Genomic DNA, 72,089 nt, shown 5'->3' with positions numbered 1-72,089 from the left:
TAACAACAGATTCAGCAGCATCCCAAGAAGAGAATCCCTCCCCTTCTTCCTGTGTGAATGTTTGGTTGACAGGCAGAAATTCCCAAAGCTGACAAGGCAAAAGTGACATTACACAATTGTTTAGAAACAATGTGTTGATTAGTGTGTTTTCTGTGTGTTTTGATTTAGTGTGTTTAAAATGTATTATCAATTTTAAAAGAAAACATGTTAAGAAGAGGTAGGAAAACACTGAAAGGCTTGTAAGAAACCTTTCAAATGAAATTGGAATGATTATTTACACAAACAAATGATTTACAAGCCCATCAGAACTTTCTTGACACAGCAGAGTATCACACAATAATGAATCAGTATCTAAAGAATGCAGATAATCTTATTTGAGCTAGATAAATGTAGGTTAATTTGTTCATTCTCTCAACTTCAGGCTATTATTTGAATCTATCATATTAGGACATGAACAAACACTGAAGCTGTTGTATGCTTCACAGAGCAGGAACATATGTGGCGTTTGTTGTTGGCCACTCAGTTTCAGGTACTAGACTACATGTAACCTTTGTACCCATATTCATGTCATTACTGTTCAATGAACATGTTTAGCATTTTTTCTGGTTATTTCTTTGTCATTGCTGTATAAGCATCAGCGTGCCATGCTCTCATCTCCTCCGCGCCCGCACATGATGAGAGAACTGTTACAAAGTAACCGAAGATGAAAAAATGGTAAGGGAACTGACTCGACTGACTTCCCAGTAATCAAATCAACCCACTAAAGATGTTTAATCTTTACGGAGTCGATGAAAACGGTCAAGTGGTCAGGAATCACATGCTGGGTTATTTACACCGGGCGGGACCTGAGATCTTTAAATTATCTTTCAGCGGGCCGGCAGTGTGATATACGGTCCCCTTTCAGCCAATCACAAGCCAGCCCCCACCACTATAGGACATATAGCTGGCTGTATAAAGTGTCGTGTCTTGTTCACTGACTACACAACAACAGCAGCAAATATCATCACCCTGCTACTGCAAATTGACGGGAAAAAGTAAGTACAGCTTTCCATTCTGTTCTTTGTACAGTGTTAGGATCTTGGGTTATGGACATTTACCAGGGGCATTTGTTCTTCAATTTGATTGATACAGAAAGACAATATTAGTCTAAAGTTCCTGATGTTGCTTTTTCTGCCGGCTGTTACCAAACATTCCCTCGAATATTTCTGGATATCACATAAAGTAATACATACCAATTTATTTAATTTGGAATACCGGTAGTGTAGTATCCTAGTTCCATATGTTTAATCTTTTTTCTTGTGTTGAGCGGAAGGTAGTTTGGAGGTTTTTTTGTTTTGTTCTCACAAACCACATTTCCATCCAACGGTGGTATAGCAAGTAAAGTACATGTCGGATTAAAGTAATGACACACCTGATGGAAACCATTTTTCAGTTAACTTTCCAAATGTCGACAACACAAAATAGTCTAGACTAGGTGGAGTCTTTTTGTGTCAGTAAAATTAATTATGTGATTGTTGGTGAATATAATAACCATCATATCGAAGTAAACTTGGAGTAGTAGTGTGGACCTCACTTTACTACTCGTTGGGAAAGCATGCAGTTTATTAGGCTGCAGATTAAATACATTATGATGAATTAACTTCACAGGATGGTGAAAGTGCAAGGTGATGTGTTTGTGAACCCTAGGTTGAGTTAAAACAATAGCTGCTGATGACTTCACAAGTGCTTTATTAGCGTAAATATTACAATTGATATGACTTATAAAGGATGGTTAAATTTCATTTTCTCTGTTAAAGCTACCCTTTGTAATGACTTCATAGTAACAACGATTTAAAAAAAAAAAATTTTATTAAACGTAATTTAAAAACAAATTAAATTGAGATTTTTCAATCATTCACACAATACCACATTGGTAGTAGTCAGTGACATGTCAAAGCTAAACTGGCCTTGGTTAAAACACTGGATGGGAGACCAAATGGAAAGTTGTTGATCAACTCTCCAGTAGGAGGTGCTGCCCAGACATTTTGTTGTTGTATATAAGATCTGCCGTTGTTTCAAAGGTACAAATTCAACAATTTATGCTATATAGCTTCATTACACTGAAAATACAAGGCTGACTCAGCTCTGCTCTCTCTCTCTCTCTCTCTCTCCACAGCTGTTTGACCATGATGTCCCTCTACTTGGCAGTGTTGGTGCTCTGTATGAGTGCTGTGTATGCGGCCCCTATGTTTGACTCTCAGTTGGAGGGCCACTGGCACTTGTGGAAGAACTGGCACAGCAAGAACTACCATGAGGTGGGTGTTTCAGCACAAGTAGAGGAGCACATCGTCATAGGAACCCCTCAGTAGCTCCCAACGAGTGGAGGCTGGTGGGATGAGCTTTTGGAGGATGGGCTTATTGTAAAGACTGGAATGGAATTATTGGAATGGTATCAAACATTTAGAAACCACGTTTGACTCTGCCATTACAGCCAGTACAATGAGCCTGTCCTCCTTTGACTCCTCCCACCATCCTCCACTGCTCTCAACAAGGGGCTCAAATTGATCAAGTGGTGCATACATGTAGCTGTAAATTACACCTATGTATCATTAATTGCATGGATTGTGCACATAGTTCTGGGACAGTATATGATTGTGTATATTTTCTCACTGTTTTTCACTCATTGTTACAGAGCGAGGAGGGCTGGAGGAGGATGGTTTGGGAAAAGAACCTGAAAAAAATTGAGATGCACAACCTGGACCACTCTATGGGAAAACACTCCTACCGTCTGGGCATGAACAACTTTGGTGACATGGTAAGAAGAATCACCTTGCTGAGCAGTGCTTGACATGGATGAAATGGGTGCCGCTACTCATTCTTGGGCCCTGTACTGTATATATTTATATCCAGGAACACTGCAGGACTTTTGAGCTAATATTCTATGAGGTGCAGGAACTAAAGCAGTGGAAATTTTCAGGTGCTGATATCAGTTCCAGTGAACTTCTGTCCAAGTCTGTTGCTGAGACATTTTACTGTGGAGCAGGAGCTACTTTTCAGCAGCTCTTTCCCATACTGTGTGTGTGCTATAGCTGGATCTTTTTGTTGCCATGCCATAGATTTGCTGAAGCACATACAGTATGAAATATTTCACAGGCACAGGTGTCAGCGTTGACAATGAAAGCAGGAATGTATTCAGACTCGCAGGTTAGGTTTCTTCAACTATCAAGCAGGAATGGAATAGTTCTCCCGAGAAGAGAATTGAAACTTACTCATAGTCTTTTAAAGATGCACACAGGATTTATGGCTAAGTGCACAACTTTTAAAACAGTCCTAAGACGTAAAAAAAAAAGTACATTTCCCATTCAGATGGTAAATTACAAACCACATCTTGCCAGTGAAGACATTACGTTTCAACTTGTTCTGATTCTTTCCTCTCTAGACCAACGAACAGTTCAGGCAGCTCATGAACGGCTACAAGCAGACGACTGAGAGGAAGTACAAGGGCTCTCTGTTCATGGAACCCAATTACCTGCAGGTCCCTGAAGCTGTGGACTGGAGAGAGAAGGGCTACGTCACTCCCATCAAGAACCAGGTGAGACCTGAATCACTCATGAGTCATGACTCATCCACACACTTCCAGAGAACTATCTGGCTTGTTTGCATGCTGTTTACCATGATTGCAATTTACAGTATCCAGAAGATAAGGCGGCAAATTGCGCATACATATTGTTATATATATTTTAAATGTATTTATTACTGGCGTAATATGCACGTCAGTGTTTTCTGGCATGAAAAAGTAACAAGATGTTTAACAACCTTTACCCCCTCAGTGCTCATGTGGGTCTTGCTGGGCGTTCAGTTCCACCGGAGCCATAGAGGGCCAGCAATTCAGGAAGACTGGCAATCTGGTGTCTCTGAGTGAACAGAACCTGATGGACTGCTCTAGACCCCAGGGCAACGAGGGCTGTAATGGAGGTCTCATGGACTTGGCGTTCCAGTATGTAAAGGACAACGGCGGCCTGGACACAGAGGCGTCCTACCCTATCTGGGCAAGGTAAGGCCCTGTGTTCTATTAATCTGAATTCAAATATAATAGGATATGAAGATGCATTTATTAAAAGTAAGGCCCTGTTCTTTTAGCCTGGTCCCAAATCATGCAGTGTTTGCTGTCGATCTGGAATGACTTACAACTTCAACTTTGAAAATTTGAGTTTCCACTTCATTAAAGTGGGATTTGTCTCCAAGAATGACCGACTTGTTTGAATATTTGGAATATGTTGTTTTTTACTAATCATGGCCATTGTTCTTCCCTGGTAACTCAGGATGATGATCTTTGCCACTACCGACCAGAGTTCAGTGCTGTCAATGAAACTGGCTTTGTGGACATCCCCAGTGGCAAAGAACACGCTCTGATGACGGCTGTGGCGTCTGTCGGCCCCATCGCTGTCGCCATCGACGCCAGCCACGAATCCTTCCAGTTCTACCAGTCTGGTGAGTAGCAGTTAGCGGTGCAACTTAAATTTTGTGTAACATTATTTGCAAGGATTGGATTCCCTACCTATTTTTTGAGGTAGCAGTGATCTGTACTGGTCTATTGTCCTGTTCACCGTGTACAAATGGTGTTGTCTTTGAAGTAAATTGTGACCAATATTTCTAACTAGTTACTAGCTAAGTAACCAACTATTAGGTTTGAGATCAAGTGGTTTTACATACTGAAGTAAACTCCGTATCTTAGCCCACTAATTTAACTATGTCCTCTCCCTGTAGGGATCTATTATGAGGAGAAGTGCAGCAGTGAGGAGCTTGACCATGGAGTTCTGGTGGTGGGATACGGTTTTGAAGGAGAGGATGTAGATGGCAAGAAATTCTGGATTGTCAAGAACAGGTACAGTACATAGTATCTTCCTAGGATGTTTTTTTATTTGTTACGTCACTACTGCGGGATTGGTTGATTTCCTCATCGGGGAATATGCCTCTCTTGTCCTGATACTATGGTCTAAGTCATACATTTTTCTAAAGCAAGCAGTGAATCTATAATTTCCTACTAACTAGAACTGTGGGACTAACATGTTTTGTCTCTTCCTCAGCTGGAGCGAGAAATGGGGAGACAAAGGCTACATCTACATGGCCAAAGACAGGAAGAACCACTGTGGCATCGCCACGGCAGCCAGCTACCCACTGGTCTAGTGTTCTGTAAGTTCTCGAACACTAGACCCAGAGTTGTAGTTTTAGAGATGTTTGACGAACGTTCTGAAAAAAGGGCCATGACGACTGCAGTTCTGCCTTAACTAAGTCTATGAAATGCGCAAGAGAAACCTGCTGCATGGGTTTTAAAGAAACACTGTTTTAGGGAAATTATGAAAATTCTACCTAGTTTGTTTTATACTTGATTTTATGTGTGTCGGTGCGATTGTATGTGTGTGTATAGTTCTATTTGAGTTAACCATTCCGTTTATTTGTAACTTTACTTGATGAGACCAGCTAGACTAAATTCTCTAGCACATGTCAGTTTGTGCTTACTGTTTGTGTTTACAACACTGTTGTAGACACAGGATATATATATATTCCTGAGGTTTGTTTCTGAAAGTGAGGGACAAAAAGAGAACGGTACACCTGGGTTTGTTTCCTCCACTGCCTTTTATCTGCAGCTTGTGTTTGAGTAAAGGTGTTGAATGGTAATACCTAGACAAGAGCCTAGTGATGCAGAGACTGATATGCCTCCGGGTGGTGAGAGGAGATGTATAACATTCTAACACACACATGTAGATGAGTTCAAATTGTGTTTAATAATAATAATAAACTACATTCATCAATCTGACTCCATTATCATGTGACTAACGGCTATAGATCATAAATGTATACTGGTGAATCTAGCCCGCTTGTGAATCTACACATTATCACTCAGATGCTATAATTACATTTGTTCTAAGATAACTGATTATTAAAAGGCTTATGCGCTGTCTATAGCACCCATCGTCCAAGCTTTAATTTATCTAGTTGATCTTAGACCAAGATGTAAAGTACCAATGTGTAATCTAATGTGTATAGTGTACATAACATTTACCATTAAATATGACTTCATTAAATATGAGCACAACTGTAGTCTCAAATTTAAAGTAATCTGACGTGTTACAGTTTAAACAGTAAGCATATTATTATCAAATGTTACGTCACAGTAGTCGTAACAGCTTAGAAAATACACCCCTATGACATAAAATGTACATCAAAAGATCGGTTTACCAATGACTCCACTAATTTATGAGCTTATATTCAATCAAAGAATGGCTCTGTAAAACGAGGACTGCATTTACTCAATTCAACTAACAGGATGTATTACTCACAAAACAATTAACACAAACGATTACAGTGTAGGATACATACAACACATGATACTTTTACGGAATAATTCAGAGTAAATGACTACATCCAATAGGCAAAGACTTACAATGCCTTCAGAAGGTATTCACACCTGTGGTTTTTTGAAACATTTTGTGTTACAGCCTGAATTTAAAATGAATTAAATTGAGATATCTTGAGTCAATAAGTATTCAACCTCTTATGGCAAGCTTAAATAAGTTTAGGAATCACAAGTTGCATGGACTCATTATGTATGCAATAGTGTTTAACATGATTTTTGAATGACCACCTCATCTCTGTACCCCACACATACAACTATTTACTAGTTCCCTCATTCGAGCAGTGAATTTCAAACACAGATTCACCACAAAGACCAGGGAGGTTTTCAGATGCCTCGCAAAGAAGGGCACCTACTGGTGGATGGGTAGAAAGGAAAAAAAGGCAGATGTTGAATATCCCTTTGAGCATGGGAAAGTTATTAATTACACTTTGTATGGTGTATCAATAAACCCAGTAACTAGAAAGACACAGTCCTTCCTAACTCAGTTGCCGTAGAGGAAGGAAACTGTTCAGGGATTTCACCATGAGGCCAACGGTGTTACGGCTCTCGTTTGTGGTAGGAAGAGGGGACCAAGACGCAGCGTGGAAAGTATTAATAATTTTAATATTCAAAAAGCACTCAAACAAAATAACAAACGTGAAAACGAAAGCGAACAGTTCTGTCAGGCAAAAACACTAATCAGAAAACAAGATCCCACAAAACCTAAAAGGAAAATTACAACTTAGATATGATTCCCAATCAGAGACAATGGTAGACTACTGCCTCTGATTGGGAAACACACACGGCCAAAACCAAAGAAATAGAAAACATAGACTTTCCCATCTGAGTCACACCCTGACCTAACCAAACATAGAAAATAATAAGGAACTCTAAGGTCGGGGCGTGATAAACGGTGACTTTAAAACAGTTACAGAGTTTAATGGCTGTGATGGGAGAAAACTGAGGATGGATCAACAACATTGTAGTTACTCAACAATACTAATCTAATTGACAGAGTGAAAAGAAGGAAGCATGCACAGAATACAAATATTGCAAAACATGCATCCTGTTTACAATAAGGCACTTAAGTAAAACTGCAAAAAAAATAAAAAATAAAATGAGGTCCTGAATACAAAGCATTATGTTTAGGGCAAATCCAACACAACACATCACTGAGTACCACTCTTCATATTTTCAAACATGGTGGTGGCTGCATCATGTTATGGTTATGCTTGTCATCGGCAAGGACTAGGGAGTTTTTATTTGTATTAAAATAAACGAAATAAGGCTAAGCACAGACACAATCCTTGAGGAAAAGACTGGGAGACAAATTTACCTTTCAGTAGGACAATAATTTATAACACAAGGCCAAATATACGTTGGAGTTGCTTACCAACACGACGTTGAATGTTCCTGACAGTGCTGGAAATTGTACTAATTTGTCATACTTGAGTAAAAGGAATGACCAGGGATGTTCTCTTGATAATTGAGTTATTTGACCATTTTCCTGTCCTGCTAAGCATTCCAAATGTAATGAGAACTTATTGGGTGTCAGGGTATATGTATGGAGTAAAAAGTAAGTTGTCAAATATATAAATAGTAAAGTACAGATACCCCCCAAAACACTACTTAAGTAGGACTTTAAAGAAGTTTTACTTAAATATTTTACACCACTGGTTCCCGAATAGCCTATTTACAGCTTTGACTTAAATTGGCTTAAAAATCTATGGCAAGACTTGAAATTGGCTGTCTAGACAATGATCAACAACCAACTTGACAGAGCTTGAAGAATTAAAAAAATAATAATGTGCAATATTGTAAAATCTAGGTGTGCAAAGCTCTTAGAAACTTACCCAGAAATACGCACAGCTGTAATCTCTGCCAAAGGTGATTCTAATATGTACTGTATTGACTCAGGGGTGCGAATACTTATGTAGGCTAAATTAGATGTTTCTTTATTTAATTTCCAATACATTTGAAAACATTTCTCAATTTGAAACATGTTTTCATTTTGTCATTATGGGTTATGTGTGTAGATGGGTGAGAAATATAATCTCTAAGAGAAAAACTGTGTGTCTGATACACACAAGAGGTTTGCTAACAAGCAAATGAGAGAATTCACTTCCCTTTTTACCAAATTCAAGAGGAAACACCCATAACCTGAATGAACAATTGCTTGCACTTTGCTAGTGAAAATAAAATGTAGGAACAGCACACCCAGAATCTAATATAAATCAACTCAACCTTTTTAATTTCCACATGTAGTAAGCTTTTGTGTTTTGTGTTTTACAATAATCTACATTGCTATTAGGTGAGTCAGAGACAATAGGCCTATCATTGTCATGCATCTAATTGGCCTATTGCTCAACGGCAGGGGACAGCCTGCCCCAGCCTACTTACTTAATTGGCAATCAAGTTCAAAAAAGTCAGCAGGTCGAACTCGGATACAGAGAGTGGGATGGATAAACAAAAGGCAGGACCAAGTGATGCACAAAAACAGGCTTCAAAATGCAGAGGAACATTTTACAGTGTCTGTGTTCAATGCTACTTTGATATTGCAACCACACAACTCAAACGCCGGTTCACCAGTATGAATGAAATCGCAACCCTCTTTCTTTGATTGAGCCGTCAAGAACTGTTGTCCGCTAAAGATTATAATCTGTTTGCATCTGCCAGTTTATTGGCTGCCCAATATCCAGACGACTTGTACCCAGAGCTTCCTATACAGTAAATATCTTTCCGTAACGTGTTGAGGCTGGGAATTAAGGAGAATATGAGATGCTCAATTAAAGATCTTGCAGAACTGCTGTATTTTAAGCACCAATCCCTTCTGCCCAGTTTCCTTGATGATGCTACTGCAATCCAACTATTTTTAACCATCCCTGCAACTGTCACTTCTGCAGAGAGATTGTTCTCTAAACTAAAACTTATAATGAACAACCTCAGAAGCACAATGTTTCAGGAAAGACTGTCTGGGTTGTCAATACTCAGTACAGAAAACAATTGGGCCCGCAACCTGGACCTACAAGCTGTGGTGAAAAAATGTGCACACAAAACTGCAAGGCGATGCATTCTGATACTGTAGCAATAGGCCTCTAAATTGAAATATTTTTGAGAGAATCACAGACCCAAAGAGATACTTTTTTCTAAAATAAGGAAATGGTGAAAAAAAACAACTTATAAATACTCTTAAGGATCCGCCACCTTTTTTCAATTTTCACCTAAAATGACATACCCAAATCGAACTGCCTGTAGCTCAGGCCCTGAAGCAAGGATATGCATATTCTTGGTACCATTTGAAAGGAAACACTTTGAATTTTTTGGAAATGTGAAAGGGATGTAGGAGAATATAACACAATAGATCTGGTAAAAGATAATACAAAGACAAAACCAACCGTTCTTTTGTATTTCTTTTGAACCATCATCTTTGAAATGCAAGAGAAAATCCATAATGTATTATTCCAGCCCATGTGAAATTTAGATTTTGGCCCCTAGATGGCAGCAGTGTGTGTACACAATTTTAGACTGATCCAATGAACCATTTCATTTCTGTTCAACATGTTGTATCAAGACTGCCTAAATGTGCCTAATTTGTTTATTATTATCTTTCATGTTCAAAAATCTGCATTCTCCTCAAACAATTGCATGGAATTCTTTCACTGTAATAGCTACTGTAAATTGGACAGTGCAGTTAGATTAACAAGACTTTAAGCTCTCTGCCAATATCAGATATGTCTATGTCCTGGGAATTGTTTTTGTTACTTACAACCTCATGCTAATCACATTAGCCTACGTTAGCTTAACGGTCCCGTGGACAGGACACCGATCCCCCAAAAAATAAATAATAATAATAATACATTTGATTGAATTATACTGAACAAAAATATAAATTGTATAAAATGGTATAAAAATATAAAATATAAATATAAATCGAACAATTTCATTGATTTTACTGAATAACAGTTCATGTGAGGAAATAAATTGAAATAAATTCATTAGGCCCTAAATCTATGGATTTCACATGACTGGGAAAACAGATATGCATCTGTTGGTCACAGATACCTTAAAAAAAATGGGCCTCACAATGGGCCTCAGGATCTCATCACAGTGTTTTTGTGCATTCAAATTGCCATGAATAAAATGCAATTGTGTTCGTTGTCCGTAGCTTATGTCTGATCATACCATGAGTAAATAGAGACTGATGTATTGATAAAAGTCCTCTTGTCCGAGAGAGATTATCAAAACGTCACTCTAGGGTAAGCGTACACGAAACACAGCCCTTATTTGAGCAGTTTCTAAAATCCCATATGGGAAAATTAATGGTGGAAAAACGATTGGAACCATTTCCCTGTTTGACCTCTAGGTTTATGGGTATTATGACTCATACTGTGGTGCTGTTTGTGTAGGCTATTAGCATTTTTTTCCCAATTGTCTTGAACTCACTGAAGTCTGAGATTTCCCAGTTCCGAGTTCCAGTTGTTTTGAATGCAACAGAAGTCATGATGGATTGACAGTATGGACAATGTATTTAACCTTTATCTGGCCCATGGTGTTGCGTGTGAATGTTTATCCTTTTAAGCTTGGACAAGAGCTCCATCGAATAGCAGGCAGGGCAAGCAAAATAGTGATTACTTTGATTCTGATTCCTTCCAAACCACTCATTGTTGTCAATTTCCAACTTGTTGTGTAATGTTTATGTCCAATGGCCAATGAGCACCAATACATTTTATCTATCATTTGTCTTCATATGACAACAATTGAAAAGGATTTTTCACTAGTTTGTCGACGTGATTGGTAATGATGACTGCTTGTCTAGCTTGCTAGCTAAGATTTTGAAAGTACGATGTTGACATGATCAGTCCAATCAAAGCTATACAACGTGATTTGACATCAATTTATCTGTGACCAATGCCCTTGAGCCTTTTTGGATGGGCACTTCTACTGTAAAATCTATGGCAGCACCCAATGAGGCTTGACTGCCTAACTCTCCCTGTAGATTATGCAATGACGTTTGTCCCCATGAGTGACAGAACACTGAGCCAATCACGGCACAACTAGAGATTATTACCAACGCCTACATTGTATTATCCTCTGGCTGCCCCTCCACCACAGAAAGCATTGAGCTAGGCTGAAACACCTGCATTTCGGAGCTGCCTTCCTCAAGAAATAAAACATGTTTGTATTCTGTTTTATTAACTAAATAAACATGTTTTTACATTGTTTGCAAACTGATATGTGAAACATATTTATGACAAAATAACATGCAAAACAGGCAACAATTGTATTCTTTTTTTTGGTATTTTGTATTGTATTTCTCTTTTAGTTTAACAGGTGGGGTGACGTGCCGTTACTGGTTAAAGCTAATAAACTAGCGTTAGCGCTTAGCATCCTTAAGCTATTGGGTGTCAGCCAGAGTTATTTAACAGGATATTTAGTGAATGAGCAAGCTAGGGACGTTGATATGTCATAATATTAGGAAAGTGTTTATTTCCAGTTAGTGTATTTGATGGGTTACGGTTTTGTAGCTAGCTTGGCTGGCTAGCCACATTGGTAACTACTGGCTGGCTAGCTAGCTATGACCAAAGAGATGACAGAACATTTTTCTGACTGGAGCACATATCTTCTGACAGTGACACAGGGACCCCTTGTTGACTGAAGCGGAACTTCAATAAAACATTATTTTTGACCCTTTTTAAAATTAGCAATAGTGGTAGACCTGACCAAATTAAATTAATCATAGAGAAATTAATCATATAACCTATTACATTCTACAGGTTAACATGCTTGGCTCATGTCAGTTATTTCATTATAGGTTATGCAAGTGTTTGTAAAAAAAAAACTACATATTATTAAAATGGTGAAATTATTGTCTCTCACAATGAAATCAGGGAGGGGACTGTTGATCGGTCTTCGTCTCCCTGGCCGTCCTTCCTTCTTTCTGTTAGTCACGTGCAACATCTCAGGAAGCACTGGCCTGATTTTGATGAAACTTGGATGAATGATGCGTCTTGCCATAGAGATCCGACATTTACAAAATTACATTGACTGGCCCAAGGCGCGAGCTATAGTAATTAACTGAAATTTGTGAGTCACACCAGAGAAGAAGAGGCAAAGCAAGAGGGATAACCAAAATCTGTCTTCTCCAGCAGGTGGTAATTTTTCTTTGGCACGTGAAAAAGATACCTAGGCTTACTGCCTTCCATTTTTTAGACATTTATTTTCATTGTTAGAGCTGCCACTTGAATAATCTGTGTTGCGCAATCGATAACTGAAATGTGTTAGTCACACACACAATAACTCAATTAGCCTAAGGGGTGGGGGACGGGGATGGGGGGGCCATGTTAACTATGCCTTATTTTATTGAGCTTTTATTTTTTATGACCCTTTATATTTACTTGGGGCCTGATTCCGACACCAGTTAAGCGTGCATAAATGGAACTTAATTCCCTCTTTATGCACTTTTCTCTTTAACCTTGAACTGAAGCATGAGAATAGCAGGTTATTAGGGTATAGCCTACTATTGTACACTATTCTTCCTATTCTAATTTTATGTACACTAATCTTCCAACATTACCAAGGGTTGAAGAACTGAATGTGGCAATTTTCTGAATTAATCAAACCACCTTTTTCTTTTTTTCGAGAATAAAGGCTCTCCAAACCAGTTTTTTTATGATTCATAATTACTTTCCTAAACCTAAATAATTTACAAGATCAGAGTATTTACCAATTGGTGCGGAAACAGAGGAAAATATGCATATATTTAGATGGATTTCTTTCATTGTTCCCTAATATCCTGAACCCGTTCTCTCATGTCTGTCCACAAAATTCTAACTAAAGTGGACACCATATTGAATGAAAACTCCACGTGAAAATATTTAGGCCAGTAAGTGGGAGGGCTTTCAGGGGTCGAATTACATTCATTCAGCATGCGCAACGGAACCATGCCTGCAAAGCCTGTTATATGCACCTTCATAAGGTAAGTCTGAATACCAACTACTGGGAAGTGCGCAGTAAAGGCGTGCGTAAGAAAGGCATAATTTCCTAAATCGGAATTGGGCCCTTAGCTACTTACTTTTTCTGTTGTTGCATTGTCAAGAGGTTAAGTTATCTGTCCTCAAATGTTATGTATTCTCAAAATTTCACATTAGCCGGTAGAACTGAATAACTGAAGAAATGAAAAAAAATCATTAAGGTCTTATTTCATTCTACAGGTAGATTTTTTTGTAAATCGCATGTTTCTTTATAGCCTCGGGGCTTTGTAGCGTTTTATTTGTCATGTTTGGAGTTGTGTTGCTCTGTTATGTTGCATTTTTCTTCACTGTTGCGTTGCCCTGGTCGTTACACAGTAATTGTAATTGCCCCTAAAATCTTCTCATTTATAAAACAGACTATGTGGCATCGATATGAGTCAGAAACATACTGTTAAAATTGACTACAAAGTGTAAATAGGACAATTTTCGTCATAATGTCAGTCTTGTCCAAAACTTTTTGGTGAGTTTTGTGAGACTTATGGTCATGACTGCATCACAATATAAATGAAGGTTGGATTTGTTTCAACCCTGCCCACAGCTGGCAGCACACAAGTAATCATCAATTCAGAATAGGGCAGTGGTGGTCATGAAATTATTGTCATGCAAAAGACTGCCGGTCTCACGGTAATTGACCTTTAATTAACCTTAACACTTGTGCTCTGTTCCTTGCCTCAGGCTGCACAGCTGTTCTCTCATCATTTTTACCCATCAAACTATTCTCAATTTCATCTGGTCTTTACTAGTATATCAAATAAATTTAGATTTAGAATGGCCCATTATCAAATGAGCAGGAACAGAGGCAGGGGAAAAAATACATGTCATCTGTATGCACTCGAATAGGGAATGAATGGGGAATAGGGAATGAATGGAGAAGAGGGAATGAATGGGGAATAGGGAATTAATGGGGAATGGAGACCGCTTGCTTTCCACCAGCCCGTTTTTCAATTATGCCAGGTAGGCAGATTTCTCATTAAATGCTTTCAATATTTGTACAATATTTGTACATGAATTTCTACAATTTATAGTTGGTTTGAGATTTTTAAGTAATCGAAATTTGGGACTATTGGGATTTTAACATATTATTCGATGCACATTGTGTAATTTACTAATGGTCCCAAACTAGCCCCATAACAATATCCAAAGCCAACCCAAATTTACCACATTACCGCCACACAGGCAGTCATGTGTAACGGTTTTCCTCCTCTTCTGAGGAGGAGTAGGAAGGATCGGACCAATATGCAGCGTGGTACGTGTCCATGTTAATATTTATTTAAACTGAACACAAAAACAAAATAACAAGAGAACGAACGAAAACGAAACAGTTCTGTCTGGTGCAGACATAGAGACAGAAAACAACTACCCACAAATCATAGTGGGAAAACAGGCTGCCTAAGTATGGTTCTCAACCAGAGAAAACAATAAACAGCTGCCTCTGATTGGGAACCATACCAGGCCAAACACAGAAATACAAAAACATAGAACAACACATAGAATGCCCACCCCAACTCACGCCCTGACCAAACTAAAATAGAGACATAAAAAATGAACTAAGGTCAGGACGTGACAGCCACAGAATAATCTAATATGATGGAGAGAGACACCAGAAGAACAGAACAGGTCATAAAAGAACAGTATAGACAAATGCGACAGTAAAAAAACAAGAATCTGAGACAGCAACAGATAAGACAGACAGCAACAGACGAGACACAGTGAAAGTGACTGAAGAGGGCAGATGGAGAGTGAACAGAGGTGGCTTGAGTAGACAGTAGACTGTATCAATTCAAGATGCTCCATAGACTCTAATTAGTTGTATTTATTGCACAAATTATAACAGTAGAAATATAGACAGTAAAAGAGTAAAACATGGTTTACAAAGAATTTGCAGTTGAGGTGAAAAAGCCTATTCATATTAAAACATTTGTTTATTTTTTACACTTTTTACAAGCAGGACAGGATGTGAGAGAGTAGACAACAGAGACATCAACAGAAGAGGGCAGACAAGAGAGACAGAAATAGACAACACAGAGAAAGCAATGGACAGAGACAGAGGACAGGTGAGCACACAGCAGACTGTATCGTAGATATGCCCCTGGTTGAAACAAGAACAAACAAAAGGGGGGATGAGAGACACATTTAGGCTCATTTCAAGTGATATGACAATGGTTATGTCATCAAGTAGTAGTGATATATTGATTACAATGACCACCTTATCAAACTGTATTTGGGTGTGTTTGTAATGGCATAACTGGTATCAGTAGAATTGACAATGTCTTGTCTAAAGATAAATTACTCACTGGGAAATGCAGGCTTTGCTATGCTATTTAGATTGTATTGTTCTTACCCAATACCCAATAATCTGTTCCCCCTCCCCATCTACAGACCCTGATAACTTTGACATTTTTAAGAAAGACCTTGAAACCTTTTTAGCTGTACTTTTACTTAGGTTGCTTTTAGTCATACTTTAACGTGTACTCTAATAATCGGGAAGCAAGTACAGGGAGTGAATTTAATAAATGAACAAACATGGAACAACACAAGTAGCGTACAGACATGAAACATGCAAACAAAAACAAAAACGCCTGGGGAAAGAACCAAAGGGAGTGACAGATATAGGGGAGGTAACGAGGAAGGTGATGGAGTCCAGGTGAGTCTCATGAGGCGATGGTGGCAGGTGTGCGTAATAATGAGTAAACTGGCTACAACGAGCGCCAGAGAGGGGGAGCGGGAGTAGACGTGACACATGCTATCTATTTTAGTCTCTCACATCCACTGTTATTTTATTATTGTTTTACTATTTTAATTTGTCTCGTGTACGTTTTATTCATGTATTTATTTTTCTCACCTTTTATTATTTTATTTGTGAAGCCCTTTCAAATGCATCCCCTGTAAGAAATGTGCTCTATAAATAAAGTTGGGTTTTGATTTGAAACAGACATGCATTGCAATGCTGTAAAATCCTTGAGATAAGATAATATGACAGATCTTATCGCAAGGTAGGGTAAGTAAGTAACTCATAAACCTAATTTGCATGGCAAGATCAACAACATTTGATAACAGGGCCCCTATTTGAATACTGTCATCATCACACATTTGTGATACATGCTGATGACTACTGGAGGCATTGTCCAGACAGGCCTACTTTCTGCTGGGTCAGTGCTATCCGGTATCCTTGGGATGTCCCTACCCTAACCCTAGCCTTAACCATAACCCTTACCTTAACCATTTTACATTTCAACTATGGGCTAGGGATGTCCCAAGTTGTCCAGGATAGAGTGGACCCTTTCTGCTGGTCTGGCTTTTCAAAAGCATTGTGACTCCTCTTTGCTTGTCACAGGATATTGTTTCTGCTATTTCAGCTTCAAACACATAGAGATCCTATTAAATTACTATTCCAATTCCTAATTCTATGTTCAAACATGTCAATCAGATATCTAAGAATCATACTACAGAGAACACAAGAGAGCACAACGCTGTCCCGAAAGCTGTCTTTCTGCTCTTTTACCGTGTCATGGTTCCACTTCACTGATTATTAAGGTATTCTTCTTTTACTTTCCCAGACTCAGGGCTGTACAGCCCCGTCACCGAGGCCACAGGATGATGCCTTTTGGCTTGGGTCAGATGGAGCTTGTAGCATTTAGTGTGACGTGGGTGTTATATTGTGTAATCTAGAATCATGTGTCAAGCCTTGTCATGGCAAGTGACTTCCACTTCTGGTTTTAGTCAAATTCACTTGTTTTTCTATTTTTGCCACTGGTCGTCTTAGCTGAAAATATGGTTATAACGTGCAACGTAGAGAAATTATGCACAATTCTAAAGAGATTAACATGATTGACAATGACATATTGTACATAGCTTTGGCATGTTGGTTACCAGAGTACTCTACTAAATATTTTTTCTTTGGCACCCATGTCAAATGAGTATTGGATAACACTTTTAAGGGGTCCTTATTACAGTCTAACTACATTGTAATTACACTGTACCAAGCGTTGTAGTTAACTGTAACAACTCATAGTTACAATGTAATAGCAACATGTACCTGGTAATAATTGCGGTATCTAATTACAGAAGTGTAGCAACAAATGCTTGTTATAAATGGACAGGCTTCCACTAAATTCACCAACTTAGTGCTTCGCTTCTTCTCAGCTGCATTCGATGTTGTTGCTAGCACTTGCCCCCAGAATAAAGCGTACCATCTTGGTTAACTTGGTTGAGCTGACAAAAAACAGATCTAAAACGTGTGTCATCCCTGACGAGGAATAAGACAGTATTTTAAAAGCGTAGTACATATCATGTAAAGTACAATGACATTTTGAGTTGTTTGCCAGGATTTCGCTAGATAAAATGACGTGCAACACTTAGTAATTACATTGTACAAATATTACACGTACTCTGTAGTGTACTAGTGAGTTTATTCTCCCCCTTGGATTTCCAGAAGCTTTAAATTGAGAGTCAGGTTGTGAGGATGGGTAATGTACTATATAAGTAGCAAGTGCTCCTCAAGATACACTTAATGATAACTAGCTAAATCCTGTGTAACACTTAGTTATTACAATGTACTCATGCACATCTGTACATCTGTGATGTACTAGTGTGTTTATTTCTCACTTGGATGGCGCTTTCAGAAGCTGACGATTAGATCATCACGATGTGTAACATACTTCGTAGGTACACTATAATTACAAGTAAGTATACTTCAATATACATTTCATTTTACCTAGTTAAATCCTGTGTAACACATAGGCTGATCTACACAGGCATCCCAATTCTGATCTTTTTTTCACTAATTGGTCTTTTGACCTATCAGATCAGCCCTCAAAAATATCTGATGTGATTGGTCAAGAGACCAAATAGGGGAAAAAAGATCAGAATTGGGATGCCTGTGTAAATGCAGCCTTTGCAATTTTATTAAACTTATGCAGATAATACATGTACTCTGTGGTGTGCAAGTGTGTTTATTCTCTCATTTGGATCTCGCTTCCAGAAGCTTTAAATTGAGGGCTAGGTTGTCAGGATGTGTAATGCACTGTAAAAGAACACATTCATCAAATCAAATCAAACTTTATTTGTCACCTGCACCTAATACAACATGTGTAGACCTTACTGTGAAATGCTTACTTACAAGCCCTTAACCAACAGTGCAGTTCAAGAAAGAATTAAGAAAATATTTTAAATAACAATAACGAGGCTATATACAGGGGGTACCTATACAGGGGGTACAGAGTCAATGTGTGGGGGGTACAGGCTAATCGAGGTAATTTGTACATGTAGGTAGGGGTGAATTGACTATGCATAGATAATATACAGCGATGTAAAAAAAAAACGGGGGGTGTCAACGTAAATAATCCGGTGGCCATTTGATTAATTGTTGAGCAGTCTTATGGCTTGGGGGTGGAAACCGTTAAGAAGCCTTTTGGTCCTAGACTTGGTGCTCCGGTACCGCTTGCCGTGCGGTAGCAGAGAAAACAGTCTATGACTTGGGTGACTGGAGTCTTTGACAATTTTTGGGGCTTTCCTCTGACACCTCCTAGTATATAGATCCTGGATGGCAAGAATCTTGGCCCCAGTGATGTACTTACCCATACGCATTACCCTCTGTAGCGCCTTACGGTCAGATGCTGAGCAATTACCATACCAGGCAGTGATGCAACCGGTCAGGATGCTCTCGATGGTGCAGCTGCAGAACTTTTTGAGGATCTGGGGACGCATGCCAAGTGAGTCTCCTGAGTGGTAAAAGGTGTTGGCGTGTCCTTTTCACGACTGTCTTGGTGATGTGGACACCGAGGAATTTGAAACTCTCGAACCCGCTCCACTACAGTCCTGTCGATGGTAATGGTGGCCTGTTCAGCCTGCCTTTGCCTGTAGTACACAATCAGCTCTTTGTCTTGCTCACATTAAGGGAGAGGTTGTCCTGGCTCCACATTGCCACGTCTCTGACCTCCTCTCTATAGGTTGTCTCATCGTTGTCGGTGTTCAGGCCTACCACTGTTGTCAGCAAATTAAATGGTGTTGGAGTCGTGTTTGGCCATGCAGTCGTGGGTGAACAGGGAATACAGGAGGGGACAAAGCACACAATCCAGAGGGGCCTCTGTGTTGCGGATCAGCGTAGCAGACGTGTTGTTGCCTACCCTTACCAACTGGGGGCGGCCCGTCAGGAAGTCTAGGATCCAGTTGCAGAGACAGGTGTTTAGTCTCAGGGTCCATAGCTTGGTGATGAGCTTTGTGGGCACTATTTTGTTGAACGCTGAGCTGTAGTCAATGAACAGCATTCTCATATAGGTTTTCCTTTTGTCCAGGTGGGAAAGGGCATTGTGGAGTGCGATTGAGATTGTGTCATCTGTGGATCTGTTGGGGCGGTATGCAAATTAGAGTGGGTCTAGGGTATCCAGGACGATGCTGTTGATATGAGCCATGACCAGCCTTTCAAAGCACTTCAAGGCTACCGATGTGAGTGCTACGGTGCGGTAATCTTTTAGGCAGGTTAGCTTCGCGTCCTTGGGCACAGGGAGTATGGTGGTCTGCTTGAAACATACAGGTATTTCAGACTCGGTCAGGGAGAGGTTGAAAATGTCAGTGAAGACACTTGCCAGTTCATCTGCGCATGCTTTGAGTACACGTTCTGGTAATCTGTCTGGCCTCGCGGCTCGCGAATGTTGACCTGTTTAAAGATATTGCTCACATCGGCAACCGAGAGCGTTATCACACAGTCGTCCAGAACAGCTGGTGCTCTCATGCATGCTTCAGTGTTGCTTGCGTCGAAGTGAGCATTAAAGGCATTTGACTCATCTGGTAGGCTCGCGTCACTGGGTAGCTCGCGTTTCACTTTGGATCTGGAATCCCTCAACTGAAGCTAGCCAGCTAACTACCTACCAGCTATCAGTTAGCAAACCACTGCTAGCGGTCATCAGCTAACCTTTAGTTCAGAAAGCTCTTGCCAGTTCGTACAACGTGACTCAAACCAGACCATAACGGACCTATTTTTCTCTCCAAGTCCCCGGATTCCTATCACAAACTCTGAACCTTTTCATCTGGATCTTCGCAACTAGCTAACCGCAATCCCTGGTGACTACTCCTGGCTAGCGTTTCCATCCTGGAGCAAGCATCAATTAACCTGAGCCTATCCCGGCTAGGGCTCCTGGGCTACCACCGAAGCCCACTCCTGGGCTACAATATCCGGACCCCTTCTACTGCCTGTACGGGGCACAGAACCCCACCGATCCTCTACGACTGGAATACCGACATAATCTGCCCGAGGAGTCCAACAGGCCCCTCAGGCGCGACGTCCGCTGAAGGCCCATTCTGCTAAGCGCAGCCTGCTAGCTTTCTAGAACTACTTGGAACCCTACTAATCCACAACTGGTCTATCGGCATCACCGCACGAGGAGGCAAAAACAGACTTTCCTCCATCACGCCGTCCCCCAACGGCCCTTCTGCTAACTTGATAGCCCCGGTCTGCTAACTGCTAGCTTGCTAGCTCCGGTCTGCAAACTGCTAGCTTGCTAGCTCCGGTCTGCTAATTGCTTTCTTGCTAACCCTGGTCTGCTAACTGCTAGCTTGTTAGCTCCGGCCTACTAACTGCTACCTTGTTAGCCTCGGCCTGCTAACTGTCTGAATCGCTGTGTCACCAGCCAGCCCAACCACTCACTGGACCCATATGATCACTTGGCTACGCATGCCTCTCTCTATTATCAATATGCCTCATCCTGTCCTGGTTAGTGATTACTGTCTTATTTCACTGTAGAGCTTCTAGCCCTGCTCAATATGCCTTAACCAACCATGTTGTTCCACCTCCTACATATGCGATGACATCACCTGGTTTAAACGTCTCTAGAGACTATATCTCTCTCATCATTACTCAATGCCTAGGTTTATATCCAATGTACTCACATCCTACCTTACCTTTGTCTGTACACTATGCCTTGAATCTATGCTATCATGCTCAGAAACCTGCTCCTTTTACACTCTGTTCTGAACGTGCTAGACAGCCAGTTCGTATAGCCTTTAGCCGTACCCTTATCTTACTTCTCCTCTGTTCCTCTGGTGATGTAGAGGTTAATCCAGGTCCTGCAGTGCCTAGCTCCACTCCCACTCCCCAGGTGCTCTCATTTGTTAACTTCTGTAACTGTAAAAGCCTTGGTTTTCATGCATGTTGACATTAGAAGCCTACTCCCTAAGTTTGTTTTACTCACTGTTTTAGCACACTCTGCCAACCCGGATGTCTTTGCCGTGTCTGAATCCTGTCTTAGGAAAACCACCAAAACCCCTTAAATCTCCATCCCTAACTATACAATTTTCCACCAAGATAGAATTGCCAAAGGGGGCAGTGTTGCAATCTACTGCAAAGATAACCTGCAGAGGTCTGTCTTACTATCCAGGTCTGTACTTAAACAATTCGAGCTTCTACTTCTAAAAATTAACCTTTCCAGAAACAAGTCTCTCACCGTTGTCGCTTGCTATAGACCACCCTCTGCCCCCAGCTGTGCCCTCGACACCATATGTGAATTGATTGCCTGTATCTATCTTCTGAGCTCGTCCTACTTGGTGACCTAAACTGGGACATGCTTAACACGCTATCCTACAATCTAAGCTTGATGCCCTCAATCTCACATAAATTATCAATGAACCAGGTACAACCCCAAATCCGTAAACACAGGCACCCTCATAGATATCATTCTAACGAACTAATAGACCTATGCTGTTTTCAATCAAGATCTTAGCGTTCACTGTCTCATAGCCTGTATCCGTAATGAGTCTGCGATCAAACGACCACCTCTCATCACTGTCAAACGCTCCCTAAAACACTTCTGTGAGCAGGCCTTTCTAATCGACCTGGCCGGGGTATCCTGGAATGACATTGACCTCATCTTGTCAGTAGACGATGCCTGGTTATTCTTTAAAAGTGCCTTCCTCACCATCTTAAACAGGCATGCCTCATTCAAAAAAATGTAGAACCAGGAATAGATATGGTCCTTGGTTCACTCCTGACCTGTCTGCCCTTGACCAGCACAAAAACATCCTGTGGCATTCTGCATTAGCATCGAATAGCCCCAGTGATATGCACATTTTCAGGGAAGTTAGGAACAAATATACACAGGCAGTTAGGAAAGCTAAGGCTAGATTTTTCAAACAGAAATTTGCATCCTGTAGTACAAACTCAAAAACATTCTGGGACACTGTAAAGTCCATGGAAAATAAGAGCACCTCCTCCCAGCTGCCTACTGCTCTGAGGCCATTGTTACCACCGATAAATCCACTATAATTGAGAATTTCAATAAGCATTTCTCTACGGCTGGCCATGCTTTCCACCTGGCTACCCCTACCCCGGTCAACTGCCTGGTACCCTCCACAGCAACCCGCCCAAGCCTCCACAATTTCTCCTTCACCCAAATCCAGACAGCTGATGTTCTGAAAGAGCTGCAAAATCTGGACCCCTACAAATCAGCCGGGCTAGACAATCTGGACCCTCTCTTTCCAAAATTATCTGCCAAAATTGTTGCAACCCCTATTACTAGCCTGTTCAACCTCTCTTTCAAATCATCTGAGATTCCCAAAGATTGGAAAGCTGCTGTGGTCATTCCCCTCTTCAAAGGGGATGACACTCTAGACCCAAATTGCTACAGACCTATATCTATCCTACCCTGTCTTTCTGAGGTCTTCGAAAGCCAAGTTAACAAACAGATTACTGACCATTTCGAGTCCCACCGTATCTTCTCCGCTATGCAATCTGGTTTCTGAGCTGGTCAGGGGTGCACCTCAGCCACGCACAAGGTCCTAAACGATATCATACCCGCCATCAATAAGAGACAGTACTGTGCAGCCCTATTCATCGACCTGGCCAAGGCTTTCGACTCTGTCATTCACCACATTCTTATAGGCAGACTCGACAGCCTTGATTTCTCAAATGACTGCCTCGTCTGGTTTACTAACTACTTCTCTGATAGAGTTCAGTGTGTCAAATCGGAGAGCCTGTTGTCCGGACCTCTGGCAGTCTCTATGGGGTGCCACAGGGTTCAATTCTAGGGCCGACTCTCTTCTCTGTATACATCAATGATGTCGCTCTTGCTGTTGGCGATTCTCTGATCCATCTCTATGCAGACGACACCATTCTGTATACTTCTGGCCCCTCTTGGACACTGTGTTGACTAACCTCCAGATGAGCTCCAATGCCATACAACTCTCCTTCCGTGGCCTCCAACTGCTCTTAAATGCAAGTAAAACTAAATGCATGCTATTCAATCGATCACTGCCCGCCCCTGCCCGCCCATCTAGCATCACTACTCTGGACGGCTGTGATTTAGAATAGGTGGACAACTACAAATACCTAGGTTTCTGGTTAGACAGTAAACTCTCCTTCCAGACTCACATTAAGCATCTCCAATCCAAAATTCAATCAAGAATCGGCTTCCTATATCGCAACAAAGCATCCTTCACTCATGCTGCCAAACATACCCTCGTACTGACCACCCTACCGATCTTCGACTTCGGCGATGTCATCTATAAAATAGCTTCCAACACTATACTCAACAAATTGGATGCAGTCTATCACAGTGCCATCCATTTTGCCACCAATGCCCCATACACTACCCACCACTGCGACCTGTACGCTCTCGTTGTTTGGCCCTTGCTTCATACTCGTCGCCAAAACCCACTGGCTACAAGTTATCTACAAGTCTCTGCTAGGTAAAACCCCGCCTTATCTCAGCTCACTGGTCACCATAGCAGCACCCACTTGTAGCACACACTCCAGCAGGTATATCTCACTGGTCACCCCCAAAGCCAATTCCTCCTTTGGTTGCCGTTCCTTCCAGTTCTCTGCTGCCAATGACTGGAACCAACTTCAAAAATTACTGAAGCTGGAGACTCATATCTCCCTCACTAGCTTAAAGCACCAGCTGTCAGAGCAGCTCATAGATTACTGCACCTGTACATAGCCCATCTGTAAACAGCCCATCTATCTACCTCATCCCCATACTGTATTTATTTATTTATCTTGCTCCGTTGCACCCCAGTATCTCTACTTGCACATTCATCTTCTGCACATCTACCATTCCAGTGTTTAATTGCTATATTGTAATTACTTCGCCACCATGGCCTATTTATTGCCTTAACTCCCTTATCTTACCTCATTTGCACTCACTGTATATAGACTTTTTGTTTTATTTTTTTTCTACTGTATTATTGACTGTATGTTTTGTTTATTCCATGTGTGTTGTTGTATGTGTCAAATTGCTATGCTTTATCTTGGCCAGGTCGCAGTTGCAAATGAGAACTTGTTCTCAACTAGCCTACCTGGTTAAATAAAGGTGAAATAAAAGTACATTTAAAAAATCTTGCTAGCTGTCACTCAAATGGCGAGGGGCTGAAGCTCATTGGCTAGAACTCAAATTGCTAGGTGGCTGTCCCATGTGGGGGAACATGCAGGGGAAATGGTGCAGCACTGCTTCCAGAAAAACAGTTGCTTTCAAACTAGGGGCTTTGTGGCTAATTGAGGTAAAACAGTAATTCTGATCATAGATTATGCATGTATGATCTACACATTGACACATCCAGCCCAAAGCAGGAGGCTTAATAGCAGTGTAGAACCAATATTTCTCAATGCCAGAAACACATACAGTATATTAGTAACTTAGAAAACATACCCAAATGACTAACTCTTAAATCAACTGTTATAATGCCTTTTCAAATATTTGGAAACAGTTCCACAACGCCCCGCAGTCAGAGTCACACGATGAATGAAAAACTTCGTAAAAAGTGTGATACATTTGGAAGAATGAGGCGGGAAAATTGGGCATCTACTCATCAATCTGCGGGGCACATTTCAACCCTGAAAACTTCCACGGCTATCAACAATGGAAAGAGGGCATCAGCAAGAAGTTGCTTCTAAAAGTGGATGCTCACCCTACGATCAATGTGGCTTCTAAGCATCTCAAACAGCCAGCAGAGACCGTGAGAATGGAAGTGAACCGGTAAGTGAAAGCTATAGCGCATTTAGCTCACCTCTTCCATCTAAATAACACTAATAAACGTTTCTCATGGTTTGACACACTGTATTGAGCTAGGCCACTGAAGGAGTAACACCACCCCCTGCTGGTGAGTTAGAAACACGACATGGACAACAAGCGGAGGGATTTGTACATAGGGTTTTATTCAAAACATCCTTCAGGTCAACCAGTGCAAATGACACAACAACCCTCCATTAGGAGTTGGAGACTGAGGTTATATTTGGTCTATGAGGGGGTTGGTCCCTCAGTTTAGTGATCCAAATGAATCCTGGTTCACTGTAAGACACGTGGGATGTGTCTTAATAATTTAAACAGGCTGCCTCCCCTCTCTCACCCATCTCCGACCTTGTCAGATGAAAGTAGAAGGAGAGGAAAAGAGAAGCAAAAGCCACTTCAGAATACTGAGATAAACCCTAGGATCTGACTGACTGACTCCCCCTATACTTTTTCCCCCTCCAGTGTCTTTGGTCCCAGACCTGGTTGGTCAGATCTGTGGAGATAAAATACTACTCTGCTTGTTCACAAGGATCAGCTGTAGGAAAGCACTGCACTGATTATCTAATCAACAAATCACCTCAACTTCTAAACAACTGGGTATGATATATTCCATTAAATAAATACAGTACCAGTCAAAGGTTGACACACCCTACTCATTCTAGGGTTTAACTTTATTTTTACTATTTTCTACATTGTAGAATAGTGAAGTCATCAAAACTATGAAATAACAAACAAGAAAGTACTCAACTAATCAAAATATATTTTATATTTCAGGTTCTTCAAAGTAGCCACCCTTTGCCTTGATGACAACTTTGCAAACTCTTGGCATTCTCTCAACCAGCAACATGAGAGTCACCTGGAATGCATTTCAATTAACAGGTCTGCCTTGTAAAAAGTTAATTTTTGGAATTTATTTCCTTCTTAATGCATTTGAGCCAATCGGTTGTGTTGCGACAAGGTATACAGAAGGTAGCCCTATTTGATAAAAGACCAAGTCCATATTATGTCAAGAACATCTCAAATAAGCAAAGAGAAACAGCCCATCATTACTTTAAGACATGAAGGTCAGTCAATCAGGAAAATTTCAAGAACTTTTAAAGTTTCTTCAAGTGCAGTCGCAAAAAGTCATCAAGCACTATGATGAAACTGGCTCTCATGAGGACCGCCACAGGAAAGGAAGACCCAGAGTTACCTCTGCTGCAGAGTATAAGTTCCTTAGAGTTAACTGCACCTCAGACTGCAGCCCAAATAAATGCTTCACAGAGTTCAAGGAACAGACACATCTCAACATCAACGGTTCAGAGGACAGTGTGAATCAGGCCTTCATGGTCTAATTGCTGCAAAGAAACCACTACTAAAGGACACCAATAAGAAGAAGAGATTTGAGATTTGCTTGGACCAAAAAAAAAAAAAACAAGCAATGGACATTAGACAGGTGGGAATCTGTCCTTTGTTCTGATGAGTCCTGATTTTTGGTTTCAACCGCCTTGTCTTTGTGAGACGCAGAGTAGTTGAATGAATTATCTCTGCGTGTGTAGTTTCCACCGTGAAGCATGGGGGAGGAGGTGTGATGGTGTTTTAGTGGTGACACTGTCAGTGATTTATTTAGAGGTACACTTAAACAACTTGGCTACCACAGCATTCGAGAGTGATACACCATCCCATCTGGTTTGTGCTTAGTGGGACTATCATTTGCTTTCAACAGGACAATGACCCAAAACACACCTCCAGGCTGTGTAAGGGCTATTTGACCAAGGAGAGTGATGGAGTGCTGCATCAGATGATCTGGCCTCCACAATCACCCAACCTCAACCCAATTGAGATGGTTTGGGATGAGTTGGACTGCAGAATGAAGGAAAAGCGGCCAACAAGTGGCCAGCATATGTGGGAACTCCTTCAAGATTGTTGGTAAAGCATTCCAGGTGAAGCTGGTTGAGAGAATGCCAAGAGTGTGCAAAGCTGTCATCAAGGCAAAGGGTGGCTACTTTGAAGAATTAAAAAAAATATTTTGATTGGTTTCACTCTTTTTTGGTTACTACATGATTCCATATTTGTTATTTCATAGTTTTGACATCTTCACTATTATTCAATGTAGAAAATAGAAGAAAAAAATCTAGATAAACACTTGAATGAGTAGGTGTCCAAACGTTTGACTTGTACTGTATATCCACAGCTCCATCCATATGATGCAAAGATTACTAGCTTATGGTCAGGGTCAAAGGTCGATCCTCGTGGACAAGCAGGTCATGATGGATCCAGAGAAGGCTCCAGCGCAGCCTCACATGCGTGTCTTCTTGTAGATGGCGATGTACTCCTGGACGTCTTCAGGGGAGCCCAGGACCACAGGAACTCGCTGGTGGATGTTCTCTGGCTGGATGTCCAGCACGTTCATCTCTCCCGTGGTGGCCATGCCTCCAGCCTGCTCGATGATAAACGACATGGGGTTGCACTCGTACAGCAGCCTCAGCTACACAGGGTGGGGTGGAAGAGAGACAATGGTTAGTCACGTCAATGTACTGAGAAAAGGCCTCGTTCATCCTACACTTGAATAAACTTGTCTCATTGATCGTTACATTGCCCATCTCTCTTGGACACAGTCAGCCCTCTTTTGGTCACTTGTATGTAAAAAATAAAAAATAATAATAATAATAAAGTTTAGTATATATTTTTTTAGAGTAGATATTCATTTATATGAACTGAAGCGCTCTGCCTGATTCACCTTGCCCTTGGGGCTCTTGACATTGGCAGGGTATAAGAAGATGCCTCCGTACACCAGAGTCCTGTGCACATCAGCCACCATGGAGCCAACATAACGCCCACCATAGGGGGCACTGCCATCCTGGAAACAAAAAGCAATATAAAGTTAGAGATCATTTAATAACTGAAGTAAACACTTCAGTTTTAGTCACAGATATTCTGTCATTTTATATTTTCTTTATTTAGCCAACGCTCTTTTTTTTAGTGCGACTTACAACAGGGGCATTTAAAAAGTAGGTAAGACATATCAGGCATATTTCAGTCATTTTATCGGTCACTTAATAGTACCCAAAGAGTTAATGGTTCAGAATTACAGTGTAAAACTTTCAGGTCCTTTCAGGTTTATAGTTAATGAATTACCTCTGGGTATTTCTTTTTCTTCAGGTACTCTGTGACGTCTGGGTAGAAGTGCTGAGCATAGCCTTCGTTTAGACTGTAGATCTTTCCTCTCTTCTTGATCTTCACATCCTTGTCTGTTAGGATGAACTCCCCGATGGACTAAACAGACGGAGCAAGGACTGAGCAGCAATGACTGAGCAACTTCAGGGACATTTGTGTTTTCATGTTCTTTTATTGCTGTTTTACTGTAGTGTGTTGCTATTTTAGAATGCACTTTTAAACATTAAAGGTGACCCAAAATCCAGAAACTCCCAACTGATTCCATACATTGAAACTCGTTCAGTGAAGTGGTCTCAGTTCAGCATTCCTGGGACAGAGAGGGGGAGAGGGCAAACCCCACTGAACTAGTTTCAATGTATGGAATCATTTGGGAGTTTCTGGATTTTGGGTAAACTTGTCCTTTAATTTGGATTTGGAACTTACAGGGTCCAGCATGAAGCAGTTGACCCCTTGTCCTGTAGAGAGTACCATCATGGTGGCACTGCCGTAGAGGGCGTAACCGGCGGCAACAATGTGACGTCCAGACTGCAGTGCGTCCTTCTCATTGGGCTCATCGTCTGTCGTCTGGGAGACAAACATGAGGATAGTTATTACCAAAAATAACAGAAGAACAGTGAAACAGCCTAACTACAGTAGAAATTGGCACTATGGTGTGACTGAGACAAACAACGTGTCTGAGAATGAAACAATGTCTGGAATGTTAGAAAATGTCTGAGGCTAAAACAGAATGTATGTGTGGGCCATAGAGGAATCATAGAAAAACCACCAGAAACCAAACAAACACAAACCTTTCTGTAGATGGCAAAAATTGTTCCAATTGATACAAGACAGTCAATGTTTGACGAGCCATCAAGTGGGTCGAAGCACACAATATATTTTCCCTGCGAGAGAAATAAAAAGGACATTGTCACAATGTCCGTCACAAGAAGATCCCAACTTCAATCTGGGCCACACACACACATGCACTCCCCTGTCCCTCCACACAAACCTGTTTTTCTGGTTCCACGATGAGGGCCCTCTCGTCCTCCTCTGACACCAGGACACAGGAGGTGAAGGAGGACTTAATCATGTTGATGACCAGGTCGTTGGACAGAACATCTAGCTTCTTTACCTGGTCACCTGTCACGTTGGTGCTCCCAGCAATGCCATAGCTGGAGGGAGGAACAGAGGGAGAGATGGACAGGTGAGGGAGAGAAGGAGAGAGGGCGAGGGCAGTGAGAGAGGAACAGGGGGCAGACATGTGAGAGCAGTAACATCACTAGGCCCATCTCTGTCATACAGTTGAGGGGAGGAAGGGAGGGGCAAGGACAGGGCGTAGTGTATTTATATAATCAAATCACATTTTTATTTGTCACATGCCCCCAAATACAACAGGTATAGTAGACCTTACCGTAAAATGCCTACTTACAAGATCTTAACCAACAATGCAGTTCAAGAAATTGAGTTAATAAGAGATTTACCAAATAAATTAAAATAAAAATTACAATTAAATAACAATAAAGAGGTTATATATATATATATATATATATATACCGGAAGAGGCCACTGCTTTGTGTCTGTGTGGAATGCAGTCTCTATATAGTCTCTACTTCCTCCTAATGAAGACAATAGGCATGTCTCACGAGGAAAATCATGCATGAATTGTGAGTAGCCTACCTTATTCCAATAGCCTTGGCTTGCATGAAAACAACAACATTTCGTGTGGACATTGACCTGAGTCGAGGTTGACAACGGTATTAGGGCCAACAGATTAGATGGACAATGTCAATATTTTATTTTAGTCTCTCTGCCCCGGTGCATGGTCTGTTGAAGTAACTCACAAATACAGCAAAATCACTGTTGATCAGTTATGAAATACTTCAAATGGAATTGTATTCGTCACATGTGGACTAACAGTGAAATGCTTACTTATCGTCCTCCCCCGCTCAGTTGATAAATGTGGCATTTAGACTACGAACGAACACAACCACTGACACTATCACTTGTTGCATGCAGCAACACTTACAGGTTGGCAATCCCAGCTTTCCTGACGGCAGTGGAGATGGCTTTGACAGCTGTGCAGATGGAGTTGAGGAGGGTTGTCAGTTCTCCCGTTCCCTTCGCCTTCCTTCCCTCCTCCAGCACGAATCTCGTGAGGGTAACGACATTAGTGTCGAATGAGCCCCGGTCAGACATGGCGATTTAGAAGGCTGTACAGGTTCTTGAGAGGGGACGAGGACAGGTGAGTTCCTCAACGTATCACCCTAAAGTTCAAATATAACTAAAGAGCCGAGAGTGCGGGAGAGGCGGGGTGTGCAGTTGTTTGAACCAATCACAGTTGGCCTTTCAAAGGGAGGGATGAGGTTGAGAACACATGTGGCTGAGCAGGTTAGTGGGGGCAAAGTTCACAGATAATAAACAGGTTCTCACAAATTCTCCAGTGATGTTGGCCCGGTTCCAACCAGTTACTTTACCCCCCTCACTCTTACCCGTTTCTGTGATTTCACAGATCTGAAAGGACTGGTAAGTGGTGCCGGCTGAAATGGAACCAGACTGAAGGCCCTAAACTAGTTTTGAAAAGCACTGTCCCCAAAACGTCTGCCGCTCCGCATGATATGTAGGACATCTTTGGGTGCCTTACAAATAAATAGATTACACAGAGAATGCAGATAGTGTGCAGTTAGATCACTATTCATTTTGAATGAGAGAACTACATTTAGTGCAAACCATGAAATGTAATAATGTGTGAACATGTACTAGTCTGTAGGCCGTTGAAGTAACAAATACTTTAAAAAAAACAAAAAAAACAAGGATGATGAGTTATGTGACAAACGATTCTGCAGCTGGTTTTAGATATTTAGAATCTCTGGTGGTCTCTTATATGTCCTTTAGTGTCGGGAAATCAGTCTGACAAGGAATGAAAGATACCAGAGATCAGAGAGAAACCAGTTGCTAAATCATGTAGCCAAAAAATGGAAAGGTGATAGCATCTCCCATAAAGACCACTACAACATGTTTTTTCAATGCATGGCAGGCTACACTTATTTCAAAAAATAAATCAATTTGTGAAATCTGTTGTGGTCAAATTACATAGCGGTCAGCACATTGGTTTAACAGCCTAGATTATCATGAACACTAATAAATGCATGTTCTTTTAACTCTTTTATGAGCTTCTGGCTATCAGCCCTTTAAGGTAAGCATGCTTTATGTACATGTTCCTGAGAATAGCTGAGTCTAAAGTGCAGTTCATAGTTCAATCCATTGGGTTCTGTTTGTTGCTCTACTTTAAAGATGGCTTTTTGTGTGTCTGAAATGACACCCTAATCCCTACATAGTGCATTACTTTTGACCAGATCCCTATGGGCCTGGTCAAAAATAGTGGACTATATAGGAAATAGGATGCCATTTTATGCAAACATTGTGTGCAAAAACAATGACAAAAGCTAATGACGAACACAGTTAGGTAAGAGGAGTTCATTGGGCCGGGTTTACATGATTTTGTTACGCAACTTTGGACAAAATGTCTGACGGGGGTTTCACAACAAGATGCTGATTTAAACTTTGAACTTTGAAATGAGGCCACAGGTGACCACTGAGAGCCAATGGTTTGCAAGAATCAAAGGCCAGATTCTAGGGGCATATCTGAACTGTTTTTAAACTTGCTTTGGGTTGCTTCTTCAGTTTTTTGATAGAGCCTTCAGAATAATTGAAAGAGTGGCAAGTAGCCTAGTGGTTAAGCATGTTGGGCCATGAACCAAAAGGTTGCTGGTTCAATTCCTCAAGCTGACTAGGTGAAAAATCTGTTCATGTGCCCTTGAGCAAAGCACTTAACCCTAGTTGCTCTGGATAAGAGTGTCTACTAAAATGTAAGAAATGTATTCTTACATGGTTTTGAGTCTTATCTAAAAGGCTTATAAGGCTACAGCAAGAGTAAGATTGTAAGAGCAGCAGTGATGGAATGAGAAAAAATGTAAATTATATAAAGTTCATCTATTATTTTCACTTTACTGAATAGTTACTGAGTAGTTTTTTAAGGTCAGAATGTTGGGCTCCTACTTGATATGTTGGGCACCTACTGACCGAACAATATGTTATGATTTTTTCCCCCCCTCAATGACGTATTGCTAAATAAAAAGGTTTACGGAAATACAGGCAGGGATTAGTGTGTTGTGTGAAGAATCCAATACTTTAAAATGTATGCGGTACAAATCACATTATTGTGGGAGTACCTTCTCTAAGTGTATGAATTAGGTTATTTGAGAATGTTTGAATCCTAAGCAACCTGCATACACATTGTTTGAAGTACAATAGACTGGAAATAGTATAATAGTGCTGGAAAACCTTGGAAGAGCATAGGTGGAGTAGGCATTGTGGTGCTCATGTGAATTTCCTTTTTCGGCTTAAAGACCAATACCTACAGTTGAAGTCGGAAGTTTACATACACCTCAGCCAAGTACATTTAAACTCAGTTTTTCACAATTCCTGACATTTAATCCTAGTAAAAAACCCTGTCTTAGGTCAGTTAGGATCACCACTTTATTTTAAGAATGTGAAACTTCAGAATAATAGTAGAGAGAATTATTTATTTCAGGTTTAATTTCTTTCATCACTTTCCCAGTGGGTCAGAAGTTTACATACTCAATTAGTATTTGGTAACGTTGCCTTTAAATTGTTTAACTTGGGTCAATCATTTTGTGTAGCCTTCCACAATCTTCTCACAATAAGTTGGGTGAATTTTGGCCCATTCCTCCTGACAGAGCTGGTGTAACTGAGTCAGGTTTGTAGGCCTCCTTGCTCGCACACGCTTTTTCAGTTCTGCCCACGCATTTTCTATGGGATTGAGGTCAGGGCTTTGTGATGGCCACTCCAATACCTTTAATTTGTTGTCCTTAAGCCATTTTGCCACAACTTTGGAAGTATGCTTGGGGTAATTGTCCATTTGGAAGAACTATTTGCGACCAAGTTCTAACTTCTTGACTGATGTCTTGAGATGTTGCTTCAATATTTCCACGTAACTTTCCTCCCTCATGATGCCATCTATTTTGTGAAGTGCACCAGTCCCCCCTGCAGCAAAGCACCCCCACAACATGATGCTGCCACCCCCTGTGCTTCGCGGTTGGGATGGTGTTCTTCGGTTTGCAAGTCTCCACCTTTTCTCTACAAACATGATGATTTTCTAATTGATATTTTTCTTCTAAAGAAGGTCGACGACATCCGATCCTCGTTTGCTAAGTCAAACGACACCGCTGGTTCTGCTCACACTGCCCTACCCTGTGCTCTGACCTCTTTCTCCCCTCTCTCTCCAGATGAAATCTCGCGTCTTGTGACGGCCGGCCGCCCAACAACCTGCCCGCTTGACCCTATTCCCTCCTCTCTTCTCCATTTCCGGAGACCTTCTCCCTTACCTCACCTCGCTCATCAACTCATCCCTGACCGCTGGCTACGTCCCTTCTGTCTTCAAGAGAGCGAGAGTTGCACCCCTTCTGAAAAAAACTACACTCGATCCCTCCGATGTCAACAACTACAGACCACCCTTCTTTCTTTTCTCTCCAAAACTCTCGAACGTGCCGTCCTTGGCCAGCTCTCCCGCTATCTCTCTCAGAATGACCTTCTTGATCCAAATCAGTCAGGTTTCAAGACTAGTCATTCAACTGAGACTGCTCTTCTCTGTATCACGGAGGCCCTCCGCACTGCTAAAGCTAACTCTCTCTCCTCTGCTCTCATCCTTCTAGACCTATCGGCTGCCTTCGATACTGTGAACCATCAGATCCTCCTCTCCAGCCTCTCCGAGTTGGGCATCTCCGGCGCGGCCCACGCTTGGATTGCGTCCTACCTGACAGGTCGCTCCTACCAGGTGGCGTGGCGAGAATCTGTCTCCTCACCACGCGCTCTCACCACTGGCGTCCCCCAGGGCTCTGTTCTAGGCCCTCTCCTATTCTCGCTATACACCAAGTCACTTGGCTCTGTCATAACCTCACATGGTCTCTCCTATCATTGCTATGCAGACGACACACAATTAATCTTCTCCTTTCCCCCTTCTGATGACCAGGTGGCGAATCGCATCTCTGCATGTCTGGCAGACATATCAGTGTGGATGACGGATCACCACCTCAAGCTGAACCTCGGCAAGACGGAGCTGCTCTTCCTCCCGGGAAGGACTGCCCATTCCATGATCTCGCCATCACGGTTGACAACTCCATTGTGTCCTCCTCCCAGAGCGCTAAGAACCTTGGCGTGATCCTGGACAACACCCTGTCGTTCTCAACTAACATCAAGGCGGTGGCCCGTTCTTGTAGGTTCATGCTCTACAACATCCGCAGAGTACGACCCTGCCTCACACAGGAAGCAGCGCAGGTCCTAATCCAGGCACTTGTCATCTCCCGTCTGGATTACTGCAACTCGCTGTTGGCTGGGCTCCCTGCCTGTGCCATTAAACCCCTACAACTCATCCAGAACGCCGCAGCCCGTCTGGTGTTCAACCTTCCAAGTTCTCTCACGTCACCCCGCTCCTCCGCTCTCTCCACTGGCTTCCAGTTGAAGCTCGCATCCGCTACAAGACCATGGTGCTTGCCTACGGAGCTGTGAGGGGAACGGCACCTCAGTACCTCCAGGCTCTGATCAGGCCCTACACCCAAACAAGGGCACTGCGTTCATCCACCTCTGGCCTGCTCGCCTCCCTACCACTGAGGAAGTACAGTTCCCGCGCAGCCCAGTCAAAACTGTTCGCTGCTCTGGCCCCCCAATGGTGGAACAAACTCCCTCACGACGCCAGGACAGCGGAGTCAATCACCACCTTCCGGAGACACCTGAAACCCCACCTCTTTCAGGAATAAAGGATAAAGTAATCCTTCTCCCCCCTTAAAAGATTTAGATGCACTATTGTAAAGTGGCTGTTCCACTGGATGTCTTAAGGTGAACGCACCAATTTGTAAGTCGCTCTGGATAAGAGCGTCTGCTAAATGACTTAAATGTAAATGTAAATGTAAATGATGGTCATTATGGCCAAACAGTTCCATTTTTGTTTCATCATACCAGAGGACATTTCTCCAAAAAGTATGATATTTGTCCCCGTGTGCAGTTCCAAACCGTAGTCTGGCTTTTTTATGGCGGTTTTGGAGCAGTGGCTTCTTCCTTGCTGAGCGGCCTTTCAGGTTATGTCAATTATAGGACTCGTTTTACTGTGTCTATCGATACTTTTGTACCTGTTTCCTCCAGCATCTTCACAAGGCCCTTTGCTGTTGTTCTGGGATTGATTTGCACTTTTCGCACCAAAGTACGTTCAACTCTAGGAGACAGAACACGTCTCCTTCCTGAGCGGTATGACGGCTGCGTGGTCCCATGGTGTTTAAGAACAAATTCTTATTTACAATTGACGGCCTACCCCGGCCAAACCTGGACGATGCTGGGCAGATTGTGCGCAGCCCTATGGGACTCCCAATCACGGCTGGATGTGATACAGCCTGGAATCGAACCTGGGTGGCACAGTGGGAGGGTTTTCAGCGGTTTAATTACATTTATTCAGCGCACGCAAAGGAACCATGCCTGCAAAACCTGTTTATGCACCTGTGTAAGGTAAGTCTGAATACGAACTACTGAGAAGTGTGTAGGAAAGGTGTCAATTTCCTAAGTCTGAATTGGGCCCAAAGTGTTTAACCTAATTACAGTGAGTTTCACACCCTGATCTGTTTCACCTGTCATTGTGCTTGTCTCCACCCCCCTCCAGGTGTTGCCCATCTTCCCCATTGTCCCCTGTGTATTTATACTAGAGGTCGACCGATAATGATTTTTCAATACCGATACCGATTATTAGAGGACCAATAAAAGCCGATGCCGATTAATCTGTCGATTTTAAAATTTTATTTGTAATAATGACAATTACAACAATACTGAATGAACACTTATTTTAACTTAATATAATACATAAATAAAATCAATTTAGCCTCAAATAAATAATGAAACATGTTCAATTTGGTTTAAATAATGCAAAAACAAAGTGTTGGATAAGAAAGTAAAAATGCCATATGTGCCATGTAAGAAAGCTAACGTTCCTTGCCCAGAACATGAGAACATATGAAAGCTGGTGGTTCCTTTTAACATGAGTCTTCAATATTCTCAGGTAAGAAGTTTTAGGTTGTAGTTATTATAGGAATTATAGGACTATTTCTCTCTATACCATTTGTATTTCATTAACCATTGACTATTGGATGTTCTTATAGGCACGTTAGTATTGCCAGTGTCACAGTATAGCTTCTGTCCCTCTCCTCGCTCCTACCTGGGTTCGAACCAGGAACACATCGACAACAGCCACCCTCGAAGCAGCGTTACCCATGCAGAGCAAGGGAAACAACCATTCAAAGTCTCAGAGCGAGTGACGTTTGAAACGCTATTAGCGCGCACCCCGCTAACTAGCTAGCCATTTCACATCGGTTACACCAGCCTAATCTCTGGAGTTGATAGGCTTGAAGTCATAAACAGCTCAATGCTTGAAGCATTGTGAAGAGCTGCTGTCAAACGCACCAAAGTGCTGTTTGAATGAATGCTTACGAGCTTGCTGCTGCCTACCACCGCTCAGTCAGACTGCTCTATCAAATCATAGACTTAATTATAACATAATAACATACAGAAATACAAGCCGTAGGTCATTATTATGGTCGAATCTGGAAACTATCATCTCGAAAACAAGACGTTTATTCTTTCAGTGAAATACGGAACCGTTCCATATTTTATCTAACGGGTGGCATGTCAGGATTTGGCCAGGGTTGTTCCGGTTTTTGGTCACTAGATGCCCCCATTGTGCTTTTTGACCTTTTGTTTTCCCTTGATCCCCATTATTATTTGCACCTGTGCCTCGTTTCCCCTGATTGTATTTTAACCCTTAGTTTTCCTCAGTTCTTTGCTCTGTGTTTGTATGTTAGCACCCAGCCCTAGTATTCTGTGAACTCTTGTTGATCCCGGTGGACTCTCTTGTGGAATTCTGTTTTTTGTTCTTGTTTATTTATTTTTGAGTATCTTTTGAGGCTTTTTGTGCTATACCTACCACCTTGTGGATTTACCTTTTTTGTCTTGGAGGATTACCTTTGTTCTTGTGGAATTCCTTTTGAGGTTGTGGAGTTACATGTTTTCCTGAAGGACTTCACTTTTTACTTCATTAAATACACCGTCTCAAGTACTGCTGTGTCTGCCTCATCTTCTGGGTTCTGCCGACTATTCGTGGCTCAGTTGGTTAAGTGACTGTTTCTCACTCCGGAGTTCCGGGTTTGTAACCGGGTCCTGACATGGCATCCATAAGTCTAAATATTCCTGTTATGTTGCACAACCTTCAATGTTATGTCATAAAAAATTCTGGCAAATTAGGCAGCCCAAACTGTTGCTTATACACTGACTCTGCGTGCACTGAATGCAAGAGAAGTGACACAATTTCACCTGGTTAATATTGCCTGCTAACCTGGATTTCTTTTAGCTAAATATGCAGGTTTAAAAATATATAATTGTGTGTATTGATTTTAAGAAAGGCATTGATGTTTATGGTTAGGTACACATTGGAGCAAGGACAGTCCTTTTTCGCGAATACGCACAGCATCGATTATATGCAACGCAGGACACGCTAGATAACTAGTATGTGTAGTTAACTAGTGATTATGATTGATTGATTGATTGTTTTTCATAAGATAAGTTTAATGCTAGCTAGCAACTTACCTTGGCTTACTGCATTCGCGTAACAGGCAGGCTCCTCGTGGAGTGCAATGTAATCAGATGGTTAGAGCGTTGGACTAGTTAACTGTAAGGTTGCAAGATTGAATCCCCGAGCTGACAAGGTAAAAATCTGTAATTCTGCCCCTGAACGAGGCAGTTAACCCATCGTTTCTAGGCCGTCATTGAAAATAAGAATGTGTTCTTAACTGACATGCCCAGTTAAATAAAGTTTAAAGAAAGGTGTAATACATTTTTTTACATTTTAAAAAATCGGCCATATCGGTGTCCCAAAATAATTTAATTCGGCCATAATTAATTGGCCATTCCGGTTAATCGGTCAACCTCTAATTTATACCTGTGTTTTCTGTCTGTCTGTTGCCAGTTCATCTTGTTTGTTCAAGCCTACGAGCATTTTGTCTCAGCTCCTGTTGTTCCCTAGTGGCTCTTTTTGTCGTCCTCCTGGTTTTTGACCCGCCCGCCTGACCACTGCCTGTCTCTGACCCTGCCTTCCGTCCTGAACTTTGAAAAAATCTTAAGGCACTCGCACATCTGAGCTATCTTTGTTGCAGGTGCATATTAACAGTTGAATAAAATGAGAAATGTCTACATAGGGGTGCAAATTGTGAACACTCTCAAAAGCTCTGACGAAGGCCTTGAGGCCGATACCTAAAGCTTAATATAAAAGCAGTGATACTAGCAAGAGCAGTGTGCAGGTTTCTTCTTTCTTCTCAGGTACTGTAATTTATTTACCAAAAACCTTGACTGACTCATTGGCATGACTTCCCACGAAAATCATAATAGTATTATGTTTTTACTGATTAACCCTCAAGCTCCAAACATATTTTACATACATCAATTACCAGAAACTATGGGGGAAAAACAGCAATTTTATCAAAAAAAATTGCCTTATTTATTTATCAAAACATCATTATACTTGTAGTTACAGTTATCTGAAACAATTTTTTTTCTCCAAAACAGTTATTTTAGCAAACATACTGCAGCTTATTTCCAAAGTACAATCCACATTAGTACTAAAAAACTACATTACCATAATTTGATTAAAGTATCATTTCATTTTCAGAATTCTGATGTGAATACAGTGCATTCGGAAAACTAATTTTTTCCACATTTTGTTACGTTACCGCCTTATTCTAAAATGACTTAAATACATTTTTTCCCTCATCAATCTACACACAATATCACATAGTGACAAAGTGAAAAAGGTATTTTGAAAAAACATCTCAAGGGTGATCAATGGATACAAGATGCGCCTGAGCTCAATTTCGAGTCTCATAGTAAAGGGTCTGAATGTAAATATGATATTTCAGTTTTTTAATTTTAATACATTTGCAAAATGTCTAAAAATCTGTTTTTGCTCCATCATTATGGGGTATTGTGTGAAAATTGATAATAATATATCTTTTTTAATCCATTTTAAAGTAAGGTTGTTTAACGTGGAAAAGTGACAGGGTTTGAATATTTTCCGAAAGCACTATACACATTTTTTCATATTTATGGGGTAAAGATGAATGCCAAGTGATCCTGAGAGACATTGACCAAAATATGGATTAATTTCCTTTATTTCCTTATCCCAGAGACAGCGTTATCACTGCTGCTAGTGAAACAATTGGAGCTGCTTCAAAAATCATGCCCTTATCCTCTAAATCACTTCAAACCAATGGTATAGCACCCAAAATACAGTATCATAACAAATTGCACATATAATGTATTGGAGGATATTATAGGAATTCTGGTATTCATATACAATTTTCAGTATAATAACTATTTCATTGGAGAATACACACGATACAGCACAGCAGGGTAGCTGTTACTGTATTACAGTTGTATTACAGTTCTACAAAGTATTCATACAACTGACATACTTTTATGAGCTGTTTTTACAGAAACAAAGCATATATCTAGGGTAATTTAGATTTTGTACATGGTCATGCCTAGTTTTAACCATAGGCAAGTACATAAGGTGCTCAATCTCCACAGGTGTCTATCAGGTCAAGATCACTCCAATAGCTCCCCTCCACCCTCTGATGATATGTATCATTTAATATTATGTCTCCAGAAAAACCTGGATTCAAATAGATTGTCTTTTAGATTCTGCCCTACACTCTTAGAAAACAAGAAACATTGCAAAATGGTTCTACAGCTGTCCCCATAGGAGAACCCTATTTGGTTCCAGGTAGAACCCTTTTCTGGTTCCTGGTAAAAAACTATTTTGGGTACGATGTAGAACCCTCTGTGGAAAGGGCTCGACATGGAATCCAAAAGGGTTCTACCTGGAACCAAAAGGGGTTATTCAAAGGGTTCTCCTGTGAAGACAGCCGAAGAACCCTTTTTGGTTCTAGATGGATAACTACTTTTTGGAGAATACACCCAATACAGCTGTGTGTAGATTCAGAGTGTATCTGAGTTCTGTATTGCAGTTCGATCAAGTATTTATATGCTCAACTAACCGGTGCCCCCGCACATTGACTCTGTACCGGTACCCCCTGTATATAGCCTTGCTATTGTTATTTTACTGCTCTTTAATCAAAATGACCCCATTCGGTAGCCTGAGGGTTACGCCCTCTAGGTCAAAAAAATATATACATATAAGCAGACTTTACGTATGCCCGTGTCACATGGTCACTAGTCATGGTCAATAGTCTTGTTTCCTCACTTCTATAAATGTACAATTTGACCACATGAACTGTGAGATTGGCTGATGAAATTATTGAGAAACAAATGGAATCTGTTCTTACAATAAGGCAAGACCAAAAATTATGCAATGTCTCTTAAAAAATGTTGTTGTATGTGGAATTCTCTTGTCGATAACCTTACAATTGAGAAAATAATCAACATGCATTTCAAACATATAAACACCTATGTCTAAGAGTGAAACCAGACAAAGGAGTAGATTTGATTTGTGAATCATTTAAATATGTAAAGCATCGCTTTCCATCCGTCTCCAGAGAGTTGCGTCAAGGAGCCGTGATAAGCAATGATAACCAAACTCTTGGTTAAGACTAGGCCTCGGGTGAGGGTTGAGGGGTCAGAGTTACAAGACAGTTAGCCTGGTCCCAGATCTGTTTGTGTTGTCTTTCCAAAATTGCAAGATAGCACAAACAGATCTGGGACCAGGGTACGAGAAAATGGACTATGCTCAGGCATGGCCAAGTCACCATGGTCTGACTCGTCTCCTGTGTTCCCTTTCATGTCCATGTCGTGTGAATACATTGTGCAGAGTGTGGGGCTGGTATATCACACTGGGAATAAATGTTGCTCTGACAGAGAAGGAAGCTTATATCAATGGCTGATGATTGTGTATGTGGATGATAACGCAAAATGAGCTCAAAGAATAAAGAAAATCTAGAGTTTGAATTGTAATATGCATGAAATGTAATGATAAATATCATTTTATTTTACTCTAGTAGTCCTCATTCAGAGCACCGAGGACACTGATTTTAATACTCAGGAAGACAAGTTGATTAAACATTTTTTGAGGGGAGGTGGCATAGACATAAACAGAAAACATACAGTACATACAGTATTGCCACTGTGTACACACACACACCACAAACATTCCAAACACATGGAGAAACTGTCTTTCTTTCAGACTCTGTACGATTAGAGACTGTCGTTGACGCCGTGCTGCGTGCTGAACTGGAAGTCCTCAGGGATGGTGTCTTTAGAGGTCAGAGGTCAGAGGTTAAGGGTCAGGGTCAATTTCTACTGAGGGTCAGTTAAATCAAGGATGCCAATGTGACAAATTTGAGTTAAAAACAAATAGCTTGAATATTGTCATAAATGTACAAATAATCTCAGTAAAGAATAAAGAGCATCTCAAATGGCCAGTTTCAACTAGCTTCTTTACATACCATTGCAGCGGTACTTTAGGTTGGACCAGATGATGTTTTCCTGAGAGAAACAGAAAACGCCCAGTCGCCCTCCTCTCATGGTGGTGTCAATGGTCACACCAGAGTCAGCCACCAGTTCTGTACCTTCATAGAAACGGGCCCTGTCCAAAAACCCAACAGACGGTCATTCTTGTTAGAAAACTAGAGTATTAGATGGAGAGATCACATCTGATTCTCTCACTCACTCACTCGCTCACTCACTTACTCACTCACTCACTCACTCACTCACTCACTCACTCACTCACTCACTCACCACTCTCCAAAGCCATCCTGTGTGCATCATATCAGCTGTCTCACCTGATGTATCCAACCTGGGGCCGGTGCTGCAGGTACCAGCGGTAGGAAACCTTGTCCTTCCAGCCCACGTTCCTGGGGTCCTTCCACAGCAGACGCACCTGGTCGTTGGTGTCCCCTGTGTGCCAAAGGGAGTTCCTCAGGTGCTCACCTGGCCCTGACTTAGACTTCACAGCCTGGGAGATAGCGAGGGAAAAGGTAAGAGGTAGTAAATACAAAAATAAAAAGACAGATTTCATTGTACGATTCAAGGCACATACACACACACACACACCTTGAGCTGGATGCCAGGCTCGGCCACTGCTCTGAAGGGTGTGGCCTGCCAGTAGGTCTGCTCAGTCTGTTTCCACATGACCACGTAGAAGGAGGAGGAGTCCTGGTAGCCAAAGATGAAGCCTGCGTAGTCATCGTCCGTCACCGTGTTTACATGGAACGTCCCCTCAAAGTCCACCCCACTGAACGCAGTGTAACCTAGGGAACAAAACGAAGAGGTTACGACGAAATAGAATACGAGTTGATACAATACGATATATATGATACTTGGTAATGATTTGGAAGTCTTTCTGACCCACTGCCAGTCCAGGGTCACTGTTCATGGTCTGCACAATCTCCATTCCCTGTTTGAGGGATAAAATGTCAGTCCTGTTGTCAAATTCAAAGCATTTGAACATATTTATCTTATTATTTCCGGTAGTCCTGTAAATGGCCATCACACCTGATTGAGGACAACCCAGTTGGGGTCAATCTGGGCGTCACCCTCGGGGTCCAGCACCACCGTCTGATAGGCTCTGAAGTCTGTCAGAGTGACCTCAGCGTTCTCTGGACAGTTGTCTATTCTGTCAATCACCTTGTCCTGGTCAAAGTCTGACTCACACACATCCCCAACACCGTCATCTGGGAGGAGAGAATACACAAAAGCTTAGAAATGATGGCCAATAAGGTTCTAAGCATAGGCAATACACTAGTAAAGCAGAGAGTTTAAGGTTTGTTGGTTGGTTGATTGGTTGATTGGTTGAAGATCAATGGTGACTGAGAGTACGTTGTTTGAAGGACAGTATTAGATCAGTGAAGCTACAGTTCTTTTGCAGGTGTCAAAGCTGAATGTGATGGAAAACCTTGTCAGTCCATAGGCGCTTCACTTCCTCAAGTTTTACCTTCAGTTAAAGAATGTGTATACTCACACTGTGTGTATAGTCAAGTCTCCTGTTGTTTGTCACACCATTTACAGCACGTTTGGCAGAACACAAACTTACACAGAAAAGAGTTGGTTGAAGCCCAAACAGACTGAAACACTAGGCTATAGCTTTTAGGTGATAACTCAAGAATTCAGATTCGGATTTAGAAAAGTATTATTTCCCATTGCTGGGCAATTTGTTCACAGCAGTAATGTAAATTAAAAAGTGTGAAAGAAAGATTACTACTGACTGTTCTCATCCAGCTGGTCAGGGTTGGGCACCAGTCTGCAGTTGTCGGGTCCTGGTGGCAGGAAGTCAGGGATGCTGTCGTTGTCATCGTCATCGTCACACTCATCCCCCAGGCCGTCTTTGTCTGTGTCCAGCTGGGAGCTGTTGATCACGTTGGGACAGTTGTCCTTGGTGTCCTGGTGACCGTCACCATCACTACAGACCAGGCAGGTAACACAAAAGGAGAAGGGACAGAAAAGATAGGTCTTCTCACAAATTTTGTAAACAATTTTTGGGCATCCCTGTTAGTGAGCATTTCTCCTTTGCCAAGATAATCAATACACCTGACAGGTGTGGCATATCAAGAAGCTGATTAAACAACATGATCATTGCACAGGTACACCTTGTGCTGGGGACAATAAAAGGCCACTCTAAAATGTGCAGTTTTGTCACACAACACGGTATTTTTGTTCAGTATATATACTGTGGTTGAATATTCATAAAAATAAAGGGATGAATTGACTGCTGGAATCATGCATTGACTAAATAAATAAAATCACGAAGTGGATATTTTAAGAGAATACTTTTTCTAACGTCAGATACTTTAAAATATGTTTTCTTTTACCTGTCTTGGTTTGTGTCACAAGAATCCCCAACCAGGTCATCATCGATGTCGGACTGAAATCAGAGCACAGATTTGTTAAAACACTTTTTGACCTCTCACAGGAGACGACATCTCAGTCGCTCCATATTCCAGTATATATCTGTAAACTGAACAGGTTCTCAGAACCTTCAATGGAGGCCTGTGGAGGCAGTCTGACCTGGTTAGGATTAGGAATATCGGGGCAGCTGTCACAGGCATCTCCCACTCCGTCTCCATCCCGGTCCAACTGGTCCCGGTTCACCACCATCTGGCAGTTGTCCAGGAAGTTCTTCAAGCCTGGAGACCAATTAAAATACAGAGTTTGAGATTGTAAAGTCATCTGACCAATAGTATCCCACCACTCTGCAGACGTGTTAGGGAAATGCATGACAGTGCTTAAGTAAAGTAGTCTCTTTCAGGATTACTGCTTTGTGATGTACGCACACCAGGGATAGCTGTTCTAGATATTTGAAGAACATCTGTGAAAGTGTCAAAAAAAAAGTGTAAAAGTATGGCCCATGAGAAAAATCATAAAGCGTGATTTATGTGATTTGAAGGCTTACTCACTGATGTTGAATCAATGCATTATTATTTCAAAGCAAACTGCACGGGGTTGATGCTCTTTACGTTGATATTCTGTTTCTAATAGTTCACTAGTTGTGCCACAGGCAGGCACTGTTGCATTTGTCATCTGAGTAAAGTGTTTGTGCAGAAGGCCCTAGGTGTGTCATTTCTCGTTTATCTCAGGGAAGCAACAGTACTGTGATCATTGCATAAAGGTCAAGTGGTCTGTAGACAGAGTCTGTAAAAAGAAACCCAGACAGTCATGTACTGTATCAAAGCGTGAGGAAGACAAAGGCATACTGTGTGTTTGTGTGTGTTTAGTAATGGGATCAGGGTAGGGTTGGTGTTTTGGTGTTTTCTAGTCAAACGGCTGTTGTATCAGACTACTGTGACGCTAGTTAGGTGGTAGGGATGTGTCGCTGTACGCACCGTCTCCATCCATGTCATCATCGCAGGCGTCTCCTTTCCTGTCACCGTCAGTGTCCCTCTGATCGGGGTTCTCCACCGTACGACAGTTGTCACAGGCATCACCGTGGTTGTCCTTGTCACTATTCCTCTGGTCCACGTTAGGCTTCAGCCAGCAGTTATCCTGCATGGGAGAGGGGCATAGGGGGAGCAGAGAGTTTGAGGGAGGGAGCTGTACTGTGTGTGTGTGTGTGTGTGTGTGTGTGTGTGTGTGTGTGTGTGTGTGTGTGTGTGTGTCTACCTGTTCATTCAGAATACCGTCTCCATCAGCGTCATCGTCACAAGCGTCCCCTTGTCCGTCCTCGTCAGCATCTTCTTGGCCAGAGTTGGGAACACGCATGCAGTTATCCTGACAACCAACAGATTGATTTCGACACACTGTTAACCCTTTAACAGACACAACATCAAAATAAGATGGGGGGGAGGGGAAAGGGGAGAGAGGGGGAATGAGGGAGTGAGAAAGGGGGAGAGGGAGAGATGGTGATACAGGAAGAGCGAAAGAGAGAGAGAGAGATGGGGAGGCACGGAAAGAGAGATCACATGTGCTGTTTATTCCAGGATAGTTGTATTTGTTCAGTTGTCATGGTTACCTTTTTACAGACCATATCCTTGCACTTGAGTTTCTCATCAGGGTATCCATCAATGTCTGTGTCCTTCCCACATAGGTAGCCATTACCAGCCCAGCCAATCCCACACTGACAGGGAAAATAAGAGAAAACACTTGAGGCAGTGTGTGTGTGTGTGTGTGTGTGTGTGTGTGTGTGTGTGTGTGTGTGTGTGTGTGTGTGTGTGTGTGTGTGTGTGTGTGTGTGTGTGTGTGTGTGTGTGTGTGTGTGTGTGTGTGTGTGTGTGTGTGTGTGCGCGTGTGCGCGTGCGTAAGGCAGTCAGTAAAAGGTTGGCCTAGTTTTATAGAGTGACGAGTGTGTATGTGTGTGTGTGTTATTCTGCGTCTCTATGTGTGTGTGAGTGCATGCGTGTGTGTGTGTGTGAGTGAGAGCGAGTTCTGTCAATGGAGGCTAGTTTGTGATCTATAGGACCCCACCTGACAGGTGATGGAGCCGTCTCTTTCTTGGATACACTGGGCGTTGATATCACAGGGGTTGGTCCGACTGTTACCACAGCTCCTCTCTGGCTTACAGCCCTTCACCTGGCCCCCTATGTAGCCTGTTTTACAGCCCCCACAGACATATGAACCCTACAGGGATAATACAGGGTAACAGGCAATGAACAACATATCATACATGTAGTACTTGTACTTGGGTCAGATATTTAGCTTGGAATCCTTTTAACACACATTGTTTATTGTTTAAAATGGAGCCATATTCTATTTGGATTCCAGATACTAGCCCGGTTCCCAGATCTGCTTGTGCTTCAAGTAGTTTCTGTTGTGTGATAGCGAAGGTCAGGAGTTGGCCGAAGCAAAAAGATGTGGCGACCACCGGGCTATCAGACAGACACTCAGTCCTTACCGCAGAGTTGTGACAGAGAGAGTCAGCAGTGCACCCTCCGTTGTTGGGTCCTTTGCACTCATCAATGTCGTCACAGACCTAAGAGATATAGAGTTAAAAAAACGATATAATAATATATAGCTTGAAAAGATGTTACAAGATTAGTTATCCTAGTAACAATGTCCATTTGGTGATGTAGACTGACCTGTTTGTTTGTCTGGGCGTAGACCACTCCCACCCCTTCCACAGCCAGACCAGTGTAGCCCAGAGGACATGCGTCACAGCGAAACCCTGGAGCTGTGTTCACACACTTTACCCCGGCGAAGCAAGGGTTAAACTGACACTATAGAGAGAGAGAGAGAGAGAGAGACAGTAGAAGATGCTTGGTTAGTATTTTAGAATGATTACAACCACATAAATACACACAGTTAACACAGACACACACACCCTACCTCATCCACATCATCACAGCTGAAGCCATCCCCTGTGTATCCATCAGGACAGGGTCCACACTCAACACCCTCCTCCGTCTCAATACACATGTCGTCACGGAAACAAACACCAGGGGCACACTTTGGCTCAATGACCTCGCTTCCACCCAGTCCTTCAAAGACACCCAGAGGAAATATATTTTTATGACACTAATTTTCACAATACCAGTGGCTTCTCATGTATTAGTTATGAATGTGTCATAAGCGAACATGCTTCAAGTAAAACTGGGGTCTAGGGATTTTTCTTGTTAGGTCTCATGGTCAGGAAAAAAATCTTAGCCCAATCCATAAACAACATATGACATGAATGCAGAACACATAATACAGAATAAATCATTTGTAATATAATGGTGGTATTGGATGTTCTCACCACAAGCCTGGCATTCAGAGATGGTGTTTCTGAGAAAAGATGTCTCCTTGACCTTTAGAAAGCAGCAGAAACATTTGTATTATATCTTGATTTAACTAGGCAAGCCAGTTAAGAACAAATTCTTATTTTCAATGACGGCCTAGGAACAGTGGGTTAACTGCCTTGTTCAGGGGTAGAACGACAGACCTTGTACCTTGTCAGCTCGGGGATTCAATCTTGCAACCTTTCAGTTACTAGTCCAACACTCTAACCACTAGGCTACCTGCCGCCCCAGGTAGCATGTTTGTAAATGGACTCAGTGGGTCAGGAGGTGCAGTTTAAGAGTTCCAAGAGGAGCTTGACCATTATAGTTACCTGCTGAATAAGGACATCTTTCAGCTCATTTATCACCTGGGTGAGCTCAAGCATTTGATTGGAGAGTTGCTTTGTGTTGACCCCTGCAAATCAAATCAAATGTATTTATATAGCCCTTCGTACATCAGCTGATATCTCAAAGTGCTGTACAGAAACCCAGCCTAAAACCCCAAACAGCAAGCAAAGCAGGTGTAGAAGCGCGATGGCTAGGAAAAACTCCCTAGAAAGGGAGAATGGGGGAAGAACATGGGTCATACCAAAACACTTGAGTTGGGGTTCTTGTTTGAGCTACCCTCAACGTACAGTAACAGGGTGAATTAGACAGTATATCTATGTATGTAGTGCCAGTCAAAAGTTTGGACACCTACTCATTCAAGGGTTTTTCTTTATTTGGACGATTTTCTACATTGTAGAATAATAGTGAAGACAGCAAAACTATGAAATAACACACATAGAATCATGTAGTAACCAAAAATGTGTTAAACAAATCAAAATATATTTTATATTTGAGATTCTTCAAAGTAGCCACCCTTTGCTTTGATGACCTCTTGGCATTCTCTCAACCAGCTTCACGAGGTAGTCGCCTGGAATTAATTTCAATTAACAGGTCTGGTTGTTAAAAGTTATTTTGTGGAATTTCTTTCCTTCTTAATGCGTTTGAGCCAATCAGTTGGTATACAGAAGATAGCCCTATTTGGTAAAAGACCAAGTCCATATTATGGTAAGAAAAGAGAAATGACAGTCCAACATTACTTTAACTTCTTATGGCTGGGGGCAGTATTGAGTATAATAATATATAGTATTGAGTATAATAATGAATAAGGTGCCCAGAGTAAACTGCCTGCTACTCATGCCCAGTTGCTAATATGTGCATATTATTAGTAGATTTGGATAGAAAACAGTTTCTAAAACTGTTTGAATGATGTCTGTGAGTATAACAGAACTCATATGGCAGGCAAAAACCTGAGAAAAAATCCAACCAGGAAGTGGTATATCTGAGGTTTGTAGTTTTTCAACTCTTTGCCTATCGCATATACAGTGTCTATGGGGTCAAATTGCACTTCCTAAGGCTTCCACTAGATGTGAACAGTCTATAGAACCTTGTTTGATGCTTCTACTGTGAAGGAGGGGGGAATGGCAGAGTGGCATGAGCTGGTCATGCTCGTTCACGTGAGAGTTAGCTCTCGTTCCATTGCATTTCTGAAGACAAAGGAATTCTCCGGTTGGAACATTATTGAAGATGTATGTTATAAATATCCTAAAGATTGATTCTATACTTCGTTTGACATGTTTCTACGGAACTTTTTGACTTTTCGTCTGGCCTGCACGTCATGAATTTGGATTACTGAGCTAAACGCGCAAACAAAAAGGCTGTATTTGGACATAAATGATGGACTTTATCGAACAAATCAAACATTTATTGTGGAACTGGGATTCCTGGGAGCGCATTCTGATGAAGATCATCGAAGGTAAGTGAATATTTATAATGTTATTTCTGACTTCTGTTGACTCCACAACATGGCGGATATCTGTATGGCTTGATTTATTGTCTGAGGGCTGTACTCAGATTATTGCATGGTGTGCTTTTTCGGTAAAGTTATTTTGAAATCTGACACAGCGGCTGCATTAAGGAGAAGTATATTTATAAATCCATGCACAATAGTTGTATCTTTTATCAATGTTTATTATGAGTATTTCTGTAAATTGATGTGGCTCTCTGCAAAATCACTGGATGTTTTGGAACTACTATTCCATAATGCACCAATGTAAACTCGATTTTTGTATATGAACTTTATCGAACAAAACATACATCTATTGTGTAACATGACGTGCTATGAGTGTCATCTGACGAAGATCATCAAAGGTTAGTGATTCATTTTATCTCTATTTCTGCTTTTTGTGACTCCTGTCTTTGGCTGGAAAAATGGCTGTTTTTCTATGACTAGGTGCAGACCTAACATAATCGTTTGGTGTGCTTTCGTCGTAAAGCCTTTTTGAAATCGGACACTGTGATGGGATTAACAACAAGTTTATCTTTAAAATGGTGTAAAATACTTCTATGTATTTTAATTATAGGAATTTTAATTATGAGATTTCTGTTGTTTTGAATTTGGCGGCCTGCACTTTAACTGGCTGTTGTTATAACGATCCCGTTAGCGGGATTGAAGGTCAAGAACTTTTACATTTTCAAGTACAGTTGCAAAAACCATCAAGCGCTATTATGAAACTGTCTCTCATGAGGACCGCCACAGGAAAGGAAGACCCAGAGTTACCTCTGCTGCAGAAGATAAGTTCATTAGAGTTAACTGCACCTCAGATTGCATCCCAAATAAATGCTTAACAGAGTTCAAGTAACAGACACATCTCAACATCAACTGTTCAGAGGACTTTGTGAATCAGGCCTTCGTGGTTGAAATGCTGCAAAGAAACCACCACTAAAGGACACCAATAATAAGAAGAGACTTGCTTGGGCCAAGAAACATGAGCAATGGATATTAGACCGTTAGAAATCTGTCCTTTGGTCTGATGAATCCAAATTTGAGATTTTTGGTTCCAAACGCTGTGTCTTTGTGAGACGCAGAGTAGGTGAATGGAGGATTTCCGTATGAGTGGTTCCCACCGTGATGCATGGAGGAGGAGGTGTGAAGGTGTAGGGGTGCATTGCTGGTTACACTGTCAGTAATTTATTTAGAATTCCATGCACACTTAACCAGCATGGCTACCACAACATTCTGCAGCAATACGCCATCCATTCTGGTTTGCGCTTAGTGGAACTATCATGACTCAAAACACAGCTCCAGGCTGTGTAAGGGCTATTTGACCAAGGAGATTTATGGAGTGCTGCATCAGATGATCTGGCCTCCACAATAACCCAACCTCAACCCAATTGAGATGGTTTGGGATGAGTTGGACCACAGAGTGAAGGAAAAGTAGCCAGCAAGTGCTCAGCATATGTGGGAACTCCTTCAAGACTGTTGGAAAAGCATTCCTCATGAAGCTGGTTGAGAGAATGCCAAGATTGTGCAAAGCTGTCATCAAGGCAAAGAGTGGCTACTTTGAAGAATCTCTAATAGAAAATATATTTTGATTTGTTTAACACTTTTTTGGTTACTACATGATTCCAAATGTGTTATTTCATAGTTTTGATGTCTTCACTTGTATTCTTCAATGTAGAAAATAGTAAAAATAAAGAAATACCCTTGAATGAGTAGATGTTTCGAAAATGTTTGACCGGTAGTGTACATATGAGCATTCTATCACCATTTAGCTGTGGTTGGGTGACGTACAAGAAAAGGCCTTTCCTCTACTGTCTAAACTAGACAGTAGAGACTAAATTAACAGTTTAGGGAAAACACAGGAAAATGAGCTGGTTTGTTTATTTGTCAAAAACTCTTACCCAGAGTCTGCACCGAGTCTCCTTGTTGGTGGCAGTTTTGTAGAGAGGCTACGTTCTCGAACGTGTCTCCCACCACCAGTTTCAATTCCTCCAGCTCCTCCTGTTTGTGAAGAAGTCCAACAACAGGCATCCATTAGTTGGAGTCCATGCTGATGGATGGGCTTGATGAGGACAAGGTGGTTGCCAGGTTTATTTTCTGGTTGCCAGATTTGTTCCTGCTTTAGCCAACTCTAAATTGCTTGACAAATGCTGCCAATCAGCATATCTAAATGCTGGATCTCTATGGCAAAATGTTCGTCAAAATGGGTCAGTGGAGTCTGAGATAGTGTGTGTGAACAGACAGAGACAGAACTATAGTCCCCCTCACAATTTCATTGGTGGGGCACAATAATGATTGCATTGCATATGACATGCTTAATTTGAATAACATCCAACCTGACAATGGTCCAACGTAGGGCACTATATAATGTTAATTGAGATGAGTACAATAGGTTGCCATTTGAGACAAATTTCATAACATCACCTCTGCTTTTCCCTGCATGCTTTTCAGCTCCACCACGCCGTAGCCTGCAGGCAGGCCCTGAAACACGGAGGGGAGATCCCTGACCGTCTCCACCAGTCTGCAGTCCAGGTGCAGCTCCACCGCCCCTGGGCCCTGCTGCATCCCCTTCAGGTGGAAGAGGAGGCGGTGGCGCTGACCGTCCGCCAGTTGGATGTTGTTGAAGGTCACAGAGCTCATCCTCCGATCCCTCCTCAGGTAACGCAGCACAGCTGGGAGTGAGGGAGTGAGGGAGTGAGGGGAGAGGGGGTGAGGTTAGAGAGGGAAAGGGACAAGAAGAAGGCCATAGAGTGTAAAATTGCATGAGATGGAGAGTGAATCACAGCAAATGCGTCAATGAATTGAATACATGAATAATGCAGAAAAAGAAAGGCGAAAGTAATGATTTTTAAACACAAATGAAATGGAAAGAGAGAGAGAACTTTTCAATACCACATTTTACAGAAAAGTGCAGTATATCATGCATCCCTTGTCCTCTGAGCCATTGTGCACCTAATTCTTTGAGGCTGCACTGATGGCCAAATTCGATATCTTTGAATTAATAATGTGTAAAATACAACAATAGCTGTTGTATAATAAAACATTATCTTCTATATCTTCAGTGTACAAGTAGATAAACCCCCTCAGTTGGGCATTAAATCCCTAGCCTCTCCTTCCTAACCATTACCTCTGTTGAGTTTCCCCAGCACGGTGAACTCAAAGTACTTGCTGTTGTCCCGGGGGTTGTACAGACCAAACACGGTGGTGCCAGTCTTGGGCTGCAGTTTAAAGGTGGTGAGGATGAACGCCTCATTCACCCCCTGCTCCACCAGGCCGCCCTGCAGCAGGTCTGGCAGACAGTCCGGGGAGTTTAGGAGATCATAGACTGCGGAGGTAAAAAATAAAGTAAAGTTACACACATGGTAGGAAATGATGAATATTCATTATTCAAATTATTCAAACTGTCTGTGGCTCAGTAGAGCGAGAATAAACAAACCTAAATAGATGGATGGGATGGTTATTGAGCAAGGTGTTTTGGATGTACCGTGGGGAATGTCCACGTCAATACTTTATAGACTAGACTAGGCTGGAACATCACAGTGAGTTTGGGTAGCTGGTGGGAAATGTTAAATTGCCTTCTCAGCAGCAGAATCCATTTCTTCACTTTTTCCTGAATGCTGATGATTTCTGAGCTAGAGGTTTTGATGTGCTGTGAAGAAACTGGTGGCCAAGAGAGAGTACAGATGTAGGATAGTAATTTGATGCACACCAGGAAATGCAAATTTAAAGTGTATTCAATGTTTAAAAATGCAACTAAAATATGTAATTTCCACTTGAAAATGTCATACTTTATTTGCCCTAACGAATCATTTATCAACCCCTACAAAAAAAATGTCCTTATAATGTCATTATAATCCACATACAGGGCCAGATTAACATATCATGATAATATATTTCTTTGGGAACTCAGTAGGGGTCTCAACCTCCTATGGTTATGTCAGTCACTGACAGTCACTCAATTATCCATGTCAGTTAACAATTTTTAGATTGGTAAATTAGTCAAACATGGCCAAATACCGAATGGGTACACAGGGCAAGTGCCCAGGGGCCCTGACCTCCAGGAGGCCTGAATCCCACTCAGATATCATTAACTTAGCATCATGACAAAATGTGTAGAATTGTAGGTAACTTGCTTTAAAATTGCAACATTTTCTCTACGCCCCATGTCAAAATGTGTAGAATTGCAGGAAATGTACTTTCTCCCTGCCATATACAGTGGGGCAAAAAAGCATTTAGTCAGCCACCAATTGAGCAAGTTCTCCCACTTAAGAAGATGAGAGAAGCCTGTAATTTTCATCATAGGTACACTTCAACTATGACAGACAAAATGAGAAAAAAATCCAGAAAATCACATTGTAGGATTTTTTATGAATTTATTTGCAAATTACATCAGAGTCCTCCTGTGGTTGTCGGTTGCAGTAAAAAATTAAATATACAGTTGAAGTCAGAAGTTTACATACACTTAGATTGGAGTCATTAAAACTCTTTTTTTAACCACTCCACAAATGTCTTGTTAACAAACTATAGATTGGGCAAGTCAGTTAGGACATCTACTTTGTGCATGACACAAGTAATTCTTCCAACAATTATTTACAGACAGATTATTTCACTTATAATTCATCACAATTCCAGTGGGTCTGAAGTTTACATACACTAAGTTGACTGTGTTTTTAAACACCTTGGAAAATTCCAGAAAATTATGTCATGGCTTTAGAAGCTTCTGGTAGGCTAATTGACATCATTTTAGTCAATTGGAGGTGGACCTTTGCTTGACATCATGGAAAATCAAAAGAAATGAGCCAAGAGCTCAGAAAAAAATGGTAGACCTCCACAAGTCTTGTTCATCCTTGGAGCAATTTCCAAATAATAGTATGCAAGTATAAACACCATGGGACCAGGCAGCCGTCACACCGCTCAGGAAGGAGATGCGTTCTGTCTCCTGGAGATAAACGTACTGTGATGCAAAACGTGCAAATCAATCCCAAAACAACAGCAAAGGACCATGTGAAGATGCTAGAGGAAACAGGTAGAAAAGTATCTATACCCACAGTAAAACGAGTCCTATATCGACATAACCTGAAAGGCCGCTCAGCAAGGAAGAAGCCACTGCTCCAAAATCATCATAAAAAAGCCAGACTACGGTTTGCAACTGCACATGGGGACAAAGATCGTACTTTTTGGAGAAATGTCCTCTGGTCTGATGAAACAAAAATAGAACTGTTTGGCCATAATGACCATCGTTATGTTTGGAGGAAAAAGGGGGAGGCTTGCAAGCCAGAGAACACCATCCCAACCGTGAAGCACGGGGGTGGCAGCATCATGTTGTCGGGGTGCATTGCTGCAGAAGGCACTGGTGCACTTCGCAAAATAGATGGCATCATGAGGCAGGACAATTATAAGGATATATTGAAGGAACATCTCAAGACATCAGTCAGGAAGTTAAAACTTGGTCGCAAATGGGTCTTCCAAATGGACATTGACCCCAAGCATACTTCCAAAGTTGTGCCAAAATGGCTTAAGGAAAACAAAGTCAAGGTATTGGAGTGGCCATCACAAAGCCCTGACCACAATCCTATAGAAAATGTGTGGGCAGAACTGAAAAAGCATGTGCGAGCAAGGAGGCCTACAAATCTGACTCAGTTACACCAGCTCTTTCAAGAGGAATGGGCCAAAATTCACCCAAATCAATGGGAAGGTTTTGGAAGGCAACCCAAGACATTTGACCCAAGTTAAACAATTTAAAGGTAATGCTACCAAATACTAATTGATTGTATGTGAAATTCTGACCCACTGGGAATGTGGTGAAAGAAATAAAAGCTGAAATAAATCATTCTCTCTACTCTTATTCTGACATTTCACATTCTTAAAATAAAGTGGTGATCCTAACTGACCTAAAACAGGGAATTTTAACTAGGATTAAATGTCAGGAATTGTGAAAAACTGAGTTTAAATGTATTTGGCTAAGGTTTATGTAAACTTCCGACTTCAACTGTATAATACATATTACATTTACATTTAAGTCATTTAGCAGACGCTCTTATCCAGAGCGACTTACAAATACAATATATACTGCATATAAAATATACTGTATACTGGATATATTTCCTTTGTTTATTTTGCCTCTTGGAACCCCTACGGGCCAGGACCCAGGGGCTTCATTTTCCTGCTGTAGCAAACTGGCTCAAATTCAGATCCTACATCTGTAGGCTAGTTGATGAGTCAGATGTGGCAGAAAATGATGCTGATGATTGCTGAGAACAAGGGCAGACTGGGACCAGGAATCAACCCTGGCATTTTCAACACACCGGACACATTTTTTACTTGAGGCCTCCACACCTGCCCATTTTTTTCCCCATCTGGACCCCATTTTTTTGCCTGATGATAATCATTTTGCACAAAAATCCAAGTAAAAAATTTACCTGACGATTTGACATTTGCCTGAAATGCGAAATGGCCAGTCCGCCCCTGGCTGAGAAGATACTGGTGGTCAAGAGAGAGTAGGTTGGTTGATGAGTTTTGGGTAAAACATTTGTACTTTTATCAGAATGTATGGTATTTTGGTTATTCTTGAGCTAGTGGTTTTGATGTACAGAAGGGATACTTTACATAGACTAGAATTGGCTGGAAGATCAAGCCCAGGATAAGTTAGATAAATATGGATAAACTGCACTGTACTCAATGCACAGGGAGTGGAATGTAGAAGCCAGTGAAGAGGTAAGCCCACGGTTACAATTCTAGTTGAATAAAGTCACTCCGGGAAACAGCAGGCCTCAGGAGCATGTGCCTTGAATCCCTCCCTTACCAGTCTGAGAACCTACATGAATACACAAGTGCCCTAGCAGCTGTCTTTAAGGCACACTATCGTGAGGGCAACAAATTGCTCCCAAATGTTTCCAGACAATTGCCCTCATACCCCCCCCCCCCCCCTTCCCCTATTCTCAGCCAAGATTGCAGAGTGTGATCCTCAGACAAGATATTGTGTGTGTGTATTCAGCTTCAGACATCTTTGTTCTTTTCTCTTGCCCCCAGTCTTTACTCCGGTTCCAACTGCCTGGCTTTTAAAGGCGTGTGGTTAAACGTAACTCGAGCCACGATAACAGGCTTCCTTTTCATGCCGTTTCCTGCGCTCAATTCCACCTTTATAAGCACAAACAGACGTGGTTTGTGAAAGGCTTCAGCTTCGCTATTGTCCCCCTCGCCTGTGGAGGGAGGTTAGGCAAACATCGTGACTTGGCCTCAACGTGACTTGGCCTGCAAACTGGGACTGGGGGTGCACCAACAAAACAATTTGAACAAACCCACTCTTATTCTATTCTCATCCGTCTGTTTAGACGCACTATGCACACACACTTGCTCCCATCTGTGTTTTAGACTCAGGGCCATGTGTGGGTCAGGATCTCCATGAGAAAGGATCAGCTTTCATCCACACAGCTACCACTTGTCCTCTCAAGATCCATCAAGCTACACAAAACCATGTCCTTCAAATCCACCTAAATCCACATCTTAACCATAAAATAAACCACGACAGCCCACACATAAAGTATCACTACCACATAGTTTGTCACACGTCTAGGAGCAACGTCTCAGCCTCTAAGTGGTAGGTCACACAAGCTCACAGAACGTGACCGCCGAATGCTGATGTAAGTAGTGCAGAAAAATCATCTGTCCTCAGTTGCAACACTCACTACCGAGTTTCAAATTGGCTCTGGAACCAACATCAGCACAATAACTTCGTTAGGAGCTTCATGAAATGGGTTTCCATGGCCGAGCAGCCGCACACAAGCCTAAGATCACCATGCGCAATGCCATGCCATCGACTCTGGAGCAGTGGAAACGCGTTCTCTGGAGTGTTGAATCACGCTTCACCATCTTGTATTCCGACGGACTAATCTGGGTTTGGCAGATGCCAGTAGAACGCTACCTCCCCAAATGCATAGTGCGAACTGTAAAGTTTGGTGGGGGAGGAATAATGTCTGGGACTGTTTTTCATGGTTCGGGCTAGGCCTCTTAGTTCCAGTGAAGGGAAATCTTAACACTACAGCATACAATGACATTCTAGATGATTATGTGCTTCCAACTTTGTGGCAACAGTTTGGGGAAGGCCTAGCACAAAACAAGGTCCATACAGAAATGGTTTGTTGATATCGTTGTGGAAGAACTTGACTGGCCTGCACAGAGCCCTGACCTCAACCCCATTGAACACCTTTGGGATTAATTGGAACGCCGATTGCGAGTCAGGCTTAATCGACCAACATCAGTGCTCGACCTCACTAATGCTCTTGTGGCTGAATGGAGGCAAGTCCCGCAGCAATGTTCCAACGACTAGTGGAAAGCCTTCCTAGAATAGTGGAGGTTGTTATAGCAGCAAAGGGGGTACAAACTCCATATTAATGCCCATGATTTTGGAATGAGATGTCCGACAAGCATTTGTCCTCATATTTTTGGTCATGTAGTGTACATATTTGTATATTTAGTCTTCGAGATAATGTGCATATTTTCTAAATGTCTCTACTGATCAAAACATCTGCCCCCATCGCTGTGAACATCTCACATAGCTGTAGCTTCCTGAACTTGTTAGGAACTCGCCTTTCATCTCATATTAATATTGTCCATCTATGACAAACAGAAAGTGGGTTTTGTTTCAAATCTATGAGTTAGTTAGTTTACATTACTGGCTATAAATCAATCACTGAATGTGCTACAGCAACAACAAAAAATTATCTCCTGTTTTATTACGATGTAAGAATTCTAGGCATATGTTAGTGACTGTGACGTAGGGTTCAGCCAGGAGTTGATGGACAGTCGCAAGAGCGAATTAAATGGTAGGAGGGACATCCCAGCTTCAATTGGTGTCAGATTTCCCATCCTGCTTCACACAGGCAGAAGAGACATACTTCTGTGTCAGTGAGAATCAGGGCTATCACGCATTGCAAGCCATGTAGGTCTATGTTGGCCACATATCAATATATAAGCAAAAATGTTGGTCGGAATGGGTAACAGAACTACACAGGTCCCCAAAACAGGGGACTTGACATCTAAGAGGATATTATTAAGTGAAATCCCATGCAGTCATTACCAATAATTGCTATTTGTATAAGTGACCAATGACTAAAAGTTTCACTACATATCAACTGAGACAACTGTGCTGTAAAAGTCTTTTAAAAGAATATCTCTCAAAGTTGTCAACAGTTGTACCTCAGTGTATATGGCATCTCAAAACCCTTTATGTGTGTGTGTGTGTGTGTGTGTGTGTGTGTGTGTGTGTGTGTGTGTGTGTGTGTGTGTGCGCGTGCATGCATGCTCAGACTCCAGTATTGCATACAGACCATTAGTGATTACTCCCATGTGTGTGATTAAGTTGGGACTTTGTTTAAATCAGAGCCAGACTGCAGACCCCCCCCCACACACACACACACACACACACAGTCACACCTCAGTCATCAGTACACAGCACCCTTCTGACCGATGTATTTTCAATCTTCTCACCACAAATGCTATAGAGGAATATTGATCACAACAGAGTATCAAATGCCATGTGTAGCCCTTTGTGTATATTGGATGGAGAAGGAATGAACGTTCTATTCTCAATCACAGTGTCTGTTTGATCAATCATTACCTCAGAGCTTCATGGTCCTCTATTGGAATCCTGTGGGGTAGAGTGCTGAGAGCTTTATTACACTGATAGAGTCATTTGAAGATGACATCACATTCTCTCTGTATGTCAAAGTAAACTGTCTGTCTCTGACTACCATAAAATTGTCAAATCAAAACTTTTAGCTGTAGTATCCTGTAATTGCCTCTTCAATTACCTTTTTAATCCAACAGCACCCCCCTTCCCAAAGACAAAAATGAAATATCACTCTTGCCTTTCTTTGCACTAACACTCACCCTTGTCTTGCTTTACTTTGCTGATAGCTACTTTATTGAGGAAAAATGTACTTGCTATGACTGTGATATGCGATTGTCTCACCTAGCTATCTTAAGATGGAAGCACTAACTGTAAGTCGTACTGGATAAGAGCGTCTGCTAAATGACTGCAATGTAAATACAAAAGCAATAACTTCAAAGTACTTTGTTGCGCAATTGCATTGTTTCAATAGACTTTACTGGCCACATCAAGATCACATTGGCATCACATTCAGTAATAATAAAGAAACAAATCTCAGCTACACTCACCTGATCCCTGGGCTCCGTCTGAGCACAGGTTTAAGATCAGCTGCGAAGCCACGATCAGCATCGTCCACAGCCCCATTCTTTCCTCTCACTGTTCTCAGACCTGTTTCTCTGGAATGACTGATCCCTATCGGAGTGGTGCTCCTCCTGTGCTGTTGCCTGGTATGTGTGTGTGTTTGTAGAGACAGAGGTGAGGCTAGGCTGTCATAGTGAGGCAGGGAACAGCTGCTGTGTGTGTGGCAGCCTGGGGAGGACGGTGAGGCTGACTAAGGGGGGGAACAGGGCTGGAGATGATTTAAGCTTTCCTTAGACGGCCACATGCAGAGAAGGAGTGACCAAGACATCCTCCACCGTATTGGCTGCCGTGGGTGGATGTGGTGTGTGTGTGTGTGAGTTAGGATAAGGTGTGTGTGGGATGTGTTGGTGGTGTGTGTTTTGTGTGTGTGATTGTGTGCACGTGCATGAAGGGCTTCCTCCATGGTTCAGGAACTCCTTGGGCCCGTGAACATGCCTTACTCATAGCAAGCCAGGCAAAAAAATACTTGACTTTTTTTGATCTATGCCACTTTTCAGATCAACAGTCTGACTCCTGACAGTCAAGAGGCATTTCTTTTGCCACACACCCCCTCTTCCCAAACACTGTTAGGTATTCTTTCAGGTTTTCAGTGGTTCAGATGCAACACATTTCCCCTGCATCCTGTTTTCCCCTTCATCCCCAAGCTTTGGACAGGAAATGAGCGATCTGGAAAACCAAATTCAAGCCACAATCCGTAATTCGTTTTTCAGGACAATGGATGCCCCACCACTTGGTTGCGCTATAAAGCTGAGGGATGGGGCCGGAGAAATGTAATGAGCTATATTGATGCAAGGACTAACGATCCAGGAGATAAATATGGTAGTTTTAGAAGCATATTTGGAAGCTATACATTGTTCTTTTACAAAGACATTGTTACAGACAATGGAGTAAAACAACCATATATTGTGGGATGTGATAGGAAAAGGCGGTTTTACTGAGCTCATGAAGCATTAAAAAGTGTTTTATTTAAGAATCAATGTATACATTCATTGAAATGACCATTGAATCGATGCCCAGATCCCAGACTGTAATTAATTAGCCCAGCACAGTCACCGGGGTCAACACAGCGTTAGACAAGCCAGAACACACGGCCGGAGGTCGCCAACATGTCTGGCACCAAACTACTCGTCACATTTGGCAGAGATGAACAAACAGGAGGCTTAATAATGTTTGTTTTTCGTTCTTTTATTCATTTTTGTGCCCTTTAAGAGCATGGAGGCTTGTTCCATTTGGAGATCTCAAGGCATTTGTGGTTTCAAAATATTTAGGTATTCCAGACTACCTCAGTGAGCAGCTAGCTACTGGTATAGAAGATGGATGACATTTTCTGCCCTGTACAGCACCTTGGGGCTTAACTCAAGTAAGTTCATTTCTATTCTCACCAGGACTGCCCTAGAAGATCATTCTAGAAACATGAGGGGGAAAAAGGGGGGGGGTGAAAATGTATGCACTCACTCTTGTAAGTCGGTCTGGATAAGAGCATCTGATAAATGACTAAAATGTAAAGTCTCACTGTATCTATCGCATCTTACCAAATTGGCTCATATGTTTGCAGACAAATACAATCCCACAGACAGTGTGGATGATTATTAAGCCTTTGGCTTTACCGTTGAGTCTAATGACAAAGAGAAGCCCAATGTGGAGGCTGTAATTTGGGGGTTGGAGTTCCCTTCCTGCCACTGGAACAGCCTGAGCTCTGATAAATGACTTGGTCTAATTAGAAGTTGACTAAACCCTCCCCACTGCTACTAAGTAGAGTTGTGCAACTTCATTCACTTGAGCACATCCCCATCACACCACAGCACAGGGTAATAACAGTATGTGTGTGTGTGTGTGTGTGTGTGTGTGTGTGTGTGTGTGTGTGTGTGTGTGTGTGTGTGTGTGTGTGTGTGTGTGTGTGTGTGTGTGTGTGTGTGTGTGTGTGTGTGTGTGTGTGCAGGCATGTGTATGTGCTCACATGCGTGTGTGTGTATAGGCTACCTCTTGATAAAAAGGGGTATAGGGATAAGAAAACCTGAGCTGCACAATTTCACATCTGTCCAAGAATAGTAGCCAGAGTCTGTTTTGGGGGCTGGGGGTTGGGGCTAATACAAACCCAGTTACAGGGTTCAGTCTGAGCTCACCGACCACAGTATGATGTGACTCAGTCGAGGGTCTCAAGCAAACTGATGTGGGTTGTCCAAGTATTAATGATATGCTAAGCCAATCACAGCGTTTTTCACTGATCCAGAACCTCACTTCTGTGGAAGGTCTTTGTATAATACTCAACCAATCTAAGGAGAGTTTAGTCTGTGGGTGTCCTACAGTATCTCTGTTCACTACTTGGACTGAGTTCACACCAGAAAACACCAAAATACCGAAAAGACATCCAAACAGTGATGTATTGGGGTTGAGTCACAGAGCATCATGGTCCTATGTGTTAGAGATGATCACATTCATATAAATAGTTGAACTTAATTCCTGTCTCCCGTCTCATCATTGTTTAATTTTTACACGTGGTCATGAAACCCACAAGTCATAACAAAAGAGACCACTCAGAACACCTGTGGTATCTGGGTACAGACACTAGGACTCCCTCTCTCAACACTTTTTGTTGATGTAGCTCTAGCTAGATCCTGTTTGTCCATTTAAGGAGCAGATTTGCACTGCAGCCATCTTGTGTAGACTTCAGTTAGACTGAATCAATGAAGAATGCACTCCTAACCAAAACATCTAGCTGCCTGGTACAACTCAGCAGCAATACAACCAAAGACTTCTTATAGATACACTACCGTTCAAAAGTTTGGGGTCACTTCCAAATTTCCTTGTTTTTTAAAGAAAAAAACATTTTTTGTCCATTAAAATTACATCAAATTGATCAGAAATACAGTGTAGACATTGTTAATGTTGTAAATGACTATTGTAGCTGGAAATGGCAGATTTTTGTATGGAATATCTACATAGGTGTACAGAGGCCCATTATCAGCAACCATCACTCCTGTGTTCCAATGGTAAGTCTACTTGTGAGGCTCGCAATGCTCATTCAACATATGTGTTTCTACTTCACGTAATCCCGTTTTAGAAGTCTCCCGTCCTGTTTTAGAAATGTGTCATAGATTTTTTTTTTTGTGATTATTTAACCCTTAAAGTTAAGTTGACTGAGAACACATTCTCATTTACAGCAACGACCTGGGGAATAAGTTATAGGGGAGAGGAGGGGGATGAATGAGCCAATTGAAAGCTGGAGATGATTAGCTGGCCATTATGGTATGAGGGCCAGATGGGGAATTTAGCCAGGACACTGGGGTTAACACCCATACTCTTACAATAAGTGCCATGGGATCTTTAGTGACCTTTAGTCAGGACACCCGTTTAACGTTCCATACGAAAGACGGCACCTTACACAGGGCAATGCCCTCAACCACTGCCCTGGGGCATTGAAATCGTTTTTTAGACCAGAGGAAAGAGTGCCTCCTACTGGCCCTCCAACACCACTTCCAGCAGCATCTGGTCTCCCATCCAAGAACCGACCAGGACCAACCCTGCATAGCTTCAGAGGCAAGCCAGCAGTGGGATGCAGGGTGGCTGAGTATTTACAGATTTTCATAAAAAAGCCACATATTTGGTCTCTCATTTTCACATGACCAAATTTTGCACGAGGCAAAAGAGTAGTAGCCTAAAGGCACACTTCAGTTAGCTTGTTTGGTGCAGCGGGAAGGGGGTTTTGTGAGGGGGAGGGAGGGGGTGCTGCCCAAAAAATATTACTCATGTAGGCTACACTGTCCTGTGAATTTTCACGCAAAATCGTCCCTTTCTTCCGCATTTGGGTATTTTAAATGTGGTCACTTTGACTTTCCGGCTGTTCTGCTCTCTTCTCCACCTCATTCACTGCTGCCGCATCCTGCTTAACCTGCATGCGTTTTTCCCTCCATATTTGCTCTGTGCTATGCTGCAGACTCTGACCAATCACAGCAGGCACCACATCACTCCAGGGCCTTCTTGCAATGCATGGTACTGCCTAACGCATAATATTGTATTGTTTATTTTTGTCATAAGAATGTGTCAGTAATTCTATTATTTGATTAAATACTGCATAGCGCAAGTGAAGTGTGGAAACTCATATCAGACTAAAATGTGTTTTTTTTACCATCAAAAGGTTAGGGTTGTACCAAAATATCCAGGGCTATAGCCCCGGAAGCCCAGGCCTAATGACGCCACTGGGTAACGCCAGAGGTGGAATTGGGGGGAAAAGTACTTCTGGGAACTCCTAGATTGTAGTGAAGTCCTAGAAGTCAGCTAGGAGCTCTCTTTGGGGACAACAGCATGTGTGTCCCACACTTCCACCCTAATTCCAACCCAACATACAATGAAGGCACTACTACACACACTATGAAACACTGTCCTGAATCCTGAATCAGAAATCAAACAGAACATGGTCTACTCAGGCAGACAACCAACATCCTAACTGATGTCAGCATTCAGCACACTGGTGGATGCCCTGACAACACAACACAACATTGTGCTTCTCAGACTCACATCAATAACAGCCTTTCCCCACACCTTTTTCTAGCTTTCTTTTGATCACAGCAGCGTCTGTGCCCAGTCAGATGAACATAAGGATGAAAGAGATTCCTTCGTGTTGCTACTGGTTTGTTTTGGTGTGTTTCCCCCCCGACAGATTGTAGACCAACTAACCAGCGTAATAAAGGTGTGTGTGTGTGTGTCTGCCTGCGTCTGTGTGTGTTTCAGGGCCAGATTGTGGAACCGACTAAACCAACATCATAATAGTTTCCATGTGCCGTCTCCTTTCTCCTCCTAATTCCACTCTCTTTCCAGAAGTAGCCAGTCATATGCCCTGTGGAACAAGTCCCCCAGTGTACTACTCACTGTTAGTGATGCACGGGTTGACTCATAAGCCACAGTCCCTGTGGTTATATCCATTGGGCGGATGGGTGTGTGGTGGGCAGGTTAAATAAAGAGAAACAGTACCTTTAAAAAACAAATCCACAAATGTATTGTTCTTGTGCAATTTATATTTATAGGCTACATTGAGCTTTTTCTTTCATTATTGTTAGGCTATCTGGCGTTAGTGAGTAAGACTAAGCTTTAGAGTCAATCTGTTCGGACGCCAAATAGGCTACACATCAAACACAGCTCTCGGGAATGGGCAGAAAAAGTTAGCATCCCATCCACGGTGTCAAAAAGAAGATTGTCGGAGTTTCATTCAATAAGAGAAAAGCTGTGGAATAGAGAGTTGAAAATGAAGAGAAAGGAGGGTCAGAGAAGTAATGTTTGGGATTTGTAGAAGTGGTAAAAGAGGATGACAGCGGTGCTGGCTGTGTTATGCTGCTGCCACCTCTAACAGTCTCACGTCAGAAACAGACATTCATCCGTGTGTTTATCGAACGCCAAATGTCGAAGTGTTTAAGGTTAAGTTTAGGCATTAACTCTGAATTTTTAAGGTTAGGGTTAAATGCAGGCGTTAACTCCAAATTCTTAAGGTTAGGAATGAACTCCTCGTGGTTAACATTTACATTTACATTTAAGTCATTTACATAGGCTTAAAACTCAAATATGACAAACAACTTTCTATTGCTGGATTTGAACGTGCAACCAGAGGCAGATGCTTACACCCATCCGCCATTCCCATCCACGACACTTGCAAAAACCAAAACCTACTTGACGGTAACAGCGCTCACTCTTGCCCCCAGTGGCCGGTTTCCATGCCATCTCTCGACATCCTTAGACATGGATGGACGTCAAATACTGACTTGTATCATGGGTGACATGGCTGGTGTTATGTTTGATGATTGTGAAGCGCTATACAAATTCGACAGTCACAAGATGGGGACTTCAAATAGGCCTGTGGCACGTCAAGCATTTCTTGCAGTAAAATGATACACCAAATGTAGGCTACATTTTGAAATACGATTTCTTTCCTTAAAGCATCTTGAAAGAATGTGAATGGGCAGTTAGATATCTGAAAGATAGATACCTATAAAGATAGTTGATAAATTTATCAGCATAATAAAAGCTAATAGTATTTCCACCACATAAAATATGCATCCAAGCCGAACTGAAATCTTATCAAGAACATGTTGGGTCGTTTTTCACAGGTTTCCATTTCCTTATCAAACTGAAGTCATCTGGATATTTTGCACAACAATCATTCCATTTTTTATCATTATTGTTTTTTTGCATTTTCTCCCTGATCCGTATGAGTATTTTCTCCGCAAAAGAAGGAGAGATGACAGAGAGAACTTTATTGCTGTCAACTAGATTCTGGTGAGCAAGGGTTTATCTAGTCTTCTAGGGTTAATCTAGTCTTCTAGGGTTAATCTAGTCTTCTAGGGTTTATCTAGTATTCTAGGGTTAATCTAGTCTTCTAGGGTTAATCTAGTCTTCAAGTGTTAATCTAGTCTTCTAGGGTTAATCTAGTCTTCAAGTGTTAATCTAGTCTTCTAGGGTTAATCTAGTCTTCTAGGGTTAATCTAGTCTTCTAAGGTTTATCTAGTCTTCTATGGTTTATTTAGTCTTCTAGGGTTAATCTAGTCTTCTAGGGTTAATCTAGTCTTCAAGGGTTAATCTAGTCTTCTAGGGTTAATCTAGTTTTCTAGGGTTAATCTAGTCTTCTAGGGTTAATCTAGTCTTCTAGGGTTTATCTAGTCTTCTAGGGTTAATCTAGTCTTCTAGAGTTTATCTAGTCTTCTAGGGTTAATCTAGTCTTCTAGGGTTAATCTAGTCTTCTAGGGTTAATCTAGTCTTCTAGGGTTAATCTAGTCTTCTAGGGTTTATCTAGTCTTCTAGGGTTTATCTAGTCTTCTAGGATTAATCTAGTCTTCTAGGATTAATCTAGTCTTCTAGGGTTAATCTAGTCTTCTAGGGTTAATCTAGTCTTCTACGGTTTATCTAGCCTTCGGAAGTATTCAGACACCTTGTTTTTTTTCACATATTGTCATGTTACAGCTTTATTCTAAAATTGATTAAATAGGTTTTTTCCCTCATCTATCTACACAAAATACCCCATAATGACCAAGCAAAAACAGCTTTTAGACATTTTAGCTCTTGAAAAAACCCCGGAAATATCACATTTACATATGTATTCAGATCACTACGTTGTTGAAGCACCTTTGGCAGCGATTACAGCTTAGAGTCTTCTTGGATATGACGCTACAAGTTTGGCACACCTGTATCTGGGGAGTTTTTCCCATTCTTTTCTGCACATCATTTCAATCTTTGTCAGGTTGGATGGGGAGCGTTGCTGCACAGCTATTTTCAGGTCTCTCCAGAGATGTTAGATCGGGTTCAAGTCCAGGCTCTGGCTGGGCCACTCAAGGACATTCAGAGACTTGTCCCGAAGCCACTTCTGCGTTGTCTTGGCAGTGTGTTTAGGGTCATTGTTCTGTTGGAAGGTGAACCTTCGCCCCAGTCTGAGGTCCTGAGTGCTCTGGAGCAGGTTTTCATCAAGGATCTCTCTGTACATTGCTCTGTTCATCTTTCCTTTGATCCTGACTAGTCTCCCAGTCTCTCCCACTGAACCCCCCCTCTCAGCATGATGCTGCTACCACCATGCTTCACCGTAGGGATGGTTCCAGGCTTCCTCCAAACGTGACGCTTGGCATTCAGGCCAGAGAATCTTGTTTCTCATGGTCTGAGAGTGTTTATGTGCCTTTTGGCAAACTTCAAGTGAGTATGTCATGTGCTGAGGAGTGGCTTAAATCTGGCCACTCTACCATAAAGGCCTGTGCTGAGGAGTGGCTTCCATCTGGCCACTCTACCATAAAGGCCTGATTTAATTTTATTAGGATCTCTTTTAGTCCTCATTTGGACTAATCTTCCAAGAGTCCTAAAACATTAAAATACAATTTATAATACGATCAAATTTTCACATATAACACACTATTACAAACAGACATAATACACTAAGATTTTGACCAGATAAATACTCTATCATTCTAAATAGATAGATTGATTCTTCATCTACCATAGTCCAGCACAATTTAGCTAAAGGAAGAGAAGAGAGGAAAGGAATGTACTGTAGGAACTAAGTTAATTTATGTTATGAGTTGCAACAAGGCACAACTTTATGTTAAAATGTAGCTAAGGGTTTGCCAAAAATGTACTATTAACATTTGAAAATAAATGAAACATTCAAAGCAATTAAAATGCATTGATCATTTTGTATTTTTATTTATTATGGATCCCCATTAGCCAATGCAGCAGCTACTCTTCCTGGGTTCCAGCAAAATGAAGGCAGTTCTACATTTTTTAAAACATTACAATACATTCACAACCGATTTCACAGCATATGAAGTGTGTGCCCTCAGGCTCCTCCTCTACTACCACATATCTACAACACAACATCCATGTGTACGTGTGTGTATAATGCGTATGTTATTGTGTGTTTCTATGCATGTGTCTGTGCCTATGTTTGTGTTGTTCCATAAGGTGTAATTTGTATCTGTTTTTTAAACCAAATTGTACTTCTTGCATGAGAAACTTGATGTGGAGTTCCATGTAGTCATGACTCTATATAGTGCTGTGCGCCTCCCATAGTCCGTTCTGGACTTGGGGACTGTGAAGAAACCTCTGGTGGCATGTGTTGTGGGGTATGCATGGGTGTCCGAGCTTTGTGCCAGTAGTTCAAACAGATAGCTTGGTGTATTCAACATGTCTAATTCTTTCACCCACTCAATCCCTCATGCACCCCTCTGTTACTTGTTACTCGTCCATGGGACCAGCTGATATTCATTCACTCACTCACCCACTCCCTCTTTCGCTCACTCACCAGTGGTGGAAAGAGTACTGAAGTAAAAGTGCTGTTACTTAAGTTACATTTTACTCAAGTAGAAGTAAAATTACTGACTGAAAAATACTTTAAAAAGAACAAGTACTCGGAAAAGCTACTCAATTACAGTAACGAGAGTAGTTGTAATGAGTTACTTTACACCTGTCTGTTAGTGGAACAGGAACAGTTTCTGGCTAGTGTTAGGACTGACTGGGATAAGTCCATCTGGTAAGAGCATTAACTGGGTCCTCCTACCACTAGTCTAGGACAATCTCTACTGAGCATTTCAGTGGGCCACTGAAAAGCCATGTTGTTTTTTAACTGATACGTTTCCCCTCACATATAGTTGTTCTGAGAATACCTTGGTAGGTACCCCTCTATCATCAAACCCCTCTATCATCAATCAATGTAATAATTGTCGTATGCTTCCAGGAAAAAAAGTATGGTTGTCAACAGCGGAGAACATTTTGAGTGATTTCACAGACAACTTTATTGGGTTTACAGATCAACATGCACTGAGGTGAAGGGGACGGTCCAAATCAAGGTGTCATTCAAAAAATGACATAGTTTCACATGACCTCCCCTTGTACTGTAAAATAAATTGAACACCCTCCCCCCTCCATAGAATTAACTAAAAATAATGTTTACAACCACAGATAACAATAACTGTAGAGACCCTGTGTTTATAAAAGTGGAAATCGACTTTGCCACTTCAGCATTCTTTTGCTGCACAGTCGATGCCACGCAGGGCTACGGGCCAGAAGGTTGAGGCTTCGCCGACCACCACAGACGAGCTCAGTCTCCCTGCCTGTTTCATTACACTACAATCAGAGCCAGCTGCAGACAATGATCAGCTAGGGGGAAATCAGATTTTCAACATTTTGATGCCATATTTATAATTATATAAAATATGCAACAGATTTTCCACCAATGCACCATACAGTACAACAAATAAACAGAGCATACCGACTTCGTGGTTTGTGTTTTAAACACCACAATAAATAGATGTCAATCTTGACAAACAGAAAATACATCCCTCCCTACCTTGTAGGCTTACCCAGTATCAAAGGCTTTGGCTTGACAACCTCCGATTGTCAATTATCCGCTGCACAGTTTGGATTGATTGATTTTATTTGTCAGTTAAAAAATACATATATACGCAACAATGTTTTAACGTGAACGGGATTGCACAATAATGTCAGGGACTTATTTCCCTTGTGATCCCTATTTTTTTTACATAAATACATATACAATTTCCAAGATACAAATACATTACAGAGATAGAGACGGAAAAATGCTCAAACACCTGATTTCCTGTACCTTTGCCACTGTTGCTGTAATAAACATTGTTACTTCGACACGGTCTGCATCTGGGTCTTACCTTGATACCTGATAATTAGGGGGGTGTTTAAGTACAATTCTTACAAGCTTGTTTGGCTGGTAGCTTATTCTTTAGATATTTGAGGCTGCTGGTGAGCCATGATGTGCAGGAAGAATCAAAGTTACACTGTACTAGTGCACTTGCCAGAGTCTTTATGGTGTCTATAGCTAGGTTTCCATCCAATTGGCGACAGATTTGAATTTGAATAGTCAAAAAGTTTCATAAAAACAATATGCAATTTCAGAATTTCTTTACACTTTTTTGGTTACTTCATGATTCCATATGTGTTATTTCATAGTTTTGATGTTGTCACTATAATTCTTCAATTAGCACTGAGGTGTAAAGTGAGAGGTGTCGAGGCCTTTGGGCCCAACAAGTGGCAGGAGACTTTGAAGCCCCGTTTGAAGCCACCTCCCACAGTTCAAAGACCATCCACTGGCATTTTCTACAAGAATTCTGCCTCCAGAAATAAAAGCTTCTCCCAAGTGGGTGTGACACCTACTCCCGTTGCCTGCTGCACTGCTGCTTGGATTCCACCTGGCGATCTGTTCACCGTCTGCCCTGGCCTGTCTCTCCCTGTCTGATACAGGTACCCCCACCACACTCCCATTTTGGGTTTTTGTTTTGGTTGGTGACGTCGGGTCCGGGTGCCATCGCCGATGGAACCAGGGATTCCTCAGCTAGCTCGTCGTACTTCCATGCCTTAGCTGGCTCGAGAGGTCTTTTTGCCTCGGTAGGCGCCCATCCCGCAATCATGCTTCAGCCGGATCGCTAGGCTCCCACACCTCTACTGGCTCGTCGGGCTTCAACGCCTCAGCCAGCTTGACCTGCGCCCATGCCTCGGCCGGCCTGTCAGGTTCACCGGGGTGGGACGCCGGCTTGCGCCCCTCTGTCACGCCTGCTCTCAGTCTCCCTCTCTGACGCCAGGTTTGCCCTTCATTACACACACCTGTCACCATCATTATGTGCAGCTGCACAATATTGGACTCACCTGGACTCCCTAACTTTGTTGATTACCCCATCTTTATCTGTCTGCTCCCCAGTTTGTTCCCTGTGTCAGCATTGATGTCGTTATTTTTCCCCTGTCCAGACGCTGTTCCTGTTTCATGTCCGTTGTTCCTTAAATGTTCTCTTAAATGTTCTGCTTCTCGTCTCCAGCATCGATCCTCACAAATATTGAAGTTAACCTTTCTGATTCTAACCTTTTTTCGGGAAGACAGATCTTCCAAAGGTGGGGGAGTGGCAATCTTTACCAAGGATCACCTTCAGTATACCATACTATTGCTTGAGGAGAGGGCACAATTTTGAACATGTAAAGTTATTATGAAACAAATTAGGCACATTTGGGCAGTCTTGATTTTTTTTTAAAGTAACATAAATGCAATGCTTCATTGGATCAGTCTAAAACGTTGCTGCCATCTAGTGGTCAAACAATAAATTGCACCTGGGCTGGAATAATACATTATGGCCTTTCTCTTGCATTTCAAAGATGATGGTACAAAAAAATACAAAAGAATGGTTGGTATTATCTTTTACCAGATGTATTGTGTTATATTATCCTACATTCCTTTCATATTTCCACAAACTTCCAAGTGTTTCCTTTCAAATGGTACCAAGAATATGCATAGCCTTGCTTCAGGGCCTGAGCTACAGGCAGTTAGATTTGGGTTTGTCATTTCAGGCACAAACTGAAAAAAAGGGGGCGGATCCTTAAGAGTTAAGTTCTTACAACACAGAAATCTTATTCAATCGCTTCAACAGAATCTGGATGAACCTAAGGCATCTAGCATAGAAAGAATACTGAAGCTGCTACGACAAGGAAGTTGATTGCCAAGTTATATTGACGCTTGATTGAAACTCTACCTGATGGTTTGGAACCTATAAGGAATAAATGGGAAACAGATCTAAAGGAAGAAATTGAGGAGAACCATCGGTCACATGTATCAAATCACATCTAATTGTATTGGTCATATACACATATTTAGTAGATGTTATTGCGGGTGTAGCAAAATGCTTGTGTTC

The 72,089-nt window shown here is 41.7% G+C and overlaps 2 protein-coding genes and 1 pseudogene across 2 annotated transcripts; 1 reads left to right on the top strand and 2 right to left on the bottom strand.

Annotated features, from left to right (window-relative positions):
- The first annotated feature begins 888 nt into the window (after nt 1-888).
- LOC115128955 (procathepsin L-like) lies at nt 889-5,797 on the top strand (annotated as a pseudogene).
- Nucleotides 5,798-26,038: 20,241 nt separating this feature from the next.
- On the bottom strand, nt 26,039-30,820 carry LOC115126857 (fructose-1,6-bisphosphatase 1-like). The gene is made up of 7 exons (XM_029656497.2): nt 30,565-30,820; nt 29,548-29,710; nt 29,348-29,440; nt 28,983-29,123; nt 28,521-28,658; nt 28,123-28,242; nt 26,039-27,870 (listed from the first exon to the last, which is right to left on the bottom strand). The coding sequence occupies exons 1-7, from the start codon at nt 30,732-30,734 to the stop codon at nt 27,682-27,684; spliced, it is 1,014 nt and encodes a 337-aa protein (XP_029512357.1). The 5' UTR covers nt 30,735-30,820; the 3' UTR covers nt 26,039-27,681.
- Nucleotides 30,821-39,098: 8,278 nt separating this feature from the next.
- On the bottom strand, nt 39,099-60,121 carry LOC115126848 (thrombospondin-4-B-like). Its single transcript, XM_029656487.2, has 22 exons — nt 59,847-60,121; nt 52,798-52,995; nt 52,095-52,342; nt 51,572-51,671; nt 48,175-48,257; nt 47,821-47,872; nt 47,412-47,563; nt 47,165-47,302; nt 46,981-47,058; nt 46,554-46,706; nt 46,102-46,206; nt 45,753-45,860; nt 45,476-45,635; nt 44,661-44,779; nt 44,465-44,517; nt 43,862-44,055; nt 43,152-43,330; nt 43,005-43,053; nt 42,711-42,907; nt 42,440-42,612; nt 42,104-42,243; nt 39,099-41,911 (listed from the first exon to the last, which is right to left on the bottom strand). The coding sequence occupies exons 1-22, from the start codon at nt 59,920-59,922 to the stop codon at nt 41,853-41,855; spliced, it is 2,814 nt and encodes a 937-aa protein (XP_029512347.1). The 5' UTR covers nt 59,923-60,121; the 3' UTR covers nt 39,099-41,852.
- Nucleotides 60,122-72,089: the final 11,968 nt, after the last annotated feature.

This window comes from Oncorhynchus nerka, linkage group LG4 (assembly GCF_034236695.1).
Source record: "Oncorhynchus nerka isolate Pitt River linkage group LG4, Oner_Uvic_2.0, whole genome shotgun sequence".
Classification (NCBI taxonomy): domain Eukaryota; kingdom Metazoa; phylum Chordata; class Actinopteri; order Salmoniformes; family Salmonidae; genus Oncorhynchus; species Oncorhynchus nerka.
Note: the sequence above shows the minus strand (reverse complement) of the source record. Positions and strands in the feature narration are given on the sequence as shown.

What these genes read in the sequence shown, in the direction of transcription:
- LOC115126848 (XM_029656487.2), bottom strand. Translation starts at nt 59,922, where the DNA reads ATGGGGCTGTGGACGATGCTGATCGTGGCTTCGCAGCTGATCTTAAAC. An exon ending in AGACGGAGCCCAGGGATCAG is followed by an intron (nt 52,996 to 59,846) that starts GTGAGTGTAGCT and finishes TTACCTCCGCAG; the next exon opens with TCTATGATCTCCTAAACTCC. An exon ending in TGTGACACAAACCAAGACAG is followed by an intron (nt 44,056 to 44,464) that starts GTAAAAGAAAAC and finishes CCTGGTCTGTAG; the next exon opens with TGATGGTGACGGTCACCAGG.
- LOC115126857 (XM_029656497.2), bottom strand. Translation starts at nt 30,734, where the DNA reads ATGTCTGACCGGGGCTCATTCGACACTAATGTCGTTACCCTCACGAGA. An exon ending in AAAGCTGGGATTGCCAACCT is followed by an intron (nt 29,711 to 30,564) that starts GTAAGTGTTGCT and finishes TCCTCCCTCCAG; the next exon opens with CTATGGCATTGCTGGGAGCA. An exon ending in TCAAGAGCCCCAAGGGCAAG is followed by an intron (nt 27,871 to 28,122) that starts GTGAATCAGGCA and finishes CACCCTGTGTAG; the next exon opens with CTGAGGCTGCTGTACGAGTG.